We start from the raw sequence: 56,388 nt of genomic DNA, 5'->3' as shown, positions 1-56,388 counted from the left end.
AGAAACTCCCGTGCGTTCATCATTTCTTGGCTACACTCTACAATAACCTCTTGACCACATCACACATTCCGCCTAAGTCCTGGTGCACGTCATCCATAACACTTATCTACAAAAGGGGAACAACAGAACAACCAGCCAATTTTCGCACGATTGCTCTTTCAAGTGTCCTCGGGAAAACATTCCACCAGATTCTCGCCAGCCGGACCGCAGATTACCCGACTGCCAACAAATTCATTGATCCCTCAACTCAAAAGGCCTTTATCCGTGGCATCAATGGCGTCATTGAACACAATCAAGTACTTAATGAGATCATCTCCCATGCAAAAAGTAACAACCGGCAGTTCACATTAGCTTCTTTGATCTGGAAGATGCCTTTTGGTCTGTTCATCACAAACTGATAAGCCATTCCCTCTCCAGGTTCATTTCCCTCCGGCCATTAAGCGATACATCGAAAATCTGTATGCCAACCTGGAAGGTCGAGTCACAACCCCAGACTGGGAGTCATCAAAATTTAAATTTCGCAAAGGGGTGTTCCAGGGCGACCCATTATCTCCGATTATTTTCCTTTCAGTTTTTAACCCAATTATCGAAAAACTGAAACAAAACGAATCATATGGATACCGAATCAAGGACACCAAATACATAACTATCCCCTTTGCAGAGGACTTTAACCTCATTACGACCAACAAAAGAACTCATCAACGAATTCTGAACGAAGTTTCCGCCTGGACAAGTTCTATGACCTTAAATTGAAACCCACTAAATGTAAATCTCCATGCTTTAGATGCATTAGTTCACCGGTTTATAAAGAACTGGACCGGATTACCACGATCAGCCACCCCGGCGGTCCTTCACATTCCTCATCTCACTGATGTAAAATCGATTGAATAGTTGTACCTCGAATCCCATGCTTTAGCTCACCTTTCATCAAGACTAAAGAATGACGCTAAAGTCAACAATGCCCTTGACTATAAACCGAGAGAGAAGCTGTCTGCACTCGGAAATCATCCACGATCCAGCACTCTCAACAGCTGGTTGATACAGTAACAATGAATAATAATACCCCAGTGGGGTATAGCAATGTGAAGACTGCCCTCCAAAAGTCTATACAATGTGAAATGAACGACAAGTGGATAAACCATTTAAAAGCTCTGACAATTCAGGGTAAGTTGGTTTGTATCTCCGAGTCTGAGAGATCAGATCCGTGTTGTAAATCTTATATTTTCAATTTGCCAAAAGGTGTGATTTTTAGACACTCTTCCCACAAAGGCAAATCTCAGTCGTCGGGGTAAGGTTGTCAATACAAAATGTAGTCTCTGTGGCAAGAAAGAGACCCTCCTGCATATACTGAACGGCTGTAAATACATGCTTGATCAGGGCCGCTATACTTGGCGTTACAATTGTGTACTCCGCCTCATATGTGATGCTCTGCACCTAGCTAGAGCAGAGGCATGGGAAATATATTGCGATATTCCAGGTGCCAAAAAGACTGCTGGAACCACTATTCCACCATCTATTCTTGCCACTCAACAAAGACCAGACCTTGTTATTGTTAACATTATCAAGAAAGCCATAATAATCTTGGAGCTCACAATCCCTTATGAACAAAATATTAACAAAGCCCACACTAGAAAATTGGAGAAATACTCTTGCCTTGTTGAGGATTTGCATGATGTAGGTTACACTACTTATCTTGTTTGCCTAGAAGTTGGTAGTAGAGGACTCCTTACACAGGATAACCTCACAAGGCTACAGTCTCTTTTCCTCCTCGTGACAGACAGAAACAAGCCTATGAAAAGGGAGGCGAAGAAAATGCCAAATCTTTTAGCCGGTGTGCAGTTTACTGCGTCCTATAGCATTTTTATTCTAAATACGACCCCGATTGCACCATTGACTCAATTTTGTTCTTTTCTTGCCTCTCACCCCCATTTTTATCACTCCCCTCTTTTTTACTGTTCCCCTACACAATTTGTTCTTTTCTTTTTTGCATCCCATGTTTTAACAACCCCCTTAAACCTGTCATGCTGGCGTGAAGTGTCCCCCTTTCTGAACGTATTTTTTTTTTTGGACTTTGTTGTTTCATGTAAATTGTGTGTGTTTGTCGATCCTGCGGAGTTACGGGAGGGCTATTGCCTCGTCCGTTCTCTTGTCTGGAGTTATTTCTGTAGCTTTTCAGTGTAATTTGCTAATGTTTAATATTAAATACTGAAATGAATAAATAAATATCTTGTAGCTCATTTAAACTGTCTAGAATTCACCAATTTACAAATACTGTTTTTTTTTCACACACCGTAGGGGGGGGGGGGCTAGGGTTAAAGTGCAAAGAAAACTATACATCTGTCGAGAATGAGATCATGCACCTTTGAGTACTTTGCACCCGATTATCTTCAACGATGACTGAAAAGAAAGGACTCCTTTCGGTTGTAACCCATCTCGCCCAGCTTTCAAGCAAAACGCACAAGAAAAAGTAAGAGCATTTTTTTGCATGCATTTATGAAAACAAGAAAACAATCCAAACGTTAAATTGAGTGTACTTGCAAAAATCAAATTTATTGTCTTTCAATCTGAGTACTTATTTTTCGCGACTTTGCCATACAAAATCTGGGTATAGGCCTATATGTGTATGTGATGGGAAACTATAGTTGAACATTAAAACATTACAATTACTAGTTGAACATTACAATTACTAACTTATCTCTAGCTTGTAATTTCCTGGAAATCATGCAAAAGTCCAGGAATTGTCATCTATTTTCTGTTGTCAAACTGTTCTTTACTTATTTCACCTTGATGTCTCACTGTTGCCTGTATGCCCTGTAATAAAGGTTTACACTTCAAAGAAGCTACCTTTGGGCAGCTATACTAAGCAGCATACGGAATGCAGGACGCTCAAATGATGAGTCTAAATCATTAAAGATACTGATTCTAAATCATTAAAGATACTGAGTCTATCATAAACAAAACTGAATCAGTTAAAAGAAATAGACAAAAATGGACCTGCTAACTTCATCATAGTCTGAGTAACACTTAATAAAGTAAAACAAAGTTACATCATAAACAGCATGAATCTCAACACCACGGAATTATTGTCATTTTTTTCTATAATAGTCTTCTTCTAATAATGTTTGTCGTAAAATGAAAACGTGGTGTATAGATTAATATATGGATCAGTTTCAGTTCAATGCCATGAATCAGTAAGCTTTTATTTTTTTTGTAGAGGCAAATAATAGGTGTGTCAAGTCAAACAGAATATGCTTCAGGTACTTTTGGGCTCATTTTGTGAGAACTTACAACATACAATTGCCTTTCTTGCGTGGTATTACATAGTCACTTTTATTAGTGACATGAAACACTAACACATACAGGGTGAGTCAAAAAGAAAGTAACCTGGATTATTTTCCCCTTAAAAAAACAATCAAATTGTATACACTAATGCTGTTTGTCTCAAATCAACACGTTCTTCCACTCATCTGAAAACAAAAAGAATTTGTGAAATTGATCCATTCAATCAGAAGTAATGCACGTTTTACTAAAAGAACCTATTTTTATAGCTGTCCATGGAATGCCATTGGAAGCTATTGAAATGAGTGAGAATTACAGATTACACACAGGCATTCAAATTCAAATGCGATTTTAATCATTTGAGTAAAGACTTAAACATTAATTTTTCTGCCCGATTTTTACTGTCAGATTTGAATATGGGGAACAAGTCAACCTTTTTTTCTGAAATATTGAAATGTTTTCCGTTGCAAGTTTTCGTTTAGTCATGGCGGTGGGAAAACGTTCATGTTTCATTGTTCTTAGAACAGTAAATGATGCATTGGTGGACAACTGAATTTTGTGATTTTTTTATTAAAATAGACATAACTTAAGAATACAGTATGCAAATTACGTGAAATTGTCACGGTTACTTGTCAATGTACTTTTTTTATGAAATGGAGCGAGCCAAATATATTTTTAAATATTTTTTTCTATGATTTTCATATGTGACCATTATGACATATGATAAAAAGACGAAGTTAGGTCAGGTCATTTCACTACATAATTATCGAGTCGTTCATTGGCTTCGAAGCTAAACATCTAAAAGATTAAAAGGGTTGCAAAAAAATAACACTGTGAAAATTTAACACCTAAACGTTTATGTAAAAACAATAGATTCAAATATTGTTAAGCATCCAATCTTCAAATCTGCAATGATATTACTGAAAATGCACATCAGTGCATTGGTACAACTATCTACAATTTGCTGAGTTCCTTGAAATAACGATGTCATCAAAGCTATGAAATCAAATTAAAATCAGCAGCAGTGCCATTTGTATCTTAATGCTTTGAAGCATCTAGGCACTGATTATCTTGTTGACTGTTTGCGACAAGCCGGCCGCATTGATGGCCGTCAATGTCAAGTGGTAGTCGGTGTACGGAACCAGCCGCGAGACATTCATACCAGACTCCATGGTCTCCACCCACTGCATGACGTCACTTCCACCTGGAATGGTACCCAGAGATACCTCATACACCAAGGAGGACGAAGGGGAGGAGAACAAGCCATCCCAGGCTAGATCAACCGTCGTGTTACTGGGCCAGGAAGAGCGTAGCAGACTTGGCGCTGTTTCATAAAGAATCATCAACCAAAAGGCAGGTTTTTATGTGAGATGGTTATGTTTATAGGTGGACTTAAGGGGAACGATGAGACTTTCACAATGGTTCCCGGGAAAGTTGGACTTTGTTTGCACCAACCCTTAAGCAGAAACAATTCAGGGATTTAAAATAATCTCAGTGTCATTACCATTCTCGACAATACACCATTTGGACATTGAGCCGCCTCGTTTGGATAGATGAGTAAGTGGCTGAATGTGAAACCTGGTAAGGGTATTCTCATTAAGCAATTATGTTTTTGTACTAATCCCATTTTGAAAACTATCGTGAACAGAAAATTGAAATACTGAATTACATACGTCCTACAACAGGCTCCGAAGACTCCACAGCAAAGTTGCTTGTGATATGCTGACTGATCAGACCGGCATGATTGATGGCTCTGACTGACAGGCTATAGGTTGCATCATCAACCAGGCTAAGACCTGACCAATCAAGGTGGGTCTCTGATGTTGATCCACAAGGTGTCCAGGAGGTGAAGGTGTTGGGTCCACTAAGCAAGCACTGGGAAGAGAAAACGTGATTGATATCAGGACAAAGACTAAAGATACATCATATCAACCTTTGGAATATGTTGCCAAATATAAAACAAACAACTTTAATTGTCTATCCCTCTAGCTGTATCTTGCGCTCTTTACTCCAGCTGGATCTGTTGTTATTTTGACATCGCAGCAGTGTGTAACTCGATGTAGTTTATATATTGATCAGAGCAGAAAGGCATTACAAGTTATGTAGTGCCTCCACACTGTACAATATGTACTGACCTCATAAGAGTGAATTCCGAACGGATCCACGAAGCCAACCTATGATGCTTTGAGAGAGTGTCTCTGAGACTGGTATCCGTTGCGTGATTCGTATTGAGTATCTGACATGGTCTTCACAATGACAGCTGCTGTCGTAGAACCAGGAGGCACCGTCACTATTGTAACACCATCTGATGATTTCCACGATGACTGTTCAGCATGATTGTAGCACGTGACGGTTACATACAGGAGCTGGCCCTCTACCATAATTTGAGACAGACTAGCGGTGATGCTGGACGTGGCATCAGGAGACGATGACCTGGGTAGGATGTCATCCAGTCCAGGCCCTGAGCCTGAAAAATGAATATGCAGGGTAATAGAGTACAGATGCAGTATGCCTACAAACTGTCCTTTCGTAGGCTGATTGATGGTGGGGAACTTCAGATGTCTATAATCATCAACAATAATCACTGTAACAGCTTAAAACGACACAATAGCTGGATATCAGATGCTAATTACCAGATGAATTGTTGGGATTGTAGTTGGCCAAATATTATATAGAGCAATATTTTGAGCTTTTCAATTTTTGGGGTAAGATATCCTGATTACTTTATCAGAGCGGACAATGGCTAACTGAGAGTTAGGTTTTTGCCAAAGCGTCACGTGTTATCTTTTGCTGAATGTCGGGTGATGACCACAGGGTCATCAGGTGTGTCAACCAATCGTAGGATGCTTAATTGACTACGATGACTATGAGGTTAGGTTGTAACAGAGTGTTGGTTGCACATTATACAGCTTAAGATCAGACACTGTCCAATTCAGGGTCAGATCTCTGACAGCCAAACCTACAGTGCCAACTTGTACAACATAAAAATACTATAGATAGATGGTTAACAAAAAGTGTCACCGCTACTGAACCTTAAGTGTGACGATAAAAAAAAATAGGGGTTCCGATCTGCTTACCAACTGCCCATGTGCAGTGATCAATTCCACTTTCAGGATCAGATGCCGACCAGCTGAAGGTCAGAGCAGAATCATTTGCACTGAAGTCAACATCTGTCATGGGGGAAAGTGATTCTCAATTAGGCGGTTGTCTATGTTCGTGCAACTTAATACATATTGTTTTGGGTTGTTTGCGGGTGGTTGTGTCAGTTACAGATTTTCACGGCTTTAAAAAATATGAAAGACAAACTAAATTTCTTCAATTTCAGATCTCAATTTCATGATTATAAAAATAAAGTATACGGCTTTTACAGTCAAAACAGTAAACAAAGTTGAGTAGTAGTCCACCTTACCCCTACAATTTTGCTGTCGGAATTGCTAAAGTCACAGTCACCCCGTTAAAAACCGGGGTTCTACCTGTAAATCTGAGGAATATTCACAATTTCTGTTTGATTTTCATGCGAGAAGTCGAGGAGATATATTGAACGATTCATAGCCAGGCAGAGAATTACTAAAAGATCATATGGAAATCGCAAAGGGAGTAAAGATTTATTATATACCATTTAAATCCCTTCCGTCAGCGACAGCATGGATGATAGGAGGGGTCAGATCAATCACTACAGGGTCAGAGGTCGCTCTGGTGATGAGGTCGGCTGCATTTCTTGCAATCACAGTAACGTAGACTCTGGAGCCATGTGCCATTCTAAGGTTACTGTTCATAGCGTCTGTCTGTGTACCAACCGATGTGAATGTTTGTAGTTGGGTACCGCCTCTCGTAGTTCCTTAGGAGTAGTATCATAAAACAAATCAATTTAACATTTAAGTTTCCTGTTATTTTCATAAAAAAGCTCAAGGAAGTATCTATCTCAGGTAGGTTGGTCTGGCAGGATACCATAGTATTATTTTTACAACACAATACTTTCCTATGACGGTGTCATGTTTTGGCAAATGTAATAGGCCTAGGTACAAACATTGTTAGTAACCAAGACAAAAACAATATGTAGGACTAAGGTACATCTTCAGTTTTTGAGATCATTAATCGTTAACAGAAACCAAGGCTGTTGTTAGTGAATAGACTATAATACTCAACCTACCTATGGCCCAGCTGTAGTCCACTATGGGACTCTCGGGATCAATGAAATGCCACTTGGCCTGGACTGATGACCAGCCTTGACTGATGTGAGTATGGACTTCTACAGCCCCATCACCGGTGCTTTGTCCAAGGGTGATCCGTTTTACCTATGGTAAAGAAGACATTAAATTAAAGGTTCAAAAAGTAAATGTCAGAAACGAATACTGGGGAAAATGTTGCGAGTGAATGAATTCAGACCTTAATGTGGTATATAGAACAGGTAGTTTGAGACATGCTGGTATTTTTTATTCAAATGGTGCTGTAACTAATAAAATGGGAGTATTTGGTGGGCACGTGTGGTCTTGCAGTAGAGCATAGGATTCATGATCGTGAGATTATGGGTTCGAGCCGTGCCCTGGCCATGCGTGTCGTGCCCTTGAGTAAGGCGCTTTACCTCAATTACTCCTCTCAACCCATATGTTAAATGGATACCGGTATTATTCAATGCTGGGAAGGGAACAGACTCGCTGTGGAGGAGGTGTGGCGATCCCCCCACGGCAGCATATGAGTCTGGCCAAATCGCTAATGAAAGACAGATTGGGACTCCGTTCCTGTAAACACAGGTTCGTCCCCCTTTACCTTTACCTTTATTAATTGGTTAATTTATTGGATTTGAAGGTTGAGATATTAATGGATGGTAACAATATATATGAACCTTATTTAGTCATTTTGCTTATGTGGTACACCACTTAGAATGATTTAGGTGTGTGTATCTCTAAACCCTTCAGAGCCAACTTTAATTTATGTGTGTTGGTTTTCACCTGAACATCATCCAATAGGATTCCATTGGATTGTCCCACTGAGGAGATTTTCAGTCACTTTGCACTTAGATGAGTTGACGCGCAAACCAGTGTCCGAACACCACTCCTGAAATTCGGTCAGAGCTGCGGGTATCACACTGTCAGGTCACCCACATACTTTCATCTCGCGACTGAACCTGGCGATGTGAGCGCGTCGTTTATCATCGCGAGGAAGATGAGTGGTCCAAGGCGCGTCCCTTGAGGGACGCCTCCACGCGGTGTGAGTGGCGCCGAGATTTCACCATTGTATCGTGTAATCTGCTCTCTCCCATGAAGGAAACTCTCCATCCATGGAATGATGCTGGGCGTACACCCATTGTGAGGAGTTTGGTTATGGCGATGTTGTGGTTTACAAGATCAAACGCTTTGCTAAAATCTGTGACCACCACAGTGGAGACAGTCCGAAGCACGTCAGCGTTGCTATGCAGGAAGTGTAGTAAATCAACAAGGTAGTGAAATGTGGAGATACCTTGTCTGTTTCCGAACTGTTGATCATCAATGCCTCCACGGATATCTGCGAGAAGTTCGCGATAGACAAACAGTTCTGCTAGCTTTGCGAAATGATCCGTCAAAGATATCGGACGAAGTTTGTCGAGTGAGGGCGGGGATTGTTTACGGACTGGCACAACGATCGACTTCTTCCATTGAGATGGTACCTTCCCTTCTGTTAGTGAGGCATTGATGATGTCACAAAGTGGGGACGCTAGTTCCAGTGCAAACTCACGAATCAACTTTGCGGAGATTCCGTCTGGACCACAACTCTTTCCAACTTTGATTTTCTTGAGTTCGGCATACACGATCAAAGGCTGGACGTGCGGAATAGTTTTAGGGTCTATAGGATGAAATGCTGGTAACTCCTTGTTGTCAAGAGGATGTACATCTGACGAAATATCAATGAATTGTTTGTTAATTACGTTGGCAATGTTGCGTTTATCAGTCGCTTCCACACCAGGAACATTGATTTCAGTTTTTGGTGACGAATTTGTGGTTGCAATCTTCACAAAGTTGAACCATGCATTTGGATTTTGCGTTTTCAGTCTTTGAATACGGTTTCTGTGGCAATCCTCCTTTGATTTGTTGATCTCTCTCTGGACAAGATTTCTCAGACGAGACCATTCAGTGATACTCTGATGAAATGCAGTTTGTCTGGAATGGATCAGTTCCTTTACCATGGGGGACATCCATGGTTTATCCTTACAATGCATGTTGATCTCTGGTGGGAAAGAAGGACTGTACAGCAGGAAGGAGATCCTTGTAAAAGTTCTCACATTTGGCTTCAACATCAACTGCCTTGGTCACGGCAGACCAATCATGAGTCACTCTCCAATCTCTGAAGCATCTGATGTCTGACTGACGCATCGGTTGGATTGTTTTGCGATGAGTCTGGTTTCGATGTTGTACTTTGTAGTTTTTCGGCTCCCATATCACACCTCTGTGGTCACTACGGCCGAGTGGAGATGACAGTTGCACAGGTGAGTATAGTTTGTGAAGGTTTGTGACAAGTGTGTCAAGGATAGCATCTTTTCGCGTAGCCTTATCAAGAATTTGTTTCAGTCTATGATTACTGATGAGCGGGGTCATATTCAAGTGGTTAACATCTCCAAGTATGATGAGTCCTGCATCAGGATTACTCGCAGAGATATCGTCCACTGCGTGTGTCATATGCTGAATAAGGGATTCGCTGTTGGGGTTGTTAGGAGGAGAATACACCGACGCTACAATAATGGAAGACAGTGTTCGTGGCAGTCGATGAGGGCGTAATTGCGCCCATACAATTTCATGCTCTGTAGGGACATTGAGGCGAGCCAAGGGTGTAGGGTTTATGTTGTTTTTTATGTACCCTGTTCTTTATATCATTTCATAATTTTTGTCGTGGGGTTAACTGAGCCTGTTTTTCATATTTGTTTGTTTTACTTTCATTTTTATTTCAGCTCTTGTCCTGACATGCCCGCGCCCTGTGGTTCTAGCAACCTAGAAGACCCTAACCCTAACCCCCAAGTGTTAGAGGGCGCCCTTGTGTAGGGCCTGACGTTAATGATGGTTCGTCAATAACCGGCGGGACTACATCGGGCGAGGTAGCGACCGATTACAATGCTGATTTCCAGTCAGCTCTGGCAGGTGGGTAATAACAAAGACGGTTTTTTATTTGAGGCAAAGAAATTATTTTCACTAAAGTGTCTCAGAATGCTTCAAATAGCCTTGTACTTTACCGTCACATAAAATTTTGCAAAAGGGGTTGTAGAGGGTGAGTAAAAAAAAGCGAAACCCAAATGCCTATGTGATTTGTTTTCGTTTTGCGGAAAGAACACTAACCTTCTTGTGATCCGTGAATAGAACTTTAAAACGGTGGTTGGGTTTTAAATTCCGTAACTTGAAAAGTACATAAGTGATTCTTGTATTAAAAAAAAGCCAATAAATTGGGCTTCTGTATCCTAGATTTTGAAAGGGCGACATGCAGAACTTCACTAAAACAATGGTCCCGACATTTGGGTTTCGCTATTTTTGACTCGCCCTGTATAGACATGATTCAAGTTAACTTGACAGTTGTCGTATCTAGTTGCTGCAGTCGATTGGTTGATTGCATCAATAATGATGTTTAAGATTCCTTGGACCAATCTTACGCAAGGTCATTGCCTCATATCTCTTCGTTAATTATCATTGTTTCTCATATTATTCCTCACTACATGTATATGATCCTATTACGCATAATGTCTGTTTCTAAGTTTGTTACCAATATATATCTCAGAATGCATCAAATAGCTTTGTACTTAACCAAGCTGTACAGCGTGTGTCAATAAAAACGCAGGATTAGAAACAAAAATATTAAGAATATAAACCACCCCTATTCATCATAATGTTAACCCTCTTTTCAAAGTACCTTTCCTTCTCTTCACTATGCTTTTTATCCCATCTCATTTGGACAATCCTGTCCAGAGATAGAGTACATTGAAGAAGGGTTATAAATTCCAAGCTGGTCTGATTTGTGAAATCATACCTAATGAAAGGTTTGAATTCAGTACAGGTGAAAGTATTTGTGGATCACAAAGAAGGACATGTGTGGCAGGATTAGGCTTACATAATCCTTTAGTCCACAATCAATGTTATTAGTCAATAATTCATGATGCTTTGAAACAATGATAGTCCAGTTATTAAATTTAAGTGATACTTATCATCAGTTGTTTCAAAGAAAGTTTTGTTCTGGTTTAATTGTCTTCAATGCATACCTGCATTGTACATAACTGGTCGTTGTGTTAAGGTCATTGAATCAGACCAACCCGCTTCAGAAGGGCTTCACAAAACTTGTCATAACTTTTGAACCAAAAGTCCAAATTCCACCAAACAAAAATTATGTCAAAGATGAAATTATGGACAATCAAATCCTTATCAAATTAGGCACACCAGTAGCATAATTTTCTCAGAAAAAAAATCGCTTTGAATCCTGCGTTTTTATTGACACACGCTGTATAGTCTTGATTCAAGAAGTTAACTTGCCGGTTGTCCTACCTAGTTGCTGCAGTTGATTGGTCAATACCATCAATAATGATTTTTAAGAGTCTTCGAACCAATCTTATACGCAAGGGCATTTCATCAACTCTCATCAATAATTCTCATTTATTAACTCTCCATTTTTTTCCCGATTAATAACGATTTGTTTGTTTCTCTTGTTGCGTTTCTCAGGTTTGAAGTTATTGGACATCAATGCACAAAGGTGTAAGACCCAGACATTTCCCCTAATATTATGCCTTAATTTAGTTTAGTTGTATCTAATGAGTTAATTTATAGCATATAAAAATATTTTTTCCAACATCTTTACCGTTTATATCACTCAAGTACATAACTTCACAAAACTAAGAGGGTTAGACTTATTACAGTAGGCACATTAGTGCAACAATAAAAAAAACCTGTTGTCCTATACCGAAATTATATCTTCAAATAGAAAACCGTGCGTCATCCTGTAGCTTGTTTAGTACCCTTTAAGCTAATATAACATTTGTTATGAAAAGTGTTTCAGAAAGTGCAGAAATTTGCGGGGACTACTTACGGTAAATTATTGAGAAGTATCCAAAAAAAAGCAAAACAAACTAAAATTATGTTTGCTGATACATTTTTACAATCGGCCATAAACGGCCTGGATAAAATTGTCTATTTTCTTCATAAATTGGTACTCTGATTAATTCGCTACAAATATAATCAACCGGAAAAGTCGCGCAATGCATCGTTGTGCCGAAGAAAATCAACTTTGTAAGCAGCCCTCAGCTGAGATTTAACGTAAAACGCTGTCGCTGGCGACAAAGTGAACAGCGCCCACTATTGTTGAGATTTGTCTAGCGTGATCGCTGTGTTGGGCTCGGTGTCGTCGATGGCACTTCGGAAATTTGTGTAAGGAGGTTCAAATCTCGGGGCTCGTGTGGGATTTACAGTTAACCATTATTGAAGAAATTGAGCTGTTAATGGTTTTCTTTTTCATGGGAAATGTAGATAGAATTACAGATGAACAGATTTTATTTTTTGCACAATGATTTGGTGTAGGCCCACACTGGGCGCGGTCAGCCAAACGACAACATCATGTTCCTGGTGTTAGTGATTTCAGCCAACCGAACGTGTTTTCCCCACGGAAGCCAGATACTTGCAAGCACGAATTTGTTGATAATAATGTCCAGCCACAATTCCTGACCAGATCTGTCATTGTGATGTAAAGCATCGACAATGACTTAAATGTAAACACTGAGTTCATAATATTTTCTGATAATTTTATTCTTATTTTTCTGTATGATTTTACTGAAACCAAGCCCTTACGTCCCCCATTTTCTTCTTATGATAAGGACTCCTTCACTCCATTGTGCATGGTCACACATTTTTTTCAGTTCCATTAATTTGGCAATGGACAAGAAGATCGGACAAACAAATTCGCCACCCTCTAAATGAGACGTGGAATAAATATCTAAAGAGAAGGGTCCGCCGGAACAACAGGCCGGATTATATAAGAACTTATAATAGACTACAACCGACACAGGAGAAGGTTACATATTTAACTAAACATTTCTAAGCGATTAAGAAAACTTAGGGAGAATTAGATATGAGCCGAATTTAATAGATCACCACCGCAGCTACTCTCTCAAAAACTAACCACATTTTTTTGTATGGACATTTTATAAGTTTTTAAAAAGAGCCGTCTCAAAAACAAATGCTCGACACTTTATCAATTACTGTTGCGGAGGCGATGGATTTTACAATTACATATATGTCAGAAGGGGATGAAGCTGATGTTACCAAAGCTGAGCTTGATCGCCCGAGAATTAATCCTCTAGATGAAGTGGGACCGCGCCAGCAGCAGAAGAACGGGCGCCGGATATTAGATGAATTGAGGAAAGCCATTTTTTGTGAGAGCAGTGCCCTAATATATGATTTTATATTGTTTTCACAAATAAGTCTCAATAATTACAGGTTTCTCTTAGCTAGAAGGAACAAATAAAGGCTGCACCACTTAAGAGCACCATTTTCGGATTTCCATGGTAAAATACAGAAAATAATAGTAAGATTAATGATAACATTTTGCAAATAAATAGCCTTATCACAGGGAATATATAATTTAAAATAATAACAAAGTAATCACCTTGAAAACTTGCATTTGCAAGCTGGTTTTAATCTTTATTTAACATAGTAAAACTAAAATTAACAAAAAAGAAGAAGAAATTTTGGCTTCCGTGCCGGCACGATGATGAGAAGTGATCGACGTGTAATAAACGTTAATGCAAAAAACGTCACAAGAGGGCTCCATTGATAACTAGCGCCCTCTTTTGAAATTAAGCTCCGATTTTTGACAATTTCGGTGAGTTACGTTTTTAGATAATTGCCAGCCTAGTTTTCTGTACCCAGATATGGTATTTAAACATGCTTGATGTATTTTATAGGACATTTGACTGTTTAAAGTCCTGGAATATACCGATGTCTGGGTCACATATGGTTTTAAACCACTGCGCAATGGCCTATATTAGATGGCAAAGGGACGGCCCCTCTTCATTCGATGCAAGGTGTGACTGATATACAAGGATCGATTATGTAGGATAAGTCCAAACATAAGTCAAACAGCTGGAAGCTCCCAGCAAACAATTAAACGTTTTCTGAACGTTTTCTAAACGTGCCTCTTTCGTTTTGAGAACGTTTTGAATAAATGTTTTAAAAACGGCCATTTGTGGACACTTTTGGACGTTTTAAAAACGTTCTTTTGAGACGTTCTAAGAACGTTTTTTGAACGTACAAAGCGTATTAACAACTTGCTAGTAGTTATCTAGGACCTAACAATGACCTACATAAAACGTTTTGGACGTTCAGACAACCAACTGACGTGCCATAAACGTTCGTTGAACGTTCGTTGAACGTACAAAACGTGTTAAAAACGTACTACCAGTGACTGAAGACGTAACAAGGACCTACATAAAACGTTTTGGACGTTCAAACAACCAACTGACGTGCCATAAACGTTCGTTGAACGTTCGTTGAACGTACAAAACGTATTAAAACCGTACTACTAGTGACTAAAGACGTAACAAGGACCTACATAAAACGCTTTAGATGTTCAAACAACCAACTGACACTAGATGATTCTGTGTTTTATCAACTTTATTCTTGGTCCGGAACTTCAAATTACAGAACTCGAGTTTTCATGGATTTATATCCGTACCTGTAGATATTAGAAATTAAAATCAAATTAATTTTTTTAAAAGTTGTTAATGCGATTTATTACAAACAGTTATTGTGCCGGAATATATGTGCTGAATGAATACGACTGCGAGAATTTTGTGCTCGATGGCGTACTGGACAAAAGAAAATGTACAGGATTGTTTTTCTTTTGTGCTAAATGAGCTGTAACATCGATGTTTTTGATATCTGAAATGGCATCACACTTTTAATCATAAAACCAAGAAGAAAATTTAATTTGCATAAAAACAAATTACACCAAAATACATGTACCCTTGAAAATAGCAACAAGAAAAGTTGGAAATAAGGTTAAATTTGATAAAAATACACCTGTTTATGCATAAATACCAGAGAAACATTTGCTAATTCATATTGGTCGCTCGAGAGCTCGTCACGTTGCCGGTTTTAAACAACTGATTAAGACCTGTGGCTGGTGTCCGACAAACATAGAGTAAAATAGCTGGGAAAAAACATTGAAATTTTTATAATATTTGACTTATTTTGACTTTTGGACCGAATTAGTTTTAACTTTTTGGACCGAAACGGTATTTATGAATGGCGATAAGTATGTGCTTTGCCAGTATTATCCAGACTCCAACTGGTCTTTATCTTCAACATAGTGTTTAAAACTGGCAAAGCAAACATATATTTTCTTAACTAAATTTGTTAATATAAAAGTCTTCACTGGTCATCTGATCTTCATCTTCCTGAATATCCTCAGATTGAGCTGCTGCATCACTTCCAGGTTTCTACAGTGCAAACGAATCAAATAAATAACAAAAATATATCAATTAAAGAAAAACAGTTTGAGGAGTATTTGAGGGATTCCATCTGCAAATCACTCAAAGGAACAAGATCACAATACAGACCCCTACGGGCTAGGTTCATAGTTCAATATTTACAAAATCAATTCCTACATGTTCACTTATACTTAAATCAACCTGCCAAGTTGCTGATCTAGTCATTAAAATGTTGATTGTCGATTGAATTTCACTTGGGTTTGGCAAGCACAAACTGATGCTGGCAGTATGTAAAGGTTCTCAGCGCAAACAAAAATTGGCAGCTCATGTCATATAAAAACGAGTCATGAATTCCATTAGCATCTAATTGGAAATTGTGTACCCGTCACAACTCACAAATATGTAAAGAAGGGTAAAAAAATTCCCATAATCCCCACAAAGTTATAAACTTTGAAATATTATGTATTGGCAAGTTGATAATTCTTTGTAACTTGCAACAAAAACCACATGCGTATACGTCATTTTCGTGTTAGTTTGTAACTCATTCCTTATGTAGATTCTTCTACAGCGCATCCATGGAAGAACAAAGAAAAAACATTTAAACAGTAACCAGGATATTTAGCACATGTGTGTAAAAAACGTCAAATTTGCAGGAATGAACTTACTTTGTAATTCATCCACCTTGAATGTCTGGAGACTGTATTCCCCAGTAGCCATTCTTGATTTCGGCCTCCTTGGTATATTAGAGTGGTTTCCTCATGCATTCCTCTTGGGGGAAATTCAAAGGATAAAATGGCAAATGAACCAGTTAATTGAGCAATTAATTGTCGGTAAATAGATATACTCTGCTCCATTTTAATGTTGAGTTGATGCCTTAGTAGAAAAGAGTGTAAATGAATCAGTATTTTCTACTTTGACTTTTGGCTGGAGGACAATTTTGTGAAGTTTATTCAAGGTTTCATCTTGTGGCAATATATAGAGGTTTGAACTGGTTACCACATTTCCAACCTTTTTTAGTTTTACATGTTTTAGCCGAATTGGTTCAATGGAGGGGAAAAGAACAGAAGAACCTATTTTGTGAAGCACACAAAATTAATGTAGTGAACCTTTAACTTCAACTTTCAGCACGCACAGCTTTATGACCATTACAAGTAGGCAGGGTCACAAGTTCACCAGTTCAAGTTGCCCCTCGCGAAAATTAAATCGTAATTGAGATTTTGTTCCGAGATGTCAAAAACACAACCTGACAAACTCTACACATCTTTCATTTTTAATCCTCCCAAAAAGTCTAATTCACGGGCGCGGTTTGATTGACCGAGACAAAACTCCGCCAAAGTTTCACAAAATAGGTTTACGACACCCCAGACTTCGTCATACATTCACGACACCCCAGACTTCCTACGCAAGCTTGAAGGAATCAAGGACCAGATTCCCAGCACAGCCATCATTGGGACTTTCGACGTCTCATCTCTGTACACCAACATCCCCACATGAGGAGGGTGTTCGTGCTTGCTCCTTGGCTCTGGCCAAGGCAGGACACATGGCACCCTCATGAGACTTATACTAACGAAGAACAATTTTTCCTTCCTTGGTGAACACTATCTACAGGTACACGGCACTGCAATGGGCACTCGCATGGCCCCGTCGATGGCTTGCCTCTTCATGGGCGACCTCGAAGAACGCATTCTTGCCTCGGCCCCATGTCGCCCTTGGATCTGGTGGAGATACATTGATGATGTTTTTTTCATCTGGACCAGTGATGAGGACAGTCTCTTGACCTTTACTAACCACATCAATTCCTTCCACAGAACCATCAAATTCACATCGGAGTTCCCGGCTCACCAAACCCACTTTCTGGATGTCACCGTCCGCAAGCAAGGCAACTCACTAACCACTGACCTGTATTCCAAACCCACAGACACCCACCAGTACCTCCACTCCTCCAGCTGTCACCCCAGGCACTGCAAAACTGGCATAGCGTTTAGCCAGGCACTCAGACTCAGAAGAATTTGTTCTAATGATTCCGATTTCTCCCGCCATACACAGATACTGAGGAACAACTTGGTGGCCAGGGGTCACAGCTCTCGCCAAGTTCATCGTGCCATTGCCAGAGCTAAAGCTATCCCCAGAAATCTAGCTCTCACGGGAAAGGCCCCTGATGCCATGGCCAAACCCATGATTCCCTTGGTTACCACGTTTCACCCCAATCTACCTCCCCTTCGCAAAATCACTAATGACAATCATCATATCCTCCATACTTCAGATCGCCTTGCCCGCGCCATCCCCAACTGCCCCACATTGGCTTACAGGCGTCCTCGAAATCTACGGGACTTGATTGTTCGAGCTGAAGTCCCTTCCTTAATTAGATGCATCCCCTCCCACCCAGCATGGTACTTTCAAGTGCAGTTACAGATGTTTTGTCTGCCAGATTCATATCCAGGAGTCTGACTCCTTTTCTGGCCACTCTTCTGTCACTACCCACAGAACCATTGGTAACATCACTTGTAACACCTCTAATGTCATATATCTCATTTCTTGCAGGGTCTGTGGAGTGCAGTATGTAGGTGAGACTAAGAATACGCTCAAGAAGCGTTTCTATGCCCACCGGTCAACGGTCAACACCAAGAAACTAGACACCCATGTTGGTCATCACTTCAACCTGCCTAACCACTCCATTTCTGATATGATTTTGCAGGGCATTGAATCTCTTGGCCATCGCAAGGACTCAGTTCGCCTCAGCAGAGAGAAAGTATGGATGAATCGTCTTCGAACTATTCAACCACATGGTCTCAACATCCAACTTGGAAATGATTAATCCTTTTCTTCCTCCATTGTCTTCTGTTACAGATAATCCATCTGGTCTTCCTTGTTTGTGTTTACCCATCTTCCCCCATCTTTCATCCCTTTCCACCTCAATACTGTTCCCCCCCCCCCACATCATCCCTTCACTCTCACACTTTTTTGTCCGTTCCCACTCCCTGTGACCTTTGATCCTTCCCCTTTCTGGTCCCTCCCCTGTTTACACAAGACCCCTTGTGGTTTGCCATCTCCCTTTGTTTCTTTGTTCTCTCATCCACCCTCCCCTGCATCTTTCCACACCTTTCACACCTAATCCTCCTTTTGTGTTTCTTCTTTCAGCCCTGCATGTTTGTGTGCACCCCCATGTTAATGTATGTACCTCTGTCTTTTCTGTTTTAGCCTCTGAAGAAGAACTTGCTAAGTTCGCAACGTCAGGCAACATTAATTTTAAGATTTATATATTTCAGGTCCATCCAGTCAGTAAGCAGTTTGCAGCAGTTTTACTTTTTTTCATGTTTCAACTTCTCTGTTGCAGTATCCCTTCGTGGTGATCCTCCTTGCTGACATGTAAAATTCATTGTGTTTTGTTTTGTTCCTTCTTTTGATCGTTTTATACCATGTACTAATCAAACTGTTCTCTCCACACTACAGGTACATACAATTTTGTTTTGCTCTGTCCCTTCAAAAGGCATGAGCAACTCCATTTGACTTGTACTTTTTGTCTTCGTGTTCCTCCACTGATTTATTGTATTAACCATTTATTCTCTCCCTTTCTACAGATATGAGTGACACCATTTGCACTTATCATTTAAATCATCATACACAAACAAAACACACTATACTCATTAATTTGGGATTGTGCGAGCTGCAGCAACCAATACTTTTAATTAGATTACACTGTTTCATCGACTTCTCAAATATACATCATTATTACTGATAACTTTGCACGATATACATCGAGATATATATCAACATAACAAACTGTGAATTCGACCCATTGCTTTTGGTGATCGCCAGATACGAAAAACCACAAACCTTTTTGGAAAAAGTGGAAACGTATGCCCTGACCTATGCTGACCACCGCTCTCAGGCTAGCTAAGCAATGATAATGGGAGGTTCTTAAAACAACATATTTTAAGATAGAATTACTTTAGCCATTACAATAACATATAATTAAATAAATAACGTGTGTTGCGTTGCTGCTAGCAAGCGTGAAGTGACGCGTTTCTCCGCTAGCATCACATACCACTACCTATTCAAAATTCCCGCTCTGACCATCGAACCATACAATCATTAGCATATCAATGATAAATTCGATGCATTCTAATTCATTCTGGACTCAACCGAATACATCAACATTTATCATTTAAATCATCATACACAAACAAAACACACTATACTCATTAATTTGGGATTGTGCGAGCTGCAGCAATCGGCTTGAATAAATAAAGAACGGGTGGATGTTAGATACCTAACCGCTGAGAAACAGATAATAAGTTAGAGAAGCTCTCTTGGATATAACCATCTTTAGCCGTCCCCGACTTCCAACGCCCATGGCGTTTAAACAATCTGTCGGCTACACAAGCCTTAGCAGCCTCTGAGGCTCCACCTGATCTTAAACTATGTAAAGAAAATTTGAAAACGTCTGCAACTACTGGAGAAATTGCTTTCAAAACTAGCTCTCTAACTCTGGAATATGACATGGGCTGATTGTTTTTTTTCGCAGGGAATAACCATATTTAACTTTTGTTAAGTTCCTGAACACAAAAGCCTCTTTATCACCACTGGAAATCTCTGCAAGATTAATATAAAGTTCTAACATGGCTACTGGACAAGTCTGAGAAAATGATCTAGCAATAATAACTTCACTGCCCTGTCTGTACACGTCTGTCTTACTTGACTGAATCCGGATTGACAAATGGTCATGATGGAACATTAAATCTTGCATCTTAAGCGAGGCTAACTCATTAAATCTTAAGAAACCTGCAAAAGATATTAAAGCCATAGCCAAAGTTCTAATGTTCATTAGGTTATGTACTGATCTGTCAGCTCCTTGCAATTGTACCATCTGTACTAGGATCTCGGGTGTTATTGGCTCTTTTCTTGCCCTTGGTTTAGCGGGTGTTCGTTTGAGTCCCTCTATGACTTGAACAGTCAATGGATCCTTCATGGGGTCGTCCAAACTGGCCATGCGATGTGCCCAGGAAATTGCTGATGAAGCACTGATAATTGGTGATGGTGACGCTGCTGAGTTGCTGATGTGAACCAGATATAATGATATTATATATGGATCACCAGGAAGGGGAGACTCGTCATGTGACAGTGCCCATTGATGCCATCTGGTAAAAGATGAGTTGTATTGAGTTACCGTGCTTGAAGCTCTTGAGCTCACCAATATGGAGGGCAGCTGGTTGGCGAGAGAACTCAGGTCTTGATTGTTGGCGCTCCTCGCGAAACGGTGTCTCCAGTTATCACTGTTGAAGATTAGCTTAACAAAGAGACAAAGAACTTTGTTACAACATATATGTTATTACTTTACAATATACACCTTTTAATTCCTAATTTTCTCCATTTCAGAATTGACCCCCTGGGTCTCTACACTAGTAAGGCACCAAGCCCACGCGTTCTGAACGCTTGTACAGAAACTCATTGATAACTGCTGAACCTGACCGCTAGTACTGTACTGCGCACAATATCATGAATGAACTTAGAGTTATTACTTCGACCATTCTCAAAAAGTGGGAAAGGACTCACAAATTCATGGATACTTGTGATTTCTGATCTTACATTGTAACCATCTGGGAATAATAACACCCAGTAAGGGGATGATCTCCAGGCGGGGCATATCAATGTCCCCTCAGCTCTGTTGGCTATTAACTGATGTATGACTCTTGGAATCAAATGTATCGGGGGAACCAACCAGTTATTTTCCCCTGCCCAATCTTGTGTGAACGCATCGGTTGCCTGAGCACCTGGATTCCAGAATCTAGAATTAAAACGAGTTAATTTGGAATTATAATAACTGGCAAACCGATCGATTGTGTGAGGACCCCACATATGATCAAGTAGGGAGAACATCTCGTGTGAGGTCTGCCAATCGTCATAATCGACCAGCTTACTTATGAAATCTGCCTTTTCGTTCTTCGATCTCGGCACCCATTCTAATTCAAGGAACACTCCATTGCGTACACAATTACGACATATGTTTAACACAATAGACTGTAAATCTGACTTCATACTGCCTGTGCAAACTATTCTTGTAACAGCTTGATTATCAGAAAACCATTTTACTCTGGTGTTTTTGAACTTGTTTATTTGGGATGCTAACACCATGTCTATTGCTTTTAATTCTCTCCAGGTTGAACTATGTTTCCTTTCATTTTCCGACCACTGACCATGACTGATCGAATCATTGACATTTACTATGTAGCCTCCGAAACCATTTTTGCTTGCATCTGAAAACACCATAGTTGAACACATGGGTGTTAATTTTATTGGAATTTCCTTCAGATTATCTATGTTGTGTAACCAGAAGAGGAGTTCTTCGTTGGCTTGTTCTGAGATGACAACTTTGGAATTCCACGAATTTCTAGATTCAATTACACAATGCATAGCTTTGGTCATTACCCTACTCATTGATCCCACAACTAAATAGGATGAAACAATACATCCTGCCACACTGGCTAGATCTTTGACTTTGACGCAGGTTGACGAACCTGCTGACTTGGGAGTTATTAACAGTTCTTGAATTCGTTCCTTGATGCTGTTTATTCGTCTGTTTGGCAAAACAAGAGAACCATTCTTTAGGTCAATTATCAGACCTAACCACTCGGTCTCTGAAACCGGGTCCCAAGTACTCTTGTGTACATTAGGTACGAACCCCGCATTGACCAGGTCAACTTTAACTTGAGCACTGTGCTCTCTGGCTTTCTGAAAGCTCTCTGCATAACACAAACCATCGTCTAGGAACACAACTATTTGTTTACCTTCACTTCTCCACTTCTGTACAAGTGGTCTCACCACTTTGGTGAAAACGTATGGGGCAGTGGATAAACCAAATGGTAATACAGTAAACTTGAAGAATGTAAAGGCACCTTTGTAAAACCAGGAAAATCCCAAGTACTGTTGATGTTCGAACGAATGCTAATATGGTGGTATCCCGATTTTAGGTCAAACTGGAACATAAACCCCCCCTTTTGAAGATATAACATCACTGTACGCATATCTTCGTACTTGACAGATAGCTTCCATAAAAACCTAATCACTTCTCTCAAATCTAGTATTAATCTCCTCTTGCCTGATTTTTGTACTGAAACTGACAAAGGATTCACTATATATGGTTGTTCTGTGCAAGGCAAGACGCAGTGCGTCTCTAATAAATCTGAAATTGCATTTGTGACAAATTCGCTATTATTGATGGCTGAGCGATTATTCAACCCTTGTTTGGATTTCTCAACATTCGGTGTGTGTGGTGGTGTTTCATAAAACGGAATCATGTATCCGTTGCTAATTATGTCTAATACATAGGAATTGGCATTAATTGCTCTCCAAAAATCATAATGATGATGTAAACGACCAGCTACTTGAATTTTGCAACCTGTGGAACACCTTTCTTCATACTCAAAGAAATTATCGGTAAAGTAACATAACTCAACTTCATTGATCGTGTTAGACTTGCTTGCTGCGGTGTCCTTGCTAGGTGGAGAAACTTGGGGTGTTGCTCTTGTCTTGCCTTCTACTGATGTTTGTACAGGATTTTCTCCAGTGACCTTGGCTTCCGCAAGCGTAGCAGATGTCTTTGCTGGTTGGGAATCGTTGGCCACGAAAAAACTGGAATTGAGAAGCAGGAGCGACAGAAGTAGTAGCGGGAGCAGGAGTCTGGTAGTGGTAGTCACCGGTCTTGAATCTCTTGGCCCCGGCGGACTTCTTACTGGACGCCGCTTTAAGCTTTCTGGCCGCCCTGTCTTCTGCCCTTGTGTTCTTCTTGTCATCACCGGAGTCGTTGGCCAACTCGTTTTTCTCGTATTCTTCGACTGTTGCCCAGCCAGAGGGGCTGGTATCGGCTAGTCGGATTAGCTTTTGACGATGCTCGAGCAGAGCTTTAATACTGGTTAGCTCTTGCTGCACTTCAGTGGACTGGTTTTTGCGTTCAGCTTCCACGACGTGATCCAATACAGACTGATTAAAGTTATATCGTCGTTTATGGCCTTCCCTTTTCCAGGTTAATTTGACGCTAGTGGCGGATTTGAGCTTCGTATCAAAATTTGCAGAAGCTTCAGCTATCTTGTCTTCCAGTATCTTAGCTCGACTAGATGAGAATTGAGCCAATAGCTCCTGAATGTCCTCTTTCGTAGCTGGAGTTGATGACATGTTTAAAGTGTTGAAAATGGCGACAGCTCTAAAAAATAACGTGTGTTGCGTTGCTGCTAGCAAGCATGAAGTGACGCGTTTCTCCGCTAGCATCACATACCACTACCTTTTCAAAATTCCCGCTCTGACCATCGAACCATACAATCATTAGCATATCAATGATAAATTCGATGCATTCTAATTCATTCTGGACTCAACCGAATACATCAACATTTTCCAACAGCTCAGAAAGGCAAAGGAAAAGGCCTTACGCTTTTCCTACCATCAGGATAACTACAGTTTTTACTCCCTCTCTCAATTTATCCCCAAAGGTTTGCAACTGTCTCACACTCCCTGCTTAGGAAACCTCCCACCGCACCTTCAAAGGAGATGGAATCAAGTTATACATGGTGCCTCTATTAAACTCATCAATATTCTCTCTCAGCAGTGTCAATTTACACGTGAGGACCTCCATCAGAATATTTCCCACCTTGACTCCCAACTCAAATCCAGTTGTTCTGACTCCACGTACAGGAATTTCCATGATGAGATTGAAAGGGGTTTGTCTAACCTTGACTCTGTCCTACTCAACAGGAGAAACAAGAAGATTGGTGGCTTGCTTGCCAAGCAACAGCAACGCAGACACAGACGTTTCAGACGTCCTAGGTCCCCATCTACCACGCCACCGCCAGAACCCCCTGTCAACACTGTAGTAATCTTTCTTCCTCATCAATATCTGACGCAGAGCACACATTTCTCTCCAAGGGTCTCAATTTTTGTCCCGCTTCCTGTTCTGTGAACCAGGTTCAGCTCAGCCAAGATCTCACGGAATACTACCGTAGAATCCGTCTGCGTGAGTCTTTCCTGGACAGTGAACCGTGTGAGCCAGAGCCTTTTCGAGTCAAGAGTTAATGGGTACCCCCCAAGAATCGTGTGCCAGCCATAGAGACATACGTTCAAGTTATCAATTCCCAAGTCACTAACCCGGACAACTTCCCCCACAGGACTCATGATAATCTCCCCAGAGAGGAGCGCCTGGCGCTCATCTCCTTGCGCTCTCGGACCGACACCATCATCAAGCCAGCAGATAAAGGTTCAGCTGTGGTCATCATGGATCGTCAGCAGTACATTGATGAGGCCCACCGCCAATTGGATAATCGCACTAACTATACCCGCCTTGACTCTGACCCCACAGGCACTTTCTGTCGAGATATACAACAGGTACTTGACGATATGCGATCACGTGACCAGTTGTCCAAGAAAGCTCACAAATTTCTTTCTCCCTGTGATTGTAGGACTGCCAGATTTTACCTTCTACCCAAGATTCACAAGGCTGGCAACCCCGGTAGACACATCATCTCCGGTAATGGCTCACCCACGGAACGCATCTCCCTGTTCATTGACAGTTTTCTCAAACCCCTTGTCCCACAGATTTCGTCATACATTCACGACACCCCAGACTTCCTACGCAAGCTTGAAGGAATCAAGGACCAGATTCCCAGCACAGCCATCATTGGGACTTTCGACGTCTCATATCTGTACACCAACATCCCACATGAGGAGGGTGTTCGTGCTTGCTCCTTGGCTCTGGCCAAGGCAGGACACACGACTCCTCCCATCAGTGATGATGGCACCCTCTTGAGACTTATACTAACGAAGGACAATGTTTCCTTCCTTGGTGAACACTATCTACAGGTACACGGCACTGCAATGGGCACTCGCATGGCCCCGTCGATGGCTTGCCTCTTCATGGGCGACCTCGAAGAACGCATTCTTGCCTCGGCCCCATGTCGCCCTTGGATCTGGTGGAGATATATTGATGATATTTTTTTCATCTGGACCAGTGATGAGGACAGTCTCTTGACCTTCACTAACCACATCAATTCCTTCCACAGAACCATCAAATTCACATCGGAGTTCTCGGCTCACCAAACCCACTTTCTGGATGTCGCCGTCCGCAAGCAAGGCAACTCACTAACTACTGACCTGTATTCCAAACCCACAGACACCCACCAGTACCTCCACTCCTCCAGCTGTCACCCCAGGCACTGCAAAACTGGCATAGCGTTTAGCCAGGCACTCAGACTCAGAAGAATTTGTTCTAATGATTCCAATTTCTCCCGCCATACACAGATACTGAGGAACAACTTGGTGGCCAGGGGTCACAGCTCTCGCCAAGTTCATCGTGCCATTGCCAGAGCTAAAGCTATCCCCAGAAATCTAGCTCTCACGGGAAAGGCCCCTGATGCCATGGCCAAACCCATGATTCCCTTGGTTACCACGTTTCACCCCAATCTACCTCCCCTTCGCAAAATCACTAATGACAATCATCATATCCTCCATACTTCAGATCGCCTTGCCCGCGCCATCCCCAACGGCCCCACATTGGCTTACAGGCGTCCTCGAAATCTACGGGACTTGATTGTTCGAGCTGAAGTCCCTTCCTTAGATGCATCCCCTCCCACCCAGCATGGTACTTTCAAGTGCAGTTCCAGATGTGTTGTCTGCCAGATTCATATCCAAAAGTCTGACTCCTTTTCTGGCCACTCTTCTGTCACTACCCACAGAACCATTGGTAACATCACTTGTAACACCTCTAATGTCATATATCTCATTTCTTGCAGGGTCTGTGGAGTGCAGTATGTAGGTGAGACTAAGAATACGCTCAAGAAGCGTTTCTATGCCCACCGGTCAACGGTCAACACCAAGAAACTAGACACCCATGTTGGTCATCACTTCAACCTGCCTAACCACTCCATTTCTGATATGATTTTGCAGGGCATTGAATCTCTTGGCCATCGCAAGGACTCAGTTCGCCTCAGCAGAGAGAAAGTATGGATGAATCGTCTTCGAACTATTCAACCACATGGTCTCAACATCCAACTTGGAAATGATTAATCCTTTTCTTCCTCCATTGTCTTCTGTTACAGATAATCCATCTGGTCTTCCTTGTTTGTGTTTACCCATCTTCCCCCATCTTCCATCCCTTTCCACCTCAATACTGTTCCCCCCCCCCACATCATCCCTTCACTCTCACACTCTTTTGTCCGTTCCCACTCCCTGTGACCTTTGATCCTTCCCCTTTCTGGTCCCTCCCCTGTTTACACAAGACCCCTTGTGGTTTGCCATCTCCCTTTGTTTCTTTGTTCTCTCATCCACCCTCCCCTGCATCTTTCCACACCTTTCACACCTAATCCTCCTTTTGTGTTTCTTCTTTCAGCCCTGCATGTTTGTGTGCACCCCCATGTTAATGTATGTACCTCTGTCATTTCTGTTTTAGCCATTGAAGAAGAACTTACTAAGTTCGCAATGTCAGGCCACATTAATTTTAAAATAGGTTTTAGTCATGTTGATTGTAGAACATACTGGACCGAATCGGGCGATCTTCAATGTCTTTTTCATTTAATTCCCCACGCATTGGTATAAAAAGAATTGCGAAGGAACATGGAGCCCAAACAATAACAAACGTCAAAAGTCCGGAGATAATTATGGACGAAGCGTATAACGTGGCTACAGCATGGCTAAACATATAGCAACGTTTACGAGTGTGTATACATTGTATACCGTTACTAAAATTTGTGTGAAAAAAAACTTGCAATGATCAAGTCGACTTGTCCACAAATGAACTTGTTGTCGGCAAAATACAGCAGCACACTTTTGCATAAACATGATTAACAAATTCAAACCAATCTCCCAACTTGTCAAATCAGCTGACATGGCTGATTCTTATTTGTTAATTCGACCCTAAGTCAATTGACGATATACATTTAATGTGGGTCACAATAGTTTCTGCCCTAACTCCCTCCCTAAAACAAGCATTGGACAAAATACATGTAGTTCTTAAAAATTGTGAAATTCTCTTGCAACTTTGATGTTGAAGGAATCTGGTAATCATGAACTGTAACTGAGACCGTACCATAACATTATAACAGTTTGTTATATACATTAATATTATATCACTATTCTATTCTGCAACATATCTAAAGTTGGTTTTAAAGGAAAGATTCTCTACTCACCAACCTTTTTCATCCTCCATGTCCTCCGATATTCTTTCTAGCAGAGTAGAACACACCATCATGACCATGGAAATTGTGATCATGGTGATGAAGGCAACATTTATAAATGCATTAACGTCCATAAAATTCCATCATAAGTGTTTGTAGGAAGAGCGATTAAGTCTTGAAAGTTTCCATAGGCATGCACTTTACAGCCAACATTCATGTTTTGAGAAATACTGTCTTAAACTTCTTGTAGAAGTACAACATTACCAGCAATCCATTCTTAGATCTGTTCCTTGCTCTGTGGTCCAACTGATTGAATTCAAATCTGCCACACTGGGAGATTCAGGTATTGACTGGTATGCAAGGTTGTGTGTAATGTATGTTGGGTGAGACTGGGTTACCAGCGGAAGACAGTGGTTGTAATCTGAATCATCAGTTTTATCTTCAAGACGGTTCAGAAAGATTTTGCGGTCATTTTCAACCCCTTTATTCATGTTATTATCCCGCTCATTGAATAGCAAAACCCTAACCCTCCGAACATACAGTGTACATATATGTCTGACTTATTGTCAGGCCACTAACACTAAAAAAACTGCCTGAGTTAGTTTTACCCAAGAAAGGGTGCAAACCGCAACTATAGCCAAAGTTGGGTTTTTCTATAAACCAAATGCTTGGGTTAGGCTAGAATTTCTGTTAAATTCAACAAAAACCTTTTGTCATAAAACTAAAATTTGGGTTTTGATGAATGACTACATTTTGTGGTTGAATTTAACAGAAATTCTAACCCAAACAGTTGTTATAGAACAACCCAATTTTGTGTAGTTGCAGTTTCACCCTTTCTTGGGTAAAATTAACTCAGGCAACTTTCCGCCAACAGTTCGAAATTTGTAGAATGGCTTATTATTCAATAAAAGTGAGTGGATGTGTCTCATTTAAAAGTGAATAACTATTGTATTGGTGGGAAAATATTAATTTAAAAACAAAATCTATTTTAGGATTAGACTCGAAAATAGCAAGGGGGGGGGGGCAAATGTAACGCGATCCTTTTTCCATGCAGGCTATTCAACCGATCACGCAGTATACGTTTTGGGGAAATATGTCATAACATGGATTTCATAAGCCGGTTTCAACATCGGTGTCGTGTAGTAAACCTTTATAGGAGGTGAATACACACTTATAGCAACCGTGTGGAATTTTTTGTTTTAAGATAAAAAGAAACAACGTTATTTTGCTGTAATTGTCACAGATTCGTTCAACGATATTAAATAGGAGTTTATTTTATGAATCGGCTGTACTTTTTTGTATTTACAAAACATATATAGTATCAGACGCCACTTCTTCGCTTTGTACAATATGGAGAGTCGAATGCATTTTCAAAGTATTTTCTACCAAATTGGAAATATTTCTCAGTCCCAGATTCCTGTTTTTTCCCCCAACATTATTATTGAGATAGTATACATGTTTGATGTCAAATTGGCTTCAGGATGCAACATTCTTTCTGTGTATACAAGTAAAAATGTTTTGTTAAGTGGGTATATTTAGTGTACGCATGTACTGTTAACCGCGGGCGGTCTAGATTTAGAATTAATTAACTTAAAAGCAACAAAACAATTATAATTTTATCCTATTAGGAACTAATGACTGAGAATTGGTCACTCGGTTCTGGCATAGATTACGTTTTAAATAACAATGAGATTTGGTAATGAAAAGCTTATCTTTTGAGAAAGTGATAAAAATTTGATTAAATATAGCACTTTATTTACCTCTTCAACTTGAAGTCATGTTTCATCCCGTATACCGTACATGTGTCCCTTTTAAGCGGAATAGGTCATAATGATGCGATAATACGAAAAGAGATATGAAAAACATGTTTTGAGTATTTTATGAATCAAAATAGAAGACAGGGTAACCCCTACAAAATTTGGATATTAACAATTTCCTTCAAACTTTGAATACCTGTTGCGTTTAAACTTGAACAGTAAAGTTCTTGTGCATATGTCTGGAACTTAGATTGTACGTTATACTGATAGTTATAGCGGCCGTTCTATTTCTGTACAAGGCGAGTAAAAAAAAAAGGAAACCCAAATGTCAGGACCAGTTTTATAAATAAGTTCTGCATGTAGCACTTTCAAAATTTAGTATATGAATTCCCAATAAATTAGCTTTCTTTTAGTACAAAAATCAATCAAATCGCTCCTACATACTTTTCAAGTTACTGAATTTCAAACACAAACACCGTTTTAAAGTTCTGTCTACGGATCACAAAAAGTAAGTGTTATTTCAGCAAAACGAAAACAATTCACACCTGTATTAGTACAGGCAAAATACTTCATTTTTTGAGTGAACCTCCAACAAATTGCAACAGATTTTTTTTCACCACAGCTGCATTTGTATAAGTTCCTTAAAATGACATACTAAAAGTCTTAAGAAATCCAGGTGGTGAAAATATGCCTAATTTACATAAATCCAAAATGGCCGCATATTTTAGGACTTTCGCACTGATTTGGTCATATTTCATATACTTGGTAGCTTTTTGAGGTATTTTAAACAACAATTGTAGTCCTTTTACATTGATTTACTCATTATTCCAGACCATGGTAACTTTTAATATCCCGATGTTTCCCAAATTTGCGATATGCCGATAATAATGTGCGTAAATGTCATTTATTAATTTACATAAATTAAAGTTAGAATTATGGCTGTCATGTGTGGACATGTCCGACACAATTAAATTTCCCCTGGTAATCTAAGTTCAGTCTAAGATAAATTTCACACCATGGTGCATTGCTATAAGGTTTCTTAAAAAAAGGAAGAAATCCAAGTGGTGGAAATATGCCTTATATGCCAATTTTGAGATGAGCAAAAATTCAAACAAAAAATACTGTACCCTATTTTTTGATATTTTGTAGAAAACATGTTGGGGTTTAATTTTCATCCAAGTTTTTCTCAATGTCGGGTGATCCACTGGATCAAATTCAAGGTCAAAGTAAAGGTCAAAATGTCATTATACTTCAAATAACCCTGACATCAAAAAACAATGGTACATTAAGATTTCTCATGATGTAACCTTTCAAAAGCAAAACAAGTTTGGCTCACCGATTATAGAGATATGGTCATTTAAAACATGGCAGCAATGTCAATTTTACCAAAATTGCCTGGGCAGTAGCGCGAAAACCGTTTGTTTGATGGCGCTAAAACTTAAAATTTCGGCTTTTCAGCCGAAATTTCCCCATAAAATAAATATGAGCCAATTTGGAGAGGTTGGGGTTTAAAATCTATTTTTTTTTGGGGGGGGTGATTTGACACTGATTGACCCCAATTTCAAATGACAAAATGTTGTTTAAAGTACCCCGAAAAGCAACTTAGGACGAGAGTTATTAGATAGTATATTATGTCGTAGTTTTGGCCATTGCATTTTTCTTTGCTAAAGAAGGATTTTTTTCTCATATTTGGATAGAGTTTACCTTCCTAAGCTGGAAATCCATTGGTAACATTTTTTTTCCATCTACCATGTGGCAGCCGTCTTGGAATTCATAATGGCCGTCATTTGGGCCTAATTTCTATCTAACCTCGGACCTGATTGTCATATGAAGTTATATGGGGTATACTCCCAGTGGAGTACCCCAGCAACCATGATTATACCTTGGGTTCCTTGGCATGCAGTTTGCCACCAAAATGGACTTCAAACGACATGCAGGTGCCACCTTATTATTTAAATGAAATCCAAGATGGCCGCTATTTTTGAATGTCCAATATGGCCGCCATCCATTTGGGATGCCTAAATGTGTTAATTGGATTCCTTGGTATCAAATTTATGGGGTTTGCCACCAGTAGTGACTTCATACGACATTCAAGTCCAAATTTGATATGCAAATTAGTTCCAAATGGCGGCAATTATGAAATATCCAAGATGGCTGCCATCAATTGTGAGTACCCCGTCCACAGTGATTTACTTGAGTTCATTTAAAAACATATGGACTTCATAGGACATTCAGATCAGGTGCAATGTTATTATAAATGAAATCCAAGGTGGCGGCTATTTTGAAAAAACCAAGATGGCTGCCATCCATCTGGGATACATCAACAGCAATGGGTCATTAAGATTACTTGGTATCAAATGTATGGGGTTCGCCAATGAAATTGACTTCGTACGACATTCGAGTCCGAATTTATTATGCAAAGAAGCCAAAAATTACGGCCATTTTGAAATATCCAAGATGGCTGCCATCCATTTGGAGTACATCGCAAACAATAATGTACTCGGGTTCCTTTGTATCAAAAACATGGGGTTTGCCATCAAAATGTACTTTATGTAACAATCAGGTCCGAAGTTACATGATACAAATAAGGCTCGAAATGGCGGCCGTTTTTAAATCCAAGATGGCCGCCACATGGTAGCTGGAAAAAATGTCTCCAATGCATATCCGATCGACTTAAGGAGGTAAACTCTTTCCAAATATGGCAAAAATTCCTTCTTAAACAAAAAAAATGGAAAAGTACATAACGGCCAATACTATATGTCCAAATCATACGAAAACATGTAATTAGCAGCCTTTTGAATTTATGCAAATTAGGCATATTTCCACCACTTGTATTTTTTAACAACTTTTTTAGGGACCGTATAGCAATGCACTGTGTTGTGAAATTTGAGTTGGATTATCAGGGAAAATTCAATAGGTACATTTCCACACATGGCATCCATTATTTTAACTTTAATTTAGGCAAATTGATATACAGTATGGCATTTATGCAAATTATATGACATTTGGAAAATTTCGGAAACATAGGGATCTTGAAATTTACCTAGGACTAGAATAATGAGTAAATCAATGTAAAAGGACTAAAACTGTCGTTTAAAGTACCTCAAAATTCTACCTAGTATGAGAAATATGACCAAATCAATGAGAAGGTCCTAACATATGCGGCCATTTTGGATTTATGCAAATAAGGCATATTTCCAACACCTGGATTTCTTAAGACTTTTAGTATGTCATTTTAGGGACCTTATACAAATGCACTGTGGTGAAAAAAATTATGTTGCAATTTGTTTGAGGTCAAACCATATATTGCCTGTACTATATGTGAACAGACCATTGTCATGTTGCGGCAATCTTTATTTTGTTCCATTCATTTTTTCCAACAATATCATTCATTACTGTTTTTGGATACAGAGAACATGACTGAAATGGTGACAGCATGGTAAAAGTCTATTGTTGACGTTTTGGTAAATAACACTTACGTAATTAAAATCATTGTTCAAACAAACACAGTACGGTAAAATATTGTGTATCGATAGAAACGTGTTGATACACTCACTGGCCTTTGAAATTAAATGATTACATTAAATTAATGAAACAAATACCTCAACAAAACTCGCAGTATATACTGGCTCCTAATACCTGGTACCCTTTTAAGGGGTGTAAATTCGCTGGCTAATGCAGCTCTTGGGAAGCAGGCGTAAATCGGGCTATTCTCGAAATCCAAAATAAAATTTAGCAAAATCGCTCTGTACGTGCTATTGCACCTCCAGTCTGAAAATCTACAGCACCTAATGCAATGTGAACACTTCAGTGAGCACACATTCTAATGCCTTAGAAATTTCCCAGCCCATACCACACACGGGCGTTAACAATACAAGACAATTGGGTCACACTAAGCAACACGTTTTTGGAAAATCCTAAATGAACGTACACTTGGCGTAAAAATATCACTCTGACTTGTGACATACACATTAGCTATCTAAGAAGGCAATGCATTTGTAAATGGGATATGCATGCGTACACCGTTCGTACATTCATTGCTACTAGATTTAAGAACAAAATATGCCATCTAAGTTGGCCGCTACGCCCGAGGTCCATTCAATATGTTATGCGGGTTAGAAACAATCAGGCGTTTTATTACAAGGAGCTGTTTGCAGTTTACCCACCTGCTGAAGTGTCAAGAGAGGATTCGTAGTAAGAATTCCTTGCAGGGCTGACTTCTCATCTCGTCATTCATCTTGCAATTTGTTGCCCCTCCTCCAGGGTGAGTTTTTCACAGCGTCCAGCCCGCGCCGCAAATAAGTGAGTTGCCAAATGTTTCCATGAGGCTGCTTATTATTTTTGACACGCGGTGAGCAGGGTTTATATAGCGCGCCCTCTTTTGGAAGGAATTGATGACAATAATATACGGAATGTCACTTACATTGTAATGCCCTTAAATTATATTGATATCATTCTTTCAAGGTTCCTGCCAATTTTCAGGATTTTTGAGTAATGTCATTTCGATGTAATGTGTTTATCTCGAGTTTTCGTCGGTACGGTAACTTTGTTTATATCGCGAATATGGACAGAAGTCGGTGCGGTGAGCAGTGTTGAAATAGTGTGCCCTCTTTGGAAAAAAGTGATGACAAAATACGGAGAAACGTACACTGCAAATTCCTTCAATTATATTAAAGGGAATATACATCATTTGCTTTTGCTGTAATTTTCAGAAATGGATGGAATTGGGGGGTTGGAAATATATAGCAAATATAGTGACACCGACTTTTTTGAGGTTTTGGTTTCGAAAATGCTATAAAAACCAAGAAAAACAATCATTTTTCCTGTAGTCTGGTTCCCTGACTCCATATAAGAAGAAACAGAGCAGGTTACATACATTGGGGAATTGTAAGATCAGGGAACCAGTCTACCTGGCTCATACCCGTTCATAGGTTTGTAATCATTGCAAACAAGTGCGATGGTCAATTGGGGTCAGTATTTGAAAAAAAGCCATTTTTTTCCAACGCTGATCGGCCGATCAGCGTTGGAAATTGATACAAAAATACCACTTTTCTTGAAAATGACAGTATACCAGGTGCCATGATTTTACAGGATGCTTTACACTGTCATTCATTAACAGTCCAGCAAGGTATTTCAAAATGATTTGGTAGTTTTATTTTTTGATGTTTGCAAATGTTGTATTTTCCCTTTAAATTAATTCTCTCAAGGTTCCTGCCAATCTTCAAGATTCTTGGGTCAAATATCATGGCAAAATGTTGCACGAGTTTTCATTTCAAGTATTTGTCGTTATAGTGTCTGTGTTTACATAGCAATGGACATAAGTCGGCGCGGTACAGTGCGGCGAGTGCGCCCTCTTTTGCAACAAATTGCAAGTACGGATCGTTCTTATAATGTAATTAACCGTGAACAACAATCTGAATGAGTCAGCGTTCAATACAACAAAACACTGGTTGTTGAGACCAATAACTTGTAATATACTAAATTTATTATACTTAAACTTCGTCCACAAATTTTTGATGATTTGTCACTTTCGGAAATTTAATTTTATGAGAATTTACAAATCAGTACATCGGAACAAGAAAGAAAAGGAGATTTTATAAACAATTTAGTGTTTTAAACGTAAAAAATAGAATCTGAATGAAAGTAACGGTTATGGCAAAAAAATTGCGCGCTCCTTTTTGTGCAATAACCGAAGAAATTCCAAAGACGTTCCTTTGTTAAAATACTTTTTCCAAAACAACTTATTTCTCTCTTTCTTTTCTCGCTGGGAGACAAAAATTTACCAACCGGTTTAATGCTACTTTTTTTGAATGGAGGGCGCAGCGTCAACACGGATGCCTTACTAATTGAGTAAAAAGAAGACACTTGTTGTTCGGGCAATATCTCAAGAAATATTAAATTCATTGACTCAATATTTCGTGGAGTAATTGTTTATTATATATCACGATCGACAGTATAATTTCATGAGAACTCGTTGAAAACAAAACAATACGAAGTAGTGTTTTAACCGTGAACGTTCAACGTTCAATGCAACAAACCACTCGTTGTTTAGACCAATAACTCGTGAAATACCAAATGTATTATATTTGTAAATAAAAAGCCTGTTGAATGTCAAGAGATACAGTGGCGTCGCCAAGGGGCACGTGCCCCCCCCCCTGGAAAACCTAGTGCCCCCCGAGTGCCCCCCCCCCCCATCAAATGCTGGTGCCCCCCTATCCTCTGCAAAATTCTGCGCGTTGTTAAAATCATTACCTCAAAAATAGCAATTTCTGGAGATATCTTCAGATCGAATTTAGCATCATATGTTGCACCATTTTGCATCTAGCCCATCCTCCGTATGCGAAAATTTTCCAAAGGGGAGGGGGGTACCCCTCTCCTTAGACCCCTCCCCCAGGACGGCGATCCGTATCCACCTAAGTGCCCCCCATCAAATGCTGGTGCCCCCTATCCTCTGCAAAATTCTGCGCGTTGTTAAAATCATTACCTCAAAAATAGCAATTTCTGGAGATATCTTCAGATCGAATTTACCATCAAATGTGGCACCATTTTGCATCTAGCCCATCCTCCGTATGTGAAAATTTTCCAAAGGCGAGGGGGGCACCCCCTCCCCTTAGACCCCTCCCCCAGGACGGCGATCCGTATCCACCTAAGTGCCCCCCCCCCCATCAAATGCTGATGCGCCCCCTGTGCCCCCCCCCCCCCCCCCCAGACTGAAAATCCGGTGACGCCACTGAAGAGATATCAAGTTTGCTCTTTTACATCCAAAATGGGCAAGGTGTGATTTTTATGGAAAATTAAAAAAAAGTGTAAGAGGTAAACCTTGCTCTGTTCATTAACATGGGGCAACATTTGATTTCTCTCAAGAATCAAAATGCGTAAGGGGTTAAACTGAAATCTGCAAACAAGACAATAGATTATGTAATAAATAAACAAGACAATATGGAGGAAAGCATTATTAAACCAAACGTATTATACCCTAAATAACTATTTTCTACCTGAAGGGTTTTCCTTTCCCGCACTTGGATCGATATATAAACGCTCAACTCAAGGAAAAAGGACGGAATGATTTAAAACGTAATTTAATTGTTTATACGTAGAACGCACGCGCGCAGTTCCTGAATGTCTTTCACCTCAATTTGTACCTATAACACATCCCAGTCTACCTATATGCTACGTGTCACGGGTAGTATACAAAAACATCATGGTTTGAGGGGAAGTAGTGGGAATTACTGGTCCCGAGGTGTAGGTCAGCTTGACTACCTCCCGAGGCGAAGCGGAGGGAGGTAGTCAAGCTGACCTACACCGAAGGACCAGTAATTCCCACTACTTTCCAAAAATAAACTATGCCGTATTTGTTTTACTACACCTAATAAATATTCAGTAGCCTCACTGTCTTTTTAAATGCAGGCGCGGTTGTAGAACCGATATTTTTTTTTTTGTGGGTTTTTTTTGGGGGAGGGGAGGGCTAGCAGGATGGATCCAGAATTGTTTTCAGGAAAACGTGCTGAAATGTAGACCGGTTATTTTCTCCAGACAGTTACCCTCGGAAAATCGATAGGTGGGGGAGGGGGGGGGGAGGGGAAGGGGGGGGGGAGGGGAAGGGGGGGGGGGGGCTGACGCCATATTTTCAATGGGAAAGCCCATAAAATCCCAAAATCATTCACACTATATTAACTACAAATGCACCTTGTCACGACTATTTCTTTAGGGGGAGACCGTTCGCATGTAGGCCTACATCACAATCCTTCTTTTTGCTAATGCATTTTTTTACGGAATTTATTGGGGGGGGGGGGCTAGATAACAAACGCGCCTGTTTAAGTGGTCTCACTGCCTTGTCTTGTCGATAACGGCCTTCGTAGAAATTGAATCTTTATTCAGTAAATAAAAATATTCAAGTTCTTCATTATTCAATGAAATAGTCTGGTGCCAACACTTTTTAATGTGTCTTTATGGCAATTGTTACAAGGACTACCTCGACTGACTGGTTCCGTAAAGATTTCATGCCACAGACTACATGTTCTACGAGGCGGGTTCCAGAGGGATTTTTTGGTGCAATCAGAAAATAAACTAAGCTGGATACTCACCGGGATGACGTCACCTGGGCGGCCTATCATTTTTACTTCCCGGACGCGCGGCGGAATCGGCCAATTACGCGCTCCAATTTGATCATGAATATTCATGAGATGTAGTAAAAAAGAATAACCGCGCCCATTATTTTTTTTGATTGTCTTATTCATAAAGAACGAACTAATTTATCTCCTCTTGTTTTCACCACTATCCATCCGCCGAACTGATTTAGTCCGTCGCCACCAGCGGTGACGACTTATTTACAATCCACTTCGTTAGAGACAAGTTAAATTATACATGTTCTCATTTCTTCCGTAACAGGTCAAAATACTTTGGTTATCTCCTATAGTATAGGTTTTCTCGGCCAGTTTCGCAAAAATAGCATTCAAATTCATCTTGATAATGACCAATTTGAAGCGAAATGTTATTTGTTTTTAATCTAACCAAGTAAAACTTTAAAGTAGTGATGTGAGAAAATTAAACATCATGACACGAAAATCGACATATAAAGAATAAGCGTATTAGGCAACATTTAAACTAGGAGATCCTTTGCCCTCTTCTTTAATCGTGTTCGCATTTTTTTTTTTTTAAATTGTTACCTTTTACTCTTTTATCTTCTAGATTTAAAATTGCGATCTGGTTTTTCTTATATCTCTAACACTTTCCTCAATTCGTTTTATCTTAACAACGCTTCGTTTCTGAAACGTGCTTTCTTTTCATGCAAACAACGATCAATATGGTCAATTTGTGGCTGCTGCTTTGTAGCCAAATCTTCTGGGAAACAGTTAGTTTTATGCATTTTCAAATTGGAACAAAGAAACGAAGAACAAGGACGAACAAGTAATTACATAAACCGGTTTCAAATTCCTTCGCTTACATTTCACAAACTACTTGTTTAATGGCGAATTCGAATTCCAAACTGACGCAACGTTAAGCTCCTGCGCATGGGCGTTAATCCCGGGAGGATATCCCGAACCACTTTCAGACCAGGGAAAAAGGGGTATTGAATAGCCGCCCCACCCCCACTTTTTCGTGATGATAAAAATAAAATGCGGATTTTGAGGTATTTCAGTTCGAACATCCCAACAACCCAAATGTATTCAATAGCACTGAAATGTGGATGCAAGCGCGAGTATACATGTTGGTATACATCTATATCCTTAAGAACGCCCCCTATAATGTGGTGGTGGCGTGAAATGGATTTTGCTTCAAATATCTTATTTCCTTGCAAACGTGATTCTTCGAGTTAATTATTTTATTTCCTTTAGGACATATGCAAGCTTTGATAAGGTGATTGAGAGAGATTTAAAGCATTTCCTTTATATATTGAATTTTATTTCTTGGAGACAAATGTCAAAGATGTTGTCCGCCATTTTATAGTTATTGACGTGATTGTTGAGGTCATTGTCCCTGTATGTTCTCTTGTATTGATGTTGAATAATTTAAATGCTATGTTAATTCACAATCCACTTCGTCAGAGACGAGTTCACTTATCTCATCTCTTTCGATACACAGAATCAAATCACAAAGAAAATTGCAGAAGTCCTTCTCCTCTTACTTTTATTCGACCTCACTTTCCGAGTGTCACATAAGTTTCAACCCAATCGGAATCTGTCAAGATATAAATGTTCTGTTTATCAGTGTTGTACTCTTGCCCTACAAACAAAGGCTGTGACTTGCTCTCTTTCATCCTGGGCCGTTCGCTCGTACACCCAGCCCCGCAAACAGGACGCTGGGGCACGCTGATGAATTTACGCTCTGATTGGATAGATTTCGCGTGACTTGTGACCTACAAGTCATCACGGCCACGACCCTGCAAGGTTTGAAACGGCCGTGAAGAACGAGTCATCACTCTTTTATTCCCATTCATAAATGCTTTTTTTTTTCGTTGGAAAGTGTTATAATGTAGGAATCTGTTTTAAAAATCATTTTAAATTTTCGTCACTTGCTCAGGCTCTGTTTTGAATTAAATTGCATATAAAGCGACGCTCAAAATGTGTCCACATGGTCCGCAATGAACCAGAAATCACATCCGGTATAGAATGTCCGGATAGCATTTGCGCACACTGGCAAACTGCGGTCTTAAACAGCTGCAGCCGGGTGCTTTATACATCGGTCATGATAAGTTACCTAGAATGCCATCCCCATATGGCCACTTCCTTCACAAGATTATATGAAGCTCATCAGTGCAGCGTGTCCCAGCGCCCTGTTTGCAGGGCGGGAATATGAGCGAACATTGGCCTTATTACTGTGCACATTGTATCAATATACACAGGCCTCGAATTCACGGTACACGTACTACGTCAAGGGTGTCAAAAGTTCAAGCAATGAACAAACAAGTAAACGATGATAACCAAAATAAACAAGGTACATTAAAAAGCCTGCATGAAGGCGTCAACATTCAAAAGGTGTCCTCTGGCTTCACGTCAAGGGAGTTCTTGTTCTTACTTAAACCAAAATCAAAATAAATAACGACACTGCAGACGGTAAACGACTAAGATCGGGAGTTTAGCAGGGAGCAACAATAAATGGTTAACTGCATAATTTAATAGTTAAATAAGCGCTTTTATTCTACGAAAAATAAAGAAACAATGTCACACAATGCCACACTGAGTTTTAATCCTAATAAAATCGAGAGTATCTACCAGTTTCATGCGCTGCTTGGCTGGCTGGCTGGCTGGATGGCCGGCCAGTTGCTGGCTAGTTGGCTAGCTGTTTGGCTGGCTGGTTGCTAGGCTGGCTCGCCGCGGCTCCGGCTGGATGGGTGGCCGACTGCTTGGCTTGTTGGCCGACAGGCCGCCACGTTGGACGGGTTGAGAGGCTGGCAAGCCGGACTGGCTTTTTGGCGGCTGGCTGGTTGACCGACTGACGCGCTGAAAGGTTGGCTTGTTGGCTGGCTGGCTGGTAGGCTGGTTGGCTGAATGGCTGGTTGTTTTACTGGCTGACTGGCTGGTTGACTTGCTGGGTGCCTGGCTGGACGGCTGTCTGGCTGGTTGGTTGGTAAGGTGGATCGATGGCTGGCTGGCCGGCTGTTTTGCGGGTTGGTTGATTGACTGGTTTGCTGGATGGCCGGCTTGTTGGCTGGTTGACGACTGTCTGGCTGGCTGTATGGCTTGCTGACTGGTTGGGTGGCTGGTTTGCTGGCTGAACGGCTGGCTTATTGTCTGACTGTTTGGTTCTTTGTTTGCTAGCTGGGTGGTTTGTTTGCTGGCCGGATTTCTGGTTGGTTGTTTGGTTGGTTGGTTTGCTGGCTGGTTGGATTGTTTGCTGGTTGAATGGCTGGCTGTCTGTTTGGCTGGCTGGCTTGGTTGTTGGCACAGAAAGTTCAGGAACATCTTAATTTCTTCTCGTAGAACCAAATCTACAGGATGCAGTCTGTATCCTGTCCTATGACTCAATGTCATGCCCCAGGCGTCTATGATAGTCACATTTGGCATATCACTAAATATTGTTCGCATAATCTCATCTAATATAAGTATAAATGAATCGGCCAAGGCAAGCCCCTTTGACCCATCGGCTCTAGTATTCGCTGACTTGAAGAAGACAGGAGTAGGGCTGCGGCCTCGCTGTTGTAGCCTCTTAACAGCCGCTTGGATGTGTCCCATCCTGTTCGCGAAGTAGTCCACGCTATTCGTAGTGAAGTGCGCCCAAAACGTGAACAAGACAACCGTGTTAGGTCCGCCTGGCAGCGCGTCTAGCTCGTTCACCGTGAACTTCACGTCGTGAAAGTTGAGCCAATTGTTACGGATGGGAAAGTCGTGATGTCGGAACGTGAGCGTGATGTTGTGCACCTTGTCGATGGCGTACAGCGGGCCGATGATCTTCGCTGACTTTCTGCGTGCCCGTTGTAGCTTCATGGTTTTTCCCAGACTGCGAGCCAGAAACAGCATCCATTGCCTCAGCGTGGAGTCGCCGTAAAAATAAAGCCTCTTGTTCCGTAGACATTCCAAAATCTCCGGCAGCTCGAACGACCTCTCACGGCATACGTTGGACTTCCACGAGTCTTTGTAGTAAAATCCAGCAGCTAGCGATGGTGGTTTCGGAGGAAGTCCTGGTTTGCATTCAGGTAACATCAGACAACTGCTGGCGGCGTTTTCTGGAGCTGAATTAAAATAATTGAAAAGTGGAGAATAAATATATGTTTTCCCAGTCATTTTTTTTAAAACTTAAGCCACGCATTATCCTTTTAATTTTGTTCCCCAACATCGTCGAGCTCAATTCCCGATTTCAATTTCAACTTACCACCACTGGATCTCAGTTAAGGTGTAGTACAATTCAAAATTGGAGCATTCAGATTCGACCTTATCTCGAGAATTCGTCTCATGTTGCGATTTGTGTTGTATTGAAAAAGCAAATTCGTTTTTTGTTATTTGTTTTGGCGCGTTTTAGACAGTACGTAGTTTAGCAATTCCTAGCATAATTATGAAGGTTGATACTATTTCTTTCACTTTTTCTCATTCTCGGTAGATGAAAAAATGGCTGACCATGTTCTACTTCATTGAGGCTGATACAATAAGGTATCACGCGCGGATAGTGATTGTATCACATAGATGCCTTCGAAGGAGAACATTTCGACTACATGCACATCGCTGTTGTTGACACTCTCGGGTTGAAGCGCCATACTCGCATGTCATCAACTCAACTTACCATCGTGAGAAGTAATTAAATGCATTATAACAAAGGGTGAGAGAATACGTTCAAAAATAGATCAAGAAACTGGATAAAACCTTGGGTCAACTACAGGGTGAGTCAAAAAAAGCGAAACTCAAATGTCGGGACTATTGTTTTAGTGAATTTCTGCGTGTAGCACCTTCAAAATCTAGGATTTGAAAGCCTTTTCGTAAGCTTTTTTTAAGTCCAAGAATCAATCAATACACTAAATTTTAAACACAACCGCCGTCTGTCCACGGATCACAAAAACAAAAGACGAAATTGAAGTATCTTTCTGGGATATTTGTGTGATATACGTGTAAAAATACCTGGGAAAACCTTTTTTTCGATCTGTCCATAGGAATTAATTTTTATTTGCAGCAAAGCGTTTAATGGTTTCATACTTAACTTGCCAAAAAAACAATCTCAGAGCCATAATTCAGAAAAAAAGCTGAAGATTTTTGTTTGAGGGAGTAGAACTTGGTGCCACACAAATTAATAGTACAAATCTAAATTCAGAGATGAAAACAAACAAACTAACTATTGACCAGGAGCTAGATAAAGTTTAATTAACAATTTGAGAACAAAAGGTTTGTTACAGGCCATTAACCATCAACGGGTAGTTCTGAAATGGCCATTCTTAAGTTGTCCTAGGTCGGATTGGGGTCAGGGGACCAATGTCAAACTGTCCAAAATTTCGAGTTTAAATTAACATGCCTAGCACAAGTGCCGTTTTCGGATTAAAGCGTTGTGATTGACCCCATGATACAAAAAAATGCTACCTAAGAATGGGAAAAAAAAGTCGGACAAAGGTATTTAAGATTGATTTAAAGATTTCATATATAATTAGCAACTTCAGTATTTTTTTTCATCTAAAAGTAGCTGACGAAATTGGCTTTCCAGTTATTATTATTTTTGTGATACATATTTTGTTTAAATATGAAATATATTTTATGGGGTTTGGGTTCCACTTTTCTGATTCACCCTGTATATGCACGCACATAAACAACTATCAAGATTCAAAGAGCATCCTTAAATGCACGTTGGAAAATTTGCATTCAGTTAAAAGAGTACTTTTATATCGATAAACGACAAATTCAATGCCCAAATTAAGTTTGGGACCTCCTGGTAACCAATACTTTATGAAAGTTTTTCGCCTGAACTTGTATAATTTTGAAGCGAGAAAACGTTGAAGGTGGTTTTAGAAAATATCCCCACGTGTCGTGTTTACGAGCGTTAGCAACAAAATCCAGTTTAAAAGACTCATTTTTGACTTTTGGTCAAAAACAGGTTTTAATTGGATAATTGCTAGAATGTTTTGCTCCCATTTAAAAAAAAAAGCTCCGCCCCCACAGTGGGTAAATTGCAAAGTGGATCCCTCTTGTAAATATATGTTCAGCCCATAATTATTAAGTTCAACCAGGCCTGCCAATTTTCATAGTTTTGCCACGAAAATGCACGCTTTTTGTCACAATTGGATCAAACCACTCGTATACGTTACCCCTTTACACATTTAGGCCATGCCCACAAATTGCACAGAAAATATGACGTCAGTAAAATGCTATAATGTTCATGTCATGTCATGTCCAAGTTTATTTCAAGTAATTGAAAAGCAAGGAAAATAAATGTTTAAGACAGGTCTTCTGAATTTTTTGCTTTCATCCCCCTTTTTAAATCAAGCTCCGCCCCCAAATTAGCAAGATTGAAGGTGGGTTCACCTCTTAAAATGTTTCTCAGACCGTTTGGGCTCTGTACGCCGAATTTCATGCTCTTATCACAAATTTGGGCACGGTTTTGGCAAAAATAAGGGGCATAAGCAGCTCCATATACGTGTACACAGTAAACAGTACATGAAATATATATAATATATATATATATAAATGCAATATTTAAATCATTCTTAAGTAACTTTGTCCGATTTTTTTTCCATTCTTAAGTAGCATTTTTGGCATCATGGGGTCAATCACAACACTTAATCCAAAAAAACGGCACTTGTGCCCGACACGTCAAATAAACTCGAAATTCAGGACATTTGACATTGGTCCCCTGACCCCCATCCGACCTAGGGCAATTGTTAATTAAACTTCACCTAGCTCCCGGTCTACAAGCAAAGACACACAGTCGCACACCTCGGGGATTCGCACCTATGTTAATAAAGTTAACAAAGTTCAGGCAAACATACCTTGGACCACCGAAACCGAAACAGGGCCGGCATTCGACAGGTATGCAAAGTCTTTGATGCCTCTGTGAAGACAATGAGTTTCGTACATGACTGTTAATGCCCACTTAAATTAAAGGGAATATACACATGTACAACCTTTTCAGAATTTTCAAAAATTGATGGGTTTGGGGTCTAGTATTTTATAGCAAATATTGTTACTGACTTGTTTGACGTTTCGGGTTCGTAGATGCTGGAAAATTAAGAAAAAATATCATTTTCTTGTAGTCTGGTTCCCTGACCCACTTAACTTGAAACGGAGCAATTTATAGACGTCGGGGAACTGTAAAGTCATGGAACCAGTCTAGCTGGCTTGTGGCCGGCGATATTTTTGTCCGTACACATACATTCGTTATGCGTATTTCGAAGTACGTTGAGTTGCAAGTCAGGTTCTCGGACTTTATTTTCCCTTGAAAAAAAAAATCCTCCAAACCACATATTGGTAAAATAAAAATGTTCCAAATGACTAACAAACCTTTTAGAGAGAGAAAAAGAAGTAAAGAAGAAGAAATTTAGAAAAAAGCATCCAATGGGAATCGAACTTACACCATCAGATTTGTAATCCAATGTAGTATCCATGAAACTACAGCAGTGACTCGATCGATGTGGTAGTTTTAAACATTATAATATTGCATATATATGGCCCTCCAGCATAATTCTATATAATTATAATAGCGAGCATGTGGTATGGAAACAAAATCGCTACCCGTTCAAAGGTACGTAATCGATTGCAAAGAAAGTGCGAACTAACTACATATGATAAATTGGGAGCAGTAATTGAATAATGCCAGTTTTTTCCAAGGCTGGTCGACCGACCAGCGTTGGAAAATGGTTTCCAAAATACCACTTTTCTTGAAAATGACAGCACACCAGGTGCCATGATTTTACAGGATGCTTTAGACTGTCATTCACTAACAGTCTAGTAAGGTGTTTCGTGATAATTTGGTAGTGTTGTATATTCCCTTTATAGTTAAATTAAAGTAAGACGAGGTCATTTTTTTAAAAATAAATTTCCCTTCAGGAAAGAAAATTTGAAATTAAATAAATCACTCTGAATAGTTGCATAATATTGATTTCACGCCTAAAATTAGAGCTAGCAGGCCCTTGCCCAGGCTGGTGCGCCAGCTGCGTAAGCACCCTTAACATTAGAAACGTTCATTTTTTTAAAGGGTCTATGTATAGGGTTAACCCCCCCCCCTCCCAAGCAACCCTGAAACATTTGCCTTTTTCAAAAACGTGATCCATGCATTTTTATGTTTTTGATAATGATCAGATTAAAGCTGAGAGTTTTTTCTTTCAAATACTAAAACACTCATGTAAACAGCGCATTGGGTTGTTAATAAAATGTAACTGAAGAAAAGATTTTTCATCCTTGCATGGTGCTACAAACAGCTTTCATTTGTGCAATTTCTTTAATATTTCGACATATTTATGATGCTGAAAAGGTTTCGTATACGACTTAAAAAGATAAGATACCCGTTCAGCTGGAAAACAAAAGGTATTTTCATCAAATTCCTTTGTACTCTTGACATAATGTGCCGTGTTGTTTGTAAGGATTAGGTCACAATGCGCTTCATGCGTTTCGTGCACAAATAGGTACAGTGTAAATCTCTTAACTGTGGTAATGCCATTGGAATGGACCAAAGAGGAGTTGTGCTACATCAATGGCATTTTCTCAGCAACCCAAGGTGCTGTTTTCATGATTTTTTTTAATTATTTGAAAGAAAGAACTCTCATCTTTAATCTGATATCCAAAAACATAAACAATTCACAGAGCACGTTTCTGAAAAAGGGCAAATGTTTCAAGGTTGCATTTTTGGGGGTCACCCTGCTAATTTTTTTTAATGCAGTCCTTGTTAATGAAGCTTTGTGGAACAAGTGTCGACTGTGTCAAAAATACCACTTTTCTTGAAAATGACAGCACAACAGGTGCCACGATTTTACAGGATGCTTTAGACTGTCATTCACCAACAGTCTAGTAAGGTGTTTCGTGATAATTTGGTAGTGTTGTATATTCCCTTTAAAAATAAAATTAAAGTAAGACGAGGTCATTTTTTTTAAAATAAATTTCCCTTCAGGAAAGAAAATTTGAAATTAAATAAATCACTCTGAATAGTTGCATAATATTGATTTCACGCCTTAAATTAGAACTAGCAGGCCCGTGCCCAGGCTGGTGCGCCAGCTGCGTAAGCACCCTTAGCATTAGGAACGTTCATTTTTTAAAGGGTTCATGTACAGAGTCAACGTTTTTGAAAAAGGAACATGTTTCATGGGTTGAATAGGAGGGGGGGGGAGACCCTCCCAAGCAACCCTGAAACATTTGCCTTTTTTAAAAACGTGATCCATGCATTTTTTATGTTTTCGATAATGATCAGATTATATCTGAGAGTTTTTTCTTTCAAATACTAAAACACTCATGTAAACAGCGCATTGGGTTGTTAATAAAATGTAACTGAAGAAAAGATTTTTCATCCTTTCATGGTGCTACAAACAGCTTTCATTTGTGCAATTTCTTTAATATTTCGACATATTTATGATGCTGAAAAGGTTTCGTATACGACTTAAAAAGATAAGATAGCCGTTCAGCTGGAAAATAAAAGGTATTTTCATCAAAATCCTTTGTACTCTTGACATAATGTGCCGTGTTGTTTGTAAGGATTAGGTCACAATGCGCTTGATGCGTTTCGTGCACAAATAGGTACAGTGTAAATCTCTTAACTGTGGTAATGCCATTGGAATGGACCAAAGAGGAGTTGTGCTACATCAATGGCATTTTCTCAGCAACCCAATGTGCTGTGTTCATGATTTATAAAAATTATTTGAAAGAAAGAACTCTCATCTTTAATCTGATATCCAAAAACATAAACAATTCACAGAGCACGTTTCTGAAAAAGGGCAAATGTTTCAAGGTTGCATTTTTTGGGGGTCACCCTGCTAATTTTTTTTAATGCAGTCCTTGTTAATGAAGCTTTGTGACACAAGTCTCGACTGTGTCAAAAATACCACTTTTCTTGAAAATGACAGCACACCAGGTGCCATGATTCTACAGGATGCTTTAGACTGTCATTCACTAACAGTCTAGTAAGGTGTTTCGTGATAATTTGGTAGTGTTGTATATTCCCTTTAAAGTTAAATTAAAGTAAGACGAGGTCATTTTTTTTTAAAATAAATTTCCCTTCAGGAAAGAAAATTTGAAATTAAATAAATCACTCTGAATAGTTGCATAATATTGATTTCACGCCTAAAATTAGAACTAGCAGGCCCGTGCCCAGACTGGTGCGCCAGCTGCATAAGCACCCTTAACATTAGGAACGTTCATTTTTTAAAGGGTTCATGTACAGAGTAAACGTTTTTGAAAAAGGCTAATGTTTCAGGGTTGCTTAGGAGGGTGGGGGACCCTCTCAAGCAACCCTGAACCATTTGCCTTTTTTAAAAACGTGATCCATGCATTTTTATGTTTTCGATAATGATCAGATTAAAGCTGAGAGTTTTTTCTTTCAAATACTAAAACACTCATGTTAACAGCGCATTGGGTTGCTAATAAAATGTAACTGAAGAAAAGATTTTTCATCCTTGCATGGTGCTACAAACAGCTTTCATTTGTGCAATTTCTTTAATATTTCGACATATTTATGATGCTGAAAAGGTTTCGTATACGACTTAAAAAGATAAGATAGCCGTTCAGCTGGAAAATAAAAGGTATTTTCATCACATTAATTTGTACTCTTGACATAATATGCCGTGTTGTTTGTAAGGATTAGGTCACAATGCGCTTGATGCGTTTCGTGCACAAATAGGTACAGTGTAAATCTCTTAACTGTGGTAATGCCATTGGAATGGACCAAAGAGGAGTTGTGCTACATCAATGGCATTTTCTCAGCAACCCAATGTGCTGTTTTCATGATTTTTTTCTCAGTATTTGAAAGAAAGAACTCTCATCTTTAATCTGATATCCAAAAACAAAAACAATTCACAGAGCACGTTTCTGAAAAAGGGCAAATGTTTCAAGTTTGCATTTTTTGGGGGTCACCCTGCTAATTTTTTTTTATGCAGTCCTTGCAAATGAAGCTTTGTGGAACAAGTGTCGACTGTGTCAAAAATACCACTTTTCTTGAAAATGACAGCACAACAGGTGCCACGATTTTACAGGATGCTTTAGACTGTCATTCACCAACAGTCTAGTAAGGTGTTTCGTGATAATTTGGTAGTGTTGTATATTCCCTTTAAAGTTAAATTAAAGTAAGACGAGGTCATTTTTTTTTAAAATAAATTTCCCTTCAGGAAAGAAAATTTGAAATTAAATAAATCACTCTGAATAGTTGCATAATATTGATTTCACGCCTAAAATTAGAACTAGCAGTCCCGTGCCCAGACTGGTGCGCCAGCTGCGTAAGCACCCTTAACATTAGGAACGTTCATTTTTTAAAGGGTTCATGTACAGAGTCAACGTTTTTGAAAAAAGCAAATGTTTCAGGGTTGATTAGGAGGGGGGGGGGGGACCCTCCGAAGCAACCCTGAACCATTTGCCCTTTTCAAAAACGTGATCCATGCATTTTTATGTTTTCGATAATGATCAGATTAAAGCTGAGAGTTTTTCTTTCAAATACTAAAACACTCATGTAAACAGCGCAATGGGTTGCTAATAAAATGTAACCGAAGAAAAGATTGTTCATCCTTTTATGGTGCTACAAACAGCTTTCATTTGTGCAATTTCTTTAATATTTCGACATATTTATGATGCTGAAAAGGTTTCGTATACGACTTAAAAAGATAAGATACCCGTTCAGCTGAAAAATAAAAGGTATTTTCATCAAATTTCTTTGTACTCTTGACATAATGTGCCGTGTTGCTTGCAAGGGCGGATCCAGAACACAATTTTTTGGGGGGCCAAAAAAAAATTTGGTCCCCCCCCAAAAAAAAAGCGGGTCAAAAAAATTACGGCGTGGGGTTCGGGGCCCGCTTAAGGGCCCCGAAAAAAAATTGGATTCTAGATGCTCTGTGGTGCGATCTGAGGCAATTTCTGACCACTTTAACCAATTTTTTTTTTGAGGAAAAGATGGTGGTGTACTCATTGCCTGCCTTTATTGCGATGTCACAAAAAAAAAAAAAAAAAATTGGTTTCGTATTTTTTTTTTTTTGGGGGGGGGGGCATGGCCCCTTTTGGCCCCCCCCCCCTGGATCCGCCCTTGGTTGTTTGTAAGGATTAGGTCACAATGCGCTTGATGCGTTTCGTGCACAAATAGGTACAGTGTAAATCTCTTAACTGTGGTAATGCCATTGGAATGGACCAAAGAGGAGTTGTGCTACATAATTGGCATGATTTTTTTCTTCAGTATTTGAAAGAATGAACTGTCATCTTTAATCTGATATCCAGAAAAACATAAACAATTCACAGAGCACGTTTCTGAAAAAGGGCAAATGTTTCAAGGTTGCATATTTTGGGGGTCACCCTGCTTATTATTTTTTTTAATGCAGTCCTTGTAAATGAAGTTTTGTGTCCCATATTTTAATTTTTTATTTTGCCATTTTTATGTCATGTTGGTGACATTTTAAAGTCATGTTTGGTTTAATGCTTATACAAATTTACATATTCATGAGCAAAAGTTTGATGTCATATCAGGCAGGAACCTCATTGTTGCAACTATTTCAGCGCCAACATTTGCCAGAATTTTTAGATGTTTTGCTGTCATACATTCTTTTTCCTTGGGGTGGGGAGAATGTTTTTGGTTCAGTACATGACAGTAGGCCTATGAGCAAAGTTTTCTCTCGCTAAAGTATTCAATGTGTAATTGCTTGGGTTCTGAACCAGTGTCTTCCTTAAATGACGTCACAGCAACAACGCCCTCATTTGTCAGGAAAAACTTTAAAAATGTTACAAGTGTAAGGAAGTGCACTTTTCAATAAGATCAACCAAAAAGGGATGTTAAATAGTTTGCATACATTATTTTGAGATGAGTAAAAAGTTGCACCAAATAACGTTCCTAAGAAAATTTCATTCGTGATCCTTTTCAGTATTCTTTTAGTGGCCATAGGTTTTAAGATAAGGGAATTCGGAAGTATACATTTTAAACATACGCTTTCCACGCTATCTTTTCCTCTTCGGTCATGCTTTGGTTAAAAAATTCATCTGACGCCTTCCAGTCACCCCTGTGGAGAGAAATGGCTGAGCAGGGCAGGGTCTTGGGCTTCAGGCAGTACCAATTGGTCCCTGCTTTGACATCGGAATAGTCACAGACTTCGGTTGGTGACAGGTAGGAAAAACTCGCTTCTGGTTTAGTGGCAATAAACGGCATCTCTTTGACCATGTGACATGGTGTGTACTCCGACGTGCCGTTGGCAATGAACTTAGAAACATAGCCGAAGCGCACGGGCTGTCGTTGAATGACTCCCTGTAAAGCTGCCACGTACTCGGCGCTGTGAATGAACGGTACGCGGGGCTCGACCACCCCGGCCCATGAGAGCGTCAACCGAGCGCTGTAGCTCCCGTTCCCGTGGTCAATCAGCTCATCGTACGGTGCGCTCGCATGAAATCCATCCGTCCGAATAACGGGCCACAGCAGATCACCACCCATCTTTTTCGTCAAGTTCTGTCCGTCGCGAACTTCAATGTAGAGTTCCAGCACGTCGCATGTGTTGTAAGAAGGCTTGGGATCCTTGATGTAGAAAAACGAGTTGGCGGCCACGGTCGGGTTTGTCAAATTGGGTGGGGTTACCGCAGGGCGTGGCTCCACCCCTAACGGGGGAGGTTGTATCCAGGTTCGAACTGAAGATGGGACCTGGATACATAAAATTTACAAAACACCTTTATTTGGATTCAATTGAATGAATTACAAGAATGATACAAAAAAAACAATAACATTTACAAGAATAACACCTAAACAGGTGAAAATTGAAGACAAGTTGAAGACATAAAGACAAGTTAAAACGAACTTTGCGCAGTGCTGTCATTATTAAAGAAAAGATTAATCTAAACCTAGTATTAATCACCTAGGGAACACCGTCATATATCTTAAAGAAGATAAATTATCTGCATAAATTCCTTGGTCTTACGATTGTACTCTCCCGGCTGCAAGGGTTTAACTGAGATGACTGGGAGATTGCGTAACAGTCTTTTGTAAAATACGCCAGAGGCAAACGGGTCTTTATGATGGGTTTTGCAGTCCACTGCGTCTATAACAATAAACGTCTGAGCTCAAGGGGCGGGTGCAACATGTGCTTCACTTTTGTATCGACTGCCCTACTGAGAAGTCGAGCACGGCACAAACAAGCGTTCATTTTCCTCCGCCGGTTAATTTTGTATGTACAACATGAAAGTCGATTTATGAAGGTTCCAATTAATTTTAGGCGGAATTGCCCCCTGAAAACTGCAAGAGTAATGAGATACTTGTTGGTAAACTGTTCAACGGGTCTTGAATAAATAAACATTCAATTTTAAGAGAGAGATGGACAGAAGTATTTCCAAATAACATACTTTCATGTATGGCTAATTGAAAGAGTACGGTACTACAAGTACATTATATTAATAAAAGGTGAAAAGTTAAAACTATTCATGTTAAACAGATCATTGGTTATTACCATATCGAAAGTGAATCAGTTGGTCAGGGCAAATGGTTAAATGAATTAAGTTACTGACTGACCAACTGATTAAAAATTATTTATAAATGTTTCAATAATTATATTACGTTCAAATGAATATTAAAATAGGTGACTCCTAAACCCAGAAAGTAATGTATTTGCCCAAGAGCGGTAGTTTCTTGTTTCTGTTTGTGACTCGTGAACCCATAAAGGATACATGACATGATTTTTTCTTGGGAACATAACTGTGCAACTTTCTTTTCCCCTTAAATGTATGAAAACTATTTGGCTATTCCTTTTTGGTTCATTATTTTGAAAAGTGCAAAACAAATTCAAGAACAAGAAATGAGTGCAAACAGGGCAGGGACGGTGTTGGAAGCCATCTGCTTCTGTAGTGTACGTGGAAGGCCCCACGCAATATAAAATGTTTCCCCGACCTACCTGACCCCAAGGAGTTTCACCGAACTTAATTCGAACTTCTTTGTTAATAAACCCTTATGGCACTGTTACTTTACTATGAAACCCCTTTTAACAAATTCCAGAATTTCACAAGTGAACCACAACATGTACAAGGATTTCGTAAATGTACATGCATGAATGACAAACCATTATTAAATGCACTGTATTAATGAGCATCGTTCGATTAATTTAACACTTTTTTTCAATTTAGTTTGCCATGTTCCAGGGTGTTTTGGTGCATTTGGGGTTCTTATGCTAATGTGAATTTCCATATTCATGAGCAAACGTGTGATTTCGTTTTAAGCATTAACCTGTTACCGTTATTTCAGCACAAAAGTTGCCAGATTTTTAGATATTTTACTGTCGTAAATGTTTGATCTTTGGTGATTCAATATTGTGTCAGTACATGTCAGTAGGCCAGTGAGCCAAATTTCCTCACCAACGATTTCAATGAGCAAATTTTGGGTTCATTATTTGAACAGAAAACGCCTAAATTGAAAAGTGTCTCACTGAAATGACATCACATGAACAGCGCCCCCAGTTGTCCAGAAAAGCATGGACTTTAAAAAAAAAAAATGTCTAAAGAAGTGCTGTTTTCAATAAAATTAACCAAAAATGGATGTCAAATAGTTTTCATACATTTTCAGAGGAGTAGAAAGTTTTACAATACATTTTCTTCCGAAAAACAATTCATGGACCATTTAATGTTTCGTTCTAGGGAATTTTGTATAAAATAAGTGTTAAAATAAATGAAAAAAATTCGACTCATTACTCTGACGATTTTTTTTCTTCAAAGAAGTAAACAGAAAAGCTGTGAGGTAATTAGATTGGAAAAAAAAACACCAATATAGTAGCAAATCTATGCACAGTTTACAATCCGATATAGGCTAGCTGATGGACCATTCATTTGAATACAAGAAGAGTTCAGATCCAAAACTAGATTTTTTTGAGAAACTCTGCTTTAAAACAACACAGAGCCCATTACTTGTGCACAAAAATGTGGACTGCCAATTTCATCATCTTGGGAACCTTTGAATTGTTTTTATTTAAAACGAATTTAAATTGTAAACAGACTTGGAAAATAAACTGTGTGACAGTGTTGGAGCAAAGGCTTTGACCCTCAAGGCCAAGGCCAAGGCTTCGACCCTCAAGGCCAAGGCTTTGACCCTCAAGCCTCGAGGCCAAGGCCAAGGCTTAACCCTCAAGGCCAAGGCCCTGTTTTATGAAATGACCACTGATAATGAACTAATTATATTCTCACATGAGTGACACATCATCACGTAAGGGCGGATCCAGAACACAATTTGGGGGGGGGGGCAAAGAAATTTTGGTCCCCCCCCCAACAAAAAAAAGTGGGTCAAAAAATTACGGCTTGGGCTTCGGGGCCCGCTTAAGGGCCCCGAAAAAAAATTTGTATTCGAGATGCTCTGTGGTGCGATTTGAGGCAATTTCTGACCATTTTAACCGATGTTTTTTGAGGAAAAGATGGTGGTGTACTCATTGCCTACCTTTATTACGACGTCACATAAAAAGAAATGGTTTCGGGGTTTTTTTTGGGGGGGGGGCATGGCCCCTTTTGGCCCCCCCCCTGGATCCGCCCTTATGATCACGAATTGCTTGTTACGAAAAACAACATTTATTTAATTGCAATCAACATGCTCGCATAGGCCTACACCGTTTTATGACTGCACTGTATCTATTAAAGTATAAGTTCAGGTCTTCAATATGGTTTAACTAAACAAAATAATGATTTACTTCTATATTGACACACAATTCTCCCAAGTGTAACAAGAGGGGGATATAAGAAATTGTAAACCCTTGGGAAATTTTTATTTGCTGGCCCAACATGGTCAGAAATATCAGCATTATCTAAAACAGATACATGCAAATCATTAGCACTTATCAGGGAGACATATACAACCAATCAGATCAATAGTTATATGCAATTAAAGTGATCATCTCATTAGCCCCACAAGTGTACGGAATATTTTTGCAGCAAATCTACTACAATGGTAACAAAATGTGATCTATAGGGTGCTTCCCTCCTCCATGGTAATACGATTAAAATGGTAACAGCAAAATTTCGAACAGATTTATCTGGAAAATGCAAAAATCTATGGGCCTTGAAGAGCCTTGACTCAAAATTGCAAGGCCCTGAACCCTCAAGGCCAAGGCAAGGCCAAGGCTTTTGCCCTCAAGCCTCGAGGCCAAGGCCAAGGCCCAAAATCCAGCCTTAAGGCAACCTTAAGGCCAAGGCCCAGCATCAAGGCACTACATCACTGCTGTGTGATGAACTACACTGCAGTGTCATGGTGCTGTTTAAGCAATATATATTGCTACATTTTGTATATGATAACACTGAAAAATTGTAAAGAAAGATTGGCTTTTATTTGAATGATTTTATTTTTTTTATTTAGATATGAGAAATTCAGATATTCATGAATGAATCAATGTATGACGTGTAATTGTAATCATTGTGCCACAAAAAGCATACATAACGCGATATGGGTCTAAAGGTCGATAATCGGGACGGGACATTCAATGCACGCCCTTATTGTTCCACAAAATAGCTGATCCATATGCACATGGCAACAAACAAAATGGAGGAACAAAAGGCGATACACCGTCAGGGACGCTATGAACATGCATGTGGGTCATTCCATGTCAGACCAACGCACTTTTTTACCTCATGTCTTCCGATTTTAATAAAAATTGCTGTGCTTGTAGGTCCTGATGAGCAATGAATGCACACCAATTTTTAGCCCGATCCGACCTACCATGTGATCAGGGCAGAAACCACAAAAAACGGAAATTTTTAGAGTAAAATACCACCCTTTTGGTAGAAATATACCAAAACCATGTCGATTTTCATCGAATATATGCGAATTTGGTATTAAAATAATAAGAATTTCTCATGTTTAGTGCTGATGAGGTCTAACCTGACTCATAATATAAATTATCAGCAGTCGCGCACCCAGGATTTGGCTTTTTTTGGGGGGGGGGCTCACAGCTTTTTGTTTTCAAATTTCTGTAGAAGATTGCAATTGTGAAAAAAATTACCCCAAAATCAAACAAACAAATTGACAACCTTGGAGGAGGTGGGTTCAAGTCCCTCGAGCCCCCCCCCCCCGTGCCACTGATCATTAGTTATCCCACGAGCGCGCTTGGAATATTGGAATATGAAACATTGCAATGCTGCTGTCACCCATATGCCACCTGACCACCTGACGCACTACATTATTCCATGTTCCACGAGCCATAACGAATTTATCTTCAAGCGAACTTGACGCCGAATGCGTACATTGTACGTGGTGATGGATGTAGGTGTATAGTGTATCGGACCGTTCAGCAGCAAATAAAAAGATGCAAATAAAAATGCAAATAAAAATGTACATGTAAATTCGATATCTGGGGTGCAATATAGCTGTGCAATATTATATCAAATCACACTGTTGTTGCTATAGATGGACTAATCAGGGGGTAGGATTCAAGGTTGATTGAAGATAATACTCAATTTCGCAAAGTTACCTTACTCATTCATCACTGCATTGTTTCATATTCCAAGCACGCTCGTAGGATAACTAATTATCAGTGGCACCCCCGGCCGGGGTGGGGGGGAGGGGGAGGCCTCAATTCAAAGCGCACTCGTGGGATAACTAATTATCAGTGGCATGGGGGGGGGGGGGCCTCCAGGGGCTGAACCCCCCCCCCAGGTTGTCAATATGTTTGTTTGATTTTGGGGTATTTTTTTTTCACAATTGCAATCTTCTACAGAAATTTGAAAACAAAAAGCTGTGAGCCCCC

General features: G+C 39.8%; 3 protein-coding genes across 3 annotated transcripts; all 3 read right to left on the bottom strand.

Annotated features, from left to right (window-relative positions):
- Positions 1-4,357: 4,357 nt before the first annotated feature.
- On the bottom strand, positions 4,358-8,275 carry LOC119723765. The gene is made up of 7 exons (XM_038194616.1): positions 8,229-8,275; positions 7,430-7,574; positions 6,896-7,117; positions 6,357-6,449; positions 5,415-5,746; positions 4,953-5,154; positions 4,358-4,603 (listed from the first exon to the last, which is right to left on the bottom strand). The coding sequence occupies exons 3-5, from the start codon at positions 7,053-7,055 to the stop codon at positions 5,454-5,456; spliced, it is 546 nt and encodes a 181-aa protein (XP_038050544.1). The 5' UTR covers positions 7,056-7,117; positions 7,430-7,574; positions 8,229-8,275; the 3' UTR covers positions 4,358-4,603; positions 4,953-5,154; positions 5,415-5,453.
- Positions 8,276-22,953: 14,678 nt separating this feature from the next.
- LOC119723764 lies at positions 22,954-23,930 on the bottom strand. Its single transcript, XM_038194615.1, has one exon. The coding sequence runs from the start codon at positions 23,873-23,875 to the stop codon at positions 23,201-23,203; it is 675 nt and encodes a 224-aa protein (XP_038050543.1). The 5' UTR covers positions 23,876-23,930; the 3' UTR covers positions 22,954-23,200.
- A 15,901-nt stretch (positions 23,931-39,831) lies between these two features.
- Positions 39,832-51,367, bottom strand: LOC119723762 (NXPE family member 3-like). The gene is made up of 3 exons (XM_038194614.1): positions 50,626-51,367; positions 44,515-44,576; positions 39,832-41,784 (listed from the first exon to the last, which is right to left on the bottom strand). The coding sequence occupies exons 1-3, from the start codon at positions 51,120-51,122 to the stop codon at positions 40,391-40,393; spliced, it is 1,953 nt and encodes a 650-aa protein (XP_038050542.1). The 5' UTR covers positions 51,123-51,367; the 3' UTR covers positions 39,832-40,390.
- Positions 51,368-56,388: the final 5,021 nt, after the last annotated feature.

The sequence above is a fragment of the Patiria miniata genome, unplaced genomic scaffold (genome assembly GCF_015706575.1).
Source record: "Patiria miniata isolate m_02_andy unplaced genomic scaffold, ASM1570657v1 HiC_scaffold_17, whole genome shotgun sequence".
NCBI lineage: Eukaryota > Metazoa > Echinodermata > Asteroidea > Valvatida > Asterinidae > Patiria > Patiria miniata.
Note: the sequence above shows the minus strand (reverse complement) of the source record. Positions and strands in the feature narration are given on the sequence as shown.

Bases quoted from the DNA above. Each gene is read 5' to 3' on its own strand.
- LOC119723764 (XM_038194615.1), bottom strand. From the start codon at position 23,875: ATGTCATCAACTCCAGCTACGAAAGAGGACATTCAGGAGCTATTGGCT.
- LOC119723762 (XM_038194614.1), bottom strand. From the start codon at position 51,122: ATGGGTGGTGATCTGCTGTGGCCCGTTATTCGGACGGATGGATTTCAT. The intron at 44,577-50,625 runs GTATGTTTAAAA...TTGTCTTCACAG, and splicing joins GAAAAGATAGCGTGGAAAGC to AGGCATCAAAGACTTTGCAT. The intron at 41,785-44,514 runs GTATGTTTGCCT...ATTTTAATTCAG, and splicing joins TTCGGTTTCGGTGGTCCAAG to CTCCAGAAAACGCCGCCAGC.
- LOC119723765 (XM_038194616.1), bottom strand. From the start codon at position 7,055: ATGAACAGTAACCTTAGAATGGCACATGGCTCCAGAGTCTACGTTACT. The intron at 6,450-6,895 runs GTATATAATAAA...CCCCCATGACAG, and splicing joins TGACGGAAGGGATTTAAATG to ATGTTGACTTCAGTGCAAAT. The intron at 5,747-6,356 runs GTAAGCAGATCG...TTCATTTTTCAG, and splicing joins TCACTGCACATGGGCAGTTG to GCTCAGGGCCTGGACTGGAT.